Source organism: Bubalus bubalis, chromosome 14 (assembly GCF_019923935.1).
Source record: "Bubalus bubalis isolate 160015118507 breed Murrah chromosome 14, NDDB_SH_1, whole genome shotgun sequence".
NCBI classification, from domain to species: domain Eukaryota; kingdom Metazoa; phylum Chordata; class Mammalia; order Artiodactyla; family Bovidae; genus Bubalus; species Bubalus bubalis.
In genome coordinates, this window is record NC_059170.1 from 8,380,310 (window position 1) to 8,449,184 (window position 68,875).

The 68,875-nt window shown below is 53.8% G+C and overlaps 2 protein-coding genes across 6 annotated transcripts; both read left to right on the forward strand.

Annotated features, from left to right (window-relative positions):
- Window positions 1-311: 311 nt before the first annotated feature.
- Window positions 312-38,692, forward strand: ELMO2 (engulfment and cell motility 2). Of its 5 annotated transcripts, XM_025263344.3 has the most exons (22): window positions 401-463; window positions 7,826-7,917; window positions 11,703-11,830; window positions 12,126-12,166; window positions 12,589-12,661; window positions 13,006-13,056; window positions 16,586-16,767; window positions 18,397-18,496; window positions 19,592-19,743; window positions 22,160-22,238; window positions 25,247-25,297; window positions 29,512-29,634; window positions 29,933-30,067; window positions 30,639-30,743; window positions 30,828-30,936; window positions 31,268-31,404; window positions 32,494-32,657; window positions 32,757-32,869; window positions 33,052-33,159; window positions 33,925-34,007; window positions 35,999-36,076; window positions 37,197-38,692. In XM_025263344.3, the coding sequence occupies exons 3-22, from the start codon at window positions 11,753-11,755 to the stop codon at window positions 37,395-37,397; spliced, it is 2,163 nt and encodes a 720-aa protein (XP_025119129.1). In that variant the 5' UTR covers window positions 401-463; window positions 7,826-7,917; window positions 11,703-11,752; the 3' UTR covers window positions 37,398-38,692. The 5 variants fall into 5 exon arrangements, with proteins under 5 accessions (XP_025119128.1, XP_025119129.1, XP_044783514.1 ...); XM_025263343.3 differs by lacking the exon at window positions 7,826-7,917 and having other exon boundaries at window positions 312-463; XM_044927579.2 differs by lacking the exons at window positions 401-463; window positions 7,826-7,917 and adding an exon at window positions 11,479-11,594.
- Window positions 38,693-41,462: 2,770 nt separating this feature from the next.
- Window positions 41,463-51,726, forward strand: SLC35C2 (solute carrier family 35 member C2). The gene is made up of 10 exons (XM_006051378.4): window positions 41,463-41,605; window positions 44,043-44,395; window positions 44,712-44,862; window positions 45,642-45,705; window positions 46,207-46,279; window positions 46,823-46,991; window positions 47,088-47,171; window positions 49,412-49,587; window positions 50,715-50,844; window positions 51,173-51,726. Exons 2-10 carry the CDS (start codon window positions 44,276-44,278, stop codon window positions 51,301-51,303), a joined length of 1,098 nt encoding a protein of 365 aa, XP_006051440.1. The 5' UTR covers window positions 41,463-41,605; window positions 44,043-44,275; the 3' UTR covers window positions 51,304-51,726.
- The last annotated feature ends 17,149 nt before the right edge of the window (window positions 51,727-68,875 follow it).

Genomic DNA, 68,875 nt, shown 5'->3' on the forward strand with positions numbered 1-68,875 from the left:
GGCACCCGGCCGAGTGCCATTGGAGGACATCTGAGCCCTCAAAACCTCTGATTTGTCACCTGGGACCCAGGCTGTGCCAAAAGAAAAGTTTCGGGGAGCAGGGGAATGTGGGGAGGAAAGGCTGCTTCTTGCATTTGCGGAGGGGCGTGGGGGGATCCCATTTCTCAAAAATCAATAACCCGAGGCGGGAGAAACAGCCTGCGCCTTTAAGAGGCCTCGGGCACCCAGGCGGAGACCGGCGGCTCCCTCTTCCCCGCCCCGGCAGTTGGGCCCTCCCTGTTTTGAGTGACAGGCAATCCGCCCAATTGAAGGAAGAGAGCTCAGCGTGACGGCGAAACGGAGCAATAGGAGCCTGGGTCGGCGTGCGCGGGGCGGGGTCCTGAGAGGGCCGGGCAGGCGGGAGGCTAGAGAAGAGGCGGCTGGGGGACCTCGGCGCAGGAGCTGGGCCTTGGTCGGCGCCCTGGTGAGTGTGGGGCGCTCCTGGGGCCGGGGCGCGCCGGGCAGCGGAGTGGGACCTGGCCCGAGGGGCGGAGGGCAGAGGGGCCGGGCCGGGGAACGGGCGGAGGGCTGAGGCCTGCTTCTGCCCAGGGGCCTGGGGGCTGGAGAGGGCGGGCCTGGGCCTCCCCGTGCTGGCTTGAGGAGCTCCGAAGGGGTCAGCAGGCCCCAGGTGGGCCCGCCGGGACCGGAGGGCACCGGGTCCCCAAGCCAGAAGAGCCGGCTGGTGGGGAAGAGGGCGGAACAGGCCTTGAGGAGCGGCGGCTAGGCCGGGTAGGGGACGCGGGGTCGGAAAGGAGAAGGGTGGGAGGATGGAACCCGGGGGCGAGACGAGATGCTGGGGGCAGGGAGGGGGTGACCGGAGGGGGAGCGGCTGGCTGAGGACTCGATCGGAGCCCGGGAGTGTGTGGGGCTGGGTGGCACCCGTCGGAAGCCTGGGGAGTCTCCCTTTACATCGCCGCCCTCTCCTGCACAAACAGACCCTGCTCATCACCCCGCCCCGGCTACCGGGCCGGCCCTGTAGTCCCCCAGACCGTTTATTTACTTGCATCTCTGCCGCTTCCCCCTCAGTGCAGACCTCTCTCGCCTCTTAACCTGGACTGATGCAGTGTTCTAACCTATCTGCCCACACAGGCGCTGGGGCCGCTCTCCTGTGGGCCTCGCACCGTGGCCCGAGGGATCTTTTCAAAATTCCGTCCAGATCCGTTCCCTGGCTTACTTTGTAACTGGCCGGCTTCCACCTCTTTGCAGGACCACCCTCAGATCCTCACCCAAGCTCTGGAGATGGGATGCCACCCACCTCTCGTCTCTAGTCTCCATCTACTAACCCTTCTTGCTCAGTACTCTCGTCACACTGGCCTTTTCTTGTTCCTACTACATACCGAGCTCTGGGCCAGATCAGGGTCTGCACCCTTAACCTTCTTTCCTACTCCCCAGGAAGTACCTTCCCCTCTTGGCTTCTTCCAGTCAAGTCCTCTTTATCTTTCAAATCTCCACTCAAGTATCAGTTCCTCTAGAGGCATCCCTGGTCCCAGCAAGTGAATTCCCCGCTTTCATCACCCTCTGTACTTCCCTTTCACGCCACTTGAACAGCAGCAGTTTGACATATATTTATGAACGTATTCATGTCTGTCTATCCCCCCATCCCCAGGTAGTAAGGTCCACAGGGGAAAAGAACGGGTCCGTCCTTGCTCCTTGTATTTCCTGTATCTTGCCCAGGGCCAGGCACAGTGAATATGTGTTAAACATATGAATGGAGGACTTGGCTTTGGCCAGAGGTACAGGGTGTGAGTCGCAGCTCTGATGTCCTTCACAAACTGTGCCAGGCTCTGTGCTCAAGCATTGCTGTCCAGTGGAAATATAATGCAATATTTGTGGTTAAAAAAGTTTTAATAGCCGCACTAAAAAAGCAAATGACTTCCGTGGTGATTCAGTGGCTGAGGTTCTGCACTCCCAGTGTAGGGGGCGCCTGAGTTGGATCCCTGGTCAGGGAATTAGATCCTGCCTGCTGCATCTAAGTCCCGGAGCAGCCAAAAAAAAGAAAAAGGGGAAAAAGTGAAATTACTTCTTGTCATTTTACTGAACCTAGTAGATTTTCAAATAATATTCTTTTGACATATAATCAATAGAAAAACATTACTAGTGAGGTATTAACATTTTTGTGTGTTATTAAGTCTGTGAAGGGCTTCCCCGGTGGCTCACTGGTAAAGAATCCATCAACTAATGCAGGAGACATGGGTTCAATCCTTGGGTCAGGAGGATCCCCTGGAGAAGGAAATGGCAACCGCTCCAGTATTCTTCCTGGCAAATCCCATGGACAGAGGAGCCTGGTGGGCTACAGTCCATGGAGTTGCAAAAGAATTGGACATAACTTAGAAACTAAACAACAACAATAAGCCTTTGAAATCTGATGTGTGTTTTATACCTAGGGCCCATCTCAGCTTGTGATAACCACATATCAGCTGCTCAATAGCCACTTGTAGGGGTGTGCAGTGCTAGAAGCTTTATATACCTGCGGCATTTAATCGCCTTAAACCGTTTGAGGTAATTATTGTTACGTGCATTTCACTAATAAACATAATGAAGCTCCTGGAAGTCATGTTGCCTGCCAGCAGTCATCCTAAAGTTTGTGAGTGGAGGAAGCAAGATGGGGCCAGGACCCCAGTCTCTTCATCTGGAGTTGGGTCCTTCTGTACCCCATGCTGCTTCCAGGAGGTGCCAGGGGAGTTTGGGGATGCCAGAAGTGGAGGCTAAACTTCTTCCCCCCAAAAATGGTACCTGTGGGTCTATACTTCTTCTGCCTTGTCCATGCAGAGTCAGTGTGTCTGGGTGCATCAGTACCACCTATGTAGGTGGCTCAGGAACAAGCACGTTTGATGCAGTTGAAGGAAAAACCTGCAAAACCAGTGCTTCTGGGTCCAGTCACTGCAGCTCAGCGCCTACACCAACTCAGCCTGGCCCTTGGGTGGAAAAATGTACCCAGCCCGCAGCATCTTGTACAAGGTGCCGATTAACAGTCGGGCTGTTCAGTTCAACAGCAGCTGGCTGAGTGAGGTCCCCACCACTGTGAGACCAGGGTCTGGGGAGACTGGGGAGCATGGTCACAGCCCTCATCTTCAGGACGCCCACTGGGTATGCGGAAACACAAGGCCAGAGCACGGAATGATTAGATGAGTGGCTGGATACTCTGCAGTGTAGTCAGGGACCAGAAACTGGTGTGCAGAGGCTGCAGCAGCTGCATAACGTGTGTCAAGTGCTGGGTTTGAAATCCTCTAGGCTGTGGCTGGGGTCCTTCGCAGTTTCCTACAGTTCCCATGTAGGTGCTGCCTGGCTTAAGCAGCCGGAATTTGTGAACCCATTAGGCACACTAGTTTTAACTGAGCCAGTAGAAAAGTTTGTTGAGCACCTGCTTTGTGCTAGGCATTGTAGAGGCCACTGCTCTGGAACTCTGAAGCTCTCCAAGGTTCTGCTAGGAAAGGAGTGTTAAGTATTATAATATATATCATATAATCATTATACTATACAATTGTTAAAATATTTGTTATCTGATTATTATATTTATTATCATTATTATATTTCCCCCTCTGATTGCCTTAGCGTATGTTCTCTCATTCTGTCATCGGTATGGTAAAGCCCAGTAGGGGCTTTGTCATGCCAGGGAGACACAGTTACCGTGTTATGCAACTTCGTCAAGTTCACACGGTTGGAACTCCGCTTACTGTGGGTCAGGTACTATGCTTAAATGATTTACGCGTATTATCGTTCACAACAACTTTATAGGGTAGGGTCGGTTGATTGAAATCCCCATTTTACAGGTAAAGAAATTCTTAGAGCTGGGATCCAAATCCAGGTCTGTCCCACCCCAGAACCCGAGCTCCTAACCTCAGTAAGTTACTCTGCCATGCTAGAAGGTCAAGCTTAGAAGGGACCTCACTTACATCTAGTCCAGCCTCCTCGTGTCGATCAGGACCTGAGGCCCAGCGAGGCTCGGGCTTGCGGCAGAGCTGTCGGCCGGGCCTCCTGTGCTTGGGGAGGACTGACCCAGAAGCGAAGGGCGAGGCCTTCTCTTGTCCCTGACTGGTGGTGGGGCCTTGCCAGCTTCTCTGGACCTCACTTCCCGTATTCATAAAACAAGAGGCTTGGCTCAGCTTTCCAGCAAGAGCAATGCTGTGTTGTTGGGGTCAGGATTGAAGGAGTCGGGCCCCCAGCCTGGGATTTTAGTCATCCGCCAGGGCTTCTCAGCCCAGCATACCTGCTCCCTACACAGTCTCTGCCTCCCTGCTGCAGCACCACAGCCCCATGAAGGCCGGCAGGACTTCTGATTCATCCTTCTTTTCCACTCCAGTGTCTGTTTCATTTCCGGAAACTGAGGCAAGTGATCTGGAAGCACTGACTCCTTCTACGTCCACCTTGATGACTATAGGGATTTGCAGAGTTCTAGGCAACAGCTAGTCCTCTGTCATTAGAGTTTTTGTTTCTCTTTTAAAGGCAGTCAGGTCCAGGGGCATCCTCAAGGGTATTTTTGGTGTGGAATTCCATGGGCACAGCTGTGTGCCAGGCCCTGTGCCGCCAGCCTTGGGGAAAGGTGGGCAGGGGAGTAGATACGGACTTGATGAGTCCCTGGCCTCAGCTGGCAGCCTGGAGCTGTGGCTCCCAGCCCTGGCTGCCCATCACAGTCACCTGCTGGGGGTGGGGAGGTGGGTGTTGCAGCCACCCGGGGTGGGCCTGGACGAGGCACAACCAGAGCGGAGAACCACCAGTCTCGAGTCTGGCTCCTCAGACTGTCATGTGCGTGCCAACCAGCTGGGGATCTTGTTTGAAGGCAGCTTCTGGTTCAGCAGGTCAGGGCTGGAGTGGGTGATTCTGCGTTATCTGGGGCTCCTTGGCAACGTCGGTGGTGCTGGAAGGCAGGTCACAGTCTGAAGAGCAAGAGAAAAGGCTGCACACGCAGTTGTGAATCAGCTGGATCATGACCATGTGTAAAAGATGCGAATGCAAACGAGAGCACAGTTCTCTTTGCCTGAGGTTAGAGCACCAGGAAGGCTGCACAGAAGAGGGACTGTTGGGCCTCGAAGCTCGAGGAGAAGTTTGGCAGCCAGACCAGATGGAGGCCGTAATGGCTGAGACCGAAGTACGACTTGGAAGCGTCTGGTGGTCAGGGAAACAGGGTGGTCCGCTGGGACATTTGGAGTATCCACAAGGAGGGTCTGTGGTGGGACTGGAAGGAGCTGGGTGCCCTGCTGAGGAGTCTAAGTGCGATTCTGTAAGAATGGGGCGCTGCAGAAGTTTTCTAAGCTAGAAACCTGGGTGGTTCTTAGAGCCGGTGTTTCGTGAGAAGAAACCCAGACAGTTCCCGTCTTCCCACACTCTTCCTCACCGCGCTTGTGGCTCTAAGTCAGTGGCTTTTAACTAAGCGTTTGGGTGAGTTTTGTGTCCGACAGAAAAACTGGGGAGAAACCTCAGCTGCCACTGATGCGATGGTCCTTCTAGGTGTTTCTAGCAGTGATTGACAGAATCGGAGCCTGCAAACCCAGCTTCCCTCCCCATACACCCGAGTCTCGCCTTCACTCGGGGGTCTGACCCGAGGGAAGTTGAGTCACTTCTCACTTGAGAAGCTGTCCAAAGGAGAAGCCTCTGTGGAGATTGTGCTGTTGATTAGAAAGAGGGTGTGACCTCTGGTCCCCTTTCTGATGCCGTGGGTTCTATCGCAGGAAACAGAAACCAACCTCCCCAGAGCCTCCTCCACTGAATCAAAAGCAAAAGAATGAAACAAAAAAGCACAGTCAGCCCTGGTCCTTAGGAATGAGGGGGGAGGGTGGAGAGCTGGAACCTTCTGGCCTTCCTTCTTCAATCTGAATTCCTAACTAATGGCCAGGGATCGGCTTTCACTTCCTTTCCACTGGGCTCTCAGCATCCCGCTCCCAGGAGTAGTCCTCCCACCCCACCCCTCCACGCAGGGCTGGTTAATTGGTGGAGCTCAGTGGGGCCTTTTGTAACTGTGCTGACTTTATAAGCACACCTTCCAGCAGCCACTTAAAGAAGGCTCACTGGAGACACGAAGGTCCTTGTTTTCCTTTTGTTTTCCCCAGCTTCGCCTTTGAAAACCTGGGCTTTCATTCTCAAGCCTTAGAGTAGAATTATCTTCCCCACATCGCTGTGCATCTCTCTCTTGTTTGGTGGCCTTAGCAGCAGCAGCAGCAGCAGCAGAGCTTCCCCAGTCATCTTTGTGTCTGTAGTACTTGAAAGGGGGCGGGGTGGGGTGGGGTGGAGAGGAGAGTCATTTAATTGAAAGGGGTTGATGACTTCTTTGCCCTCTGGTCCTGGATGTGGACCCAAAGCTCCCTCATCCTGCCCTTTTGCTGTTGAACTCTATGGGACTACCAAGCGGGTAGAGCAAGAGGCTATTTATAACTCTGAGAATTTTACAATGTTATTGAATTGCTTCGACCTAATTTTCGCTTCCTTTCTAAAGTGAAAATGAAAAGAGTAAGCAAAGGAGCGCTGAAAGGGTTCCCCACAAGGAGATCCTTTATTCTCAGGCTGTTTGTTATCGTTGTTGAGTCACTAAGTCGCCTCGGACTGTACCCCTCCAGGCTCCTCTGTCCATGGGGCTGTTACCTGGAGAATATTACTCTTCTAGTCTCCTGTCTCCTAATGTTTCCAAGGGAGAAAAGCAGAAGGATGTTTTCCCTCCATCTTTTAACAGGAGTCAGATGTGCTAAACCTGATTCTCCAGTGAGACACATCTGATGTTAGATGTGAAAACACTGGAAATGCTGTGGAGTTAGAAGGTGCTGGGTCATGGAGGGAACACACAGCTGGAGCGCCTGGTGCCCGCCCCCTTCCGTGTGCCGCTGGCCCTGACTTGTAGGAGTTGAAGAAGTCGGAGCTGTTGGATTTGAGCAGATACAGGTGCTCACAATGCTGTGCTAGGTGACGAAGCTGCAGGGTTGGACCTGCCCCCAGGAGGAGAGAGTGAAGAAGAGAGCTGTCTGAATCTAAAGCTGTAATGGGGTAGCCTGGGAGCCTTCGCAGAGCTGTGGACAGAAGGCCATGAGAACACAGGGTCCTGTCCTATTTCACTTCGCCAAGACTGGTGCAGAGCGGAAATGACATTTGAGCAGGGCTCTGAAGGTTGCATACGAGCTCTCCTGACAGTCCAAGGAAGGAAGGAAATGTGCAAAGACACAGAGGAGGAGGAGGAACGTGCCCTGCCTCGTGGAAATAACAAGTAGTCCAGGAAGGTCTGGCTGGACCATGACGGACTAAGCCCCATGCAGGAGAGTGGAGGTCACCTTCTTTAGACAGTGGACTCTGTTTTTCTGTCACTGTGGTGAGCTCTTGTTGGTGCAGCCTCGGTGTGCTTCAGCTTCAGGTCCAGCACGCCCACATCCTCCCCGGAGGACCTGCTGTGGGTACAGTGCCCCCTGCTTTCATGTGGCTTTCAAACAGCCAGACTGGCGGTCACATTCTGGTGGTGCTGCTTACTAGCTGCGTGACGCTGAGCACGGAACTTAATTTATCTGTGCCTCTGTTTCTTGTCCGTAAAATGGAGTAACATCACACAGGGCTACTATAGAAGAGAACCAGCTGTGAAGGCCCAAAGCCCAGCCTTTTTTTTTTTTTCCTTCTCTGGGTCTCCACTGTGGCTCGAGAACCTAGTTGCCCTGAGGCGTATAGGATCTTAGTTTCTCAACCAAGGATCGAACCCACATCCCCTACGTTGGAAGGTGAACTCCTAACCACTGGACTACCAGGGAAGGTCCCCCTAAGAGCTGATCTTGAGATCCAGTCTGATGTGGTTTCTTTGTTTTTTTTTTTTGTGGAGAAGAGATGGGAAGGAGGCACATGGAAGACCCGTTCTCATCCCGTGTGGACTGCGGTTGCCTCCTCTGTCTAATGGGGATGCTGTTCAGGGTTCAGGTGAGCATCAGCAGCAGTAACACCACAGACGTGTGTGATGAAGTGTAAAGAGGCCGTCTGCACATTACTGTTATACACAGGACGACTGCCACGAAGCCACCGCGTAACTGAACTGTTGTTAACAAGCTAGACTTGTCTAAGTGGGCTTTGCTCTTCAGTGTTCCGGCCAGTGTTCCTTAAGGGCCTGCTCCGTGCCCTGTGCGCGTTAGGCTGCCATCTATTCATCTCCTTCCTCTGTAAGGCCCGTGGTTTTTGCGTCTCCTGTATCTTTGGCCTGCCGTGGTCCCCACTCTGAAGCTGACTGGCCTGCTCAGAGCCCGTCAACATCCATCTCCCTTAGCCTGTGTCTTTTAAGCTCAAGAGAGCAGATTGGATTAGTCTGCGGAGAGTGGGTGTTCACCTTGGTCCCATAGGCTGTGGTGCGGGTGGAGAGAGTGCCAACACACGTGGGCTGCCTGGGCATTTGGGGAAAGGGCAGAATCGCAGAGAACAGGGGCTTACAGTGTCTCTGGAATAGTCCCAGCGATTGCAAATCCCCGTGCTTTCACAGGGATGTGAATTTTTGGAACAGACAAGAAGCACTCCTGGCTGATTTTAATAAAGAGATAATCAGCCTAGGAAATGCCATATGGGTCAGAGTGAAGTGTAACTGTAAAATACAGTGATGAGTGTCAGCTTTGTTTAGGAGTTCCAAAATATATGATTGGTTTCTTAGCAGTACCACTGAAGTAAAGGTGAAGATTCTTATGCATAGAACTTTGAAATGGGCAGTCTTCATTTGGAATTCTAAGCTCTAGTTTAGAATCTTAGACTTCAAAGGCACATTACACGTGCTTTAGTTCCACAGTCTCGCCTCGCAGGTGAGAGGAAAACCAAGACGTGGGTGAAAGGGACACGGCATCACCCAGACACTCGGCAACGGAGCTGTGACCAGGTCCTGAGTCCTCTGGCTCTGAACCCAGGTGCTTTCTTCAGCAGGGACCGGCATCCCAGCCCAGCACTCTTCCTCTTGCACCTACACGGCCTACTGATTTTAAGAAGAAGAAACCAGGGGCTTCCCTGGAGGTCCAGTGGTTAAGACTCCGTGCTTCCACTGAAGGTGACGTGAGTTCGATCCCTGGTCCGGGAACTAAGATTCCATATGCCTCACTCTGGCCAAAAAGTTAAAAAAAAGAAGAAGAAGAAGAAACTAAATTAAATAACAAATGGTCTTAGAGGCCATGTTGTGCATTTCCACATGTATGAAGCATTATATTAATACAAAAGGCTGCAGGACAATCCATGGTGATAGAAGTCAGAAAGAAATTGCCTCTTGGAGGGCTGGTGGGTGAGGGGCTGACCAGAAAGAGGTAGGAGGGAAATTGGGGGGGGTGTGAATGTTTGGTGTCTTGTTTTAGGTGGGTGGTTACAGGAAGGTGTGTGTGTGTGTTTCTGTTTTTTGTGTTTGTATATATATGTGTGTATTTACATATGTATACACACATATATATATAAGCTCTGCATTTTATTTTATGTAATTTGTATCTAAATTAAATGGTATGACAAGGATACTCTTAGAGAAGGATAAGGGTGTCCTGGGGATCCAGAGATTCATGGTACCATGCCTGCTTTGCTCTGTCACCTGAGCAGAGCATCTCCATCAGGACTTGGGCCCGTTTCTTTTCAGAGATTTGTTGTGTGTCTAGGCACATAGAAATCACATGTAAGACGTTCCACCTGGAGCTGCAGAAGCTGTGAAAGCTCTCAGAGCCATGAGGCCAGCCCACTTCACCTTTAGGCTTGATTCAGTTGCAGCGAGCAGAAATTCAGGCCAGCTCAGTGGGGGGTGCAGGGGGCGCACTGGCCAAAGTCAGCTCCACGTCTGTCCCCTTCACTGCCTTTATGCTGGGTGAACTCGGGTAGCTTAACCCACTGAGCTTCAGTTTTGTCACCTTCAAATGGAGATGTCTTCAAATAATCCTGTTCTGCCTACTTCATAAGGCTGCTGGCAGAACTCAACGAAGTACATGATAGCACGTCAAAAAGCATCTCTTCTGTGCTGCCGTGTTCTGACAGTGCTGGTAATATAAATACAGCGTGTGTGTGTGTGTGGCCGTGCCAGGTCTTTGTTCGCCGGCTTTCTCTAGTTGTGGCGAGCAGAGGCTGCTCCTGTCGTGGAGCCTGGGCTTCTCTTGTGGTGGAGCACAGGTTCCGGGGTTCTTGGGTGCGTGGGCTTCAGTACTTGCAGCTCTCGGGCTTGGTTGCCCGTGGCATGTGGAATCTGCCCAGGCCAGGGATCAAACGTGTCCCCTGCATCAGCAGGCAGATTCTTAACCCCTGGGCCACCAGGGAAGTCCAAGTGCTGGTATTTTTGACAGTCGACTTCTGAAGCAGCCCACACTGGTCAGGAAATGGTCAGGAAAGCTTCCCTCTGTCTGAGACCTGTGGGATGGTAGGTAAGGGACTTGTACATGCCAAGTCGCTTCAGTCGTGTCTGACTCTTTGCGACTCCATGGACTGTAGCCTGCTAGGCTCCTTTGCCCATAGGATTCTCCAGGCAGGAATGCTGGAGTGGGTTGCCATGCCCTCCTCCAGGGCATCTTCCCAAACCAGGGATCGAACTCAGGTCTCTTTAAGTCTCATGCATTGGTAGGTGGGTTCTTTACCACTAGCGTCACGACCTGGGAAGTCCAAGGGACTTGTACCCCGTCACCAAAGAGGTTTGTACTTACAAATACTGTGAGAACTGACATCTGTGCTTGGGCTGCACAAGTGCGGGCATCCATGAATGCCGGCGCAGCAGCAGCTGTGCTGCACGCTCCAGGAGAGGCAGGCAGTCTCCATTCGGAAGCAGAAATTGCGGGTGCGTGGTGAAACCTGGAGGATACAGGAGAAAGGTCTTTTTGATGAAGAGCGAGGCCTCTCTTGAAGCTGCGGGCACGGAGTGTAAACACACATTGAAATCATCCATCAGTGGGGCGACTTCCCTCATCAGACCTTGGAGAGAGAACGCTTTAGCTGCTGCCTGGAACGCCACTAAGCTCTCAGTTGCCTAGGAGACTGGTCACATGGGCCCATCTTCCAGACTTGTTCAAAATGATTTATTTTCCTTTATGTTGTAGGGCAGTGGGGGAGTGGGGTCAGAGGTACTTCTGAAGCCTTGTCCTCCGATAGTGGGGCCTTTGTGGGGGTGTCCTCACCTCCTTCCACTTCTCTTTTGGTGGCCCTTGCCCTGGGCAATTGGGATGAAAATAGCATTTCCTGTCCCGCTTCTCTTCCCCATTTTCTGAACCCTGTGTCATCCCACACGGGGGAGGCTTGAGGGGGAAGGAGTGGCAGCAATAAGTAGGGAGGAAGCAAGGGAGCTGTGGCCGGGCCCTGCTGACTCAGGGATCAGGGCTGACCGCAGAGCTGGCAGGGCTCCTTTAACCACCCAGCCAGGAACAGCGTGTGTCTGTTCTTATTGGTCTTCGGGCATATGTTTCTCCCTCCCAAGGTCCCAGGACAGGGCTTTGCAGTCAATATGCTCATTTACCACAGGGCCCTCCTGGCCCTCCAGCTGAAGCGTCACATTGCAGATCTTGCTGCTGGCTTATCTGCAGTGGATAGATAGGTTTGTCCCTTTTCTACTAGCCGATTTAATCTAAAGAGACAAAAGGCCCAAGGAAAGGTTGTGGTGTGATCTCGAAAAGCTCAAAGCAAGTAGTCCTATGTGTTTCTTTGGACAATACCTTCCGATTTTTCAAAATATGTAACAAAAGTGAAAACCGAAGGCAAACCCGTTCTTTTTGATTCTTTCTCCCCAGGCAGCTGTGTCTGTGTGTCTGTCTTGGAGAGGCAGGCCCTATTGGGAACCATGCCACCACCATCAGACATTGTCAAAGTGGCCATCGAGTGGCCAGGTGCTAATGCGCAGCTCCTTGAAATTGACCAGGTAAGCTCTGGAAGTGAGGGGTCAGGGAGTGCGGGGTAGGGGGCGTCTTTCGGGGTGGGGACCACTGGCATCAGGAGTAGGAGTCAGCCAAGGCCTGTCCCCTGCTCTGGAAGGCTGGTCACCATGGCCTGCAAAAGGCTTCCTCTTCGAGAACAGCTCTCAGAGAAGAAGTCCGTGCTCAGGCGCCAGGCTGAGCCTGCCTGGCGGACCCTCTCACCAGGACCCTGGCACTAGCAGGGTGTGGCAGCTGGTGAAGGATCTCTGCCCCCATCCCCACCACCCTCCTCTCTTTCAGAAACGGCCCCTGGCGTCCATCATCAAGGAAGTTTGTGATGGGTGAGTTGAAATTGCCCCCTGTTGCAGACAGTGACAGGCTAAAGACAGAGGGGCACTGCCAGACCTTGAGAGGAATCCTGCCCGAGGACCTGCAGTTAGGTGGGTCCCCAGTCCAGGGCTCTCACGACGGAAGGATTGCTGGTGGGGATGTCCCCAAGGCCTGCTGTCAGTCTGTAGGAGTGCCCCACCTGAGGTCCTGGTGGGGTCTGAGACCCATGCTGAATTGCAGGTGCCAGTCTCTGCAGAAGGCAGAGGGGGTTACTGTTGAATATCTCAACCCAAAGCTTTGTTTTTTCCCTCCCATACATCACACCGGCCACCCAATCCCTTCAGCAGCTCTACTGAAAGTTCTTTATTTGCAGCTTCTAGACAGGCCCCCAGGTATGTATGGCCAAAGAGGCTGCTGTTTTTCTCTTACATAGGTGGTCATTGCCAAACCCGGAGTATTACACCCTCCGTTACGCAGATGGTCCCCAGCTCTACATCACCGAACAGGTTAGTACAGGGACTCGCTCTCAAGTGAGCCGCCCGAGGCAGTGGTGCCAGTGGCCCTCAGGGGGCTTCCTCTTACTGGGGTGAGAGCCGCTCCCTGGGCAGGTCAGGGCGCGTCAGCCCTTACTCTCCTCTAGTGGCTGGAAAATGTGGCTTCTGCTTCCTGAGAGGTGCTTGAAAAGCGTCTTAGAAATTCGTGGCCAAGAAACAAGCAGGAGGGGAGGGCCTGACTGAGGAGTGTCAGTTACATCTCCTTTAAAAATGACAGAAGGTTCTTGTTGATTCAGCTCACTTGCCCAATTTTAATATTTTATCTTAGCTGCTCTTTGTTTCTCTTTGCCACCCAGACTCGCAGCGACATTAAGAACGGGACAATCTTACAGCTGGCTATCTCCCCGGTAGGTATTCTGCTTTCCTTAGGAATTCTTTTATCTGTCAAGTGTACGTGAGTCCCTGCCGTGGGCCAGACTCTGTTCTAGAAAGTAAGACTTGGAGGTGAAAAATGCCTGTCTTTGCTCTCACAGCCTAATGGGGAGTAAACAAATACAGTATAAGGCCTTCTGGGGTCTGGAGAGAAAGTTGCTCAGGGAGCTGTGGGAACTCAGAAAAGGGCCCACCTGACTCGCCTGAGGAGTCCCAGAAAGCCCTTCCAGAGGAGGGGACATGTGGTTCCGGTGTTGAAGGGTAAGCAGGAGTCAGCTGAAGAAAGAGGAGAAGGAAAGGTACTCCATGCCCAGAGATGTGCCTTGTTAGGTGGTGCAGGAGTGGGTGGCCGGGGCCCATAGTGATCAGTTGGAAGCCAGCGGAAGGTTCCTCAGTGGCCTTCTTGCAGGTTGGACTTTATCCAGAAGGGGGTGTGGGGGACACTGAAAGACTTTAAGTGGGAAGCAATATTTTATTTAGATTTATATTTTAGAAAGATGACTTTAGAAAGTGACAGTATGGAAGATGGCAGAAGGCATCTTCAAGAAGCTGATGAGCAATGTTAACAGCCTGTGAAGGCAGTGGCCGTGGAGATGAAAGAGTGGGCGGGAAAAGTGGAGGTGAGCTTGGCGAAGAAGCTGGAAGGAGCGAGACAGTCCACGCTGGCCCCCTGATTTCTGCCAGGGCAACCCTTCCAGGTAGCTGAGGAGGCATCCAGAAGGTGGGAAGGAAACAGGAGCTTGAAGTGGCTTAGGAGCCGAGGGCAGGGGCAGCGTCAGGATGGAGGGCGGCGTGGTCCACAGTGAGCAGAGAGAAGGGAAGCTGAGGACAGAAGAGCCGTCTGTGGGTCTGGGAGACTGGTCCACGGCCGGTGGCAGCCAGGCGGCAGTGCGTCGACTTTCTGAGGCAAGGACCTTCCTCTCACCTCATTATCAGGAGTTTAAAAGGGTTTAAAAGGAAGTAGATAGAGAAGGTTCCAGCTCAGGGATATGGAGTTGAAAAGATACATTTTCTTAAAAAGAGGTGAAACGTTCGTGTACTTTAAAATCAAAAAGGTTTGACAGAGAGCCAGCGAAAGGTCTCCCTCCCACTCTTGTCTCCTCTGCCTAGCTCCCCACCTCCTCCAACCCGTCAGGGTTGTTACCGTCTCTGGTGGTTTTTCTGTGTCCTTGAGAATGTTTTTAGATGGAAGAGACAGAGGTTGCCAGTGTGGGAAAGAGGGGGCGAGCGACCGGACAGGCGGGACCTTGGTGCCCACAGGACAGGAGGGGCCCACCACCCAGTGAGGGGTTTGCCCTGACTGCTCGGCCAGAGCAGGACCGGTGACATGGGGGCGGCCTCGGCGCGTCTGCAGCTTCTCTTGCAGCTTTTCGTGTGTCCTGTTACGGACATGTAATGGAGGGCGTTCCTGGCCCCTGTTCCCTTGGTAACGTGAGAGCCTGCTCCATCTGCACAGTACCCGCAGCTGCTTTTTGCTGAATGCCTGGGTTTAGCTGAATCCTTTCACATAGGGTATCATGAGATGAGTACTCTCTATAGCCCCATTTTTCAGACCAGGAAACTGAGACTCAGGTTCAACAACTTGCCAGTTGTCGACACTCAGGACAGGTCAGAGCCGCATCTCAGACCCAGGTCTGGGAGCCGTGGAGCCAGTGTTCGCCGCATCTCTGCCTCCTGCTTCCGTCCCTCAGTTCTTCTCGTTCTAAGGACCCCATCTCTGCCCCAGATGCTCTGCCAGTTTAACATGACAGCCTGGGAGCTGTGTCCTTCACAGACGTGCCCAAGCGTTTTCCGGGCCCCTGCGCAGACCAGGTGACTTTCCCTGGAACAGGAGCTGCGGGAGGCGGCCGCCCAGAAACGCCGTCTCAGGAGGAAAGTGAACATTTGGGGTTGGAAGGTTCTGAGTGTGGTGCAGGCCAGTGCTCTTCGAATCGTTTTGTCCCGTGGCCCTTTCTTCCACGCTCATGTTCTCCACTGTGTCCTCAAGAGCTGTGCATGGTTGGAAGGGAGAGACACGGGCAGCCTGACTCCTCACCAGTGGAGAACGGGGGCTCTGGTCGCTTGGGAGAGATGTGGGCAGCCTAACTCCTTGACAGCGGAGAACGGGGGCTCCGGTCACTTGCTTTAGCACTGTAAGAAAAATTAAGACCCCGGGAGCGTTTTTGCTCTCCAGACTCTTCCATTCAAACCGAGACCATGAAATTAACACACAGAAAATAGAGTGATGAACCAGTAAGATGTGAGGCGCCAGCTGTACAGTTAAGAAGTTCAGCAACAGGAAGGACCCGTGAACACGGGAGGAGGGGTCGCAGCCACGTTTGCAGGAGGAGGCAGGCGCTCCAAGAGGGAAGGGGCCACCTGCTCAGGGAGGCTCTGGCGCCGCTGGTCCTTTTCTAAAAGCTGTCTCGAAATTAGCTGCTGCTTGGCATTCTTAAAGTTTCTCCAGGGCTAGCACTTTGAGGAACAATGATTTGGATTTTTGAGAGAAAGTAAGTATATATATATATATGTATTGGGCTTACCAGTTTCAGATTGAAAAAGAGACCTTAGAGGTCATCAGATTGAATTCTCCATCCAATGCAGGAATTCCTCCGATAGCACTTTTGACAGATGTCATCCAGATTTTCCTTGATTGCTTCCAGTGACCAAGAGCCCAGTACCTCAAGAGACAACCTCTTCCACTGTCTGATGGCTTTAGTTAATAGAGAACTCTTACGGGTACCAAATGAGGAAGGGGGTGGGGGAGGGGTAAATCAGGAATCTGGGATTAGCAGGTATAAACTACAAGGTCCTACCGCATAGCACAGGGAACTAGCTTCAGTATCCTATAATAAACCATAAAGGGAAAGAACACGAAAAAGAATGTATGTATAGAAAACATGTAAACACTTCAGTATACACTAGAAACTAACACAACATTCTAAATCAACTGAAAGTCAATTTAAAAAAAGAAAAACTCTGCAGTATTGATTGAACCATTATCTGTTGATTCATTGGAAAAACCCTGTTGCTGGGAAAGAATGAAGGCAAAAGGAGAAGGGGATGGCAGAGGATGAGATGGTTCGATAGCATCACTTGATGGACATGAATTTGAGTAAATTCCAAGAGATAGTGAAGGACAAGGAAGCCTGGCGTGCTACAGTTCATGGGGTTGCAGAGGTGGACACAACTTAGCAACTTAACAGCAGCATGAGTCTGTCTCTTTGTGACTTGCCATTGGTAGTGGATTGTCATCTCTCAGATCTCTTATGTTCCGTCTGTGGAACCCTTTTTAATACATAGACCAGAGTGATACAGAAAGGATACACTTGGCTACAGATCTGTCTTGACCTACTGGTGATTCCCTGATGGATCCAATAAACATTTATTTGGCAAATATTAAGCAGTGTGAAAAGCTCTTTCTGCCTTGGGCTTGAGAGTCCACAGGGGCCCCTGGGAGCTATTCACAGAGCAGTGACCCACCACGGGGAGCTGATGTGCTGTGTCTTGTCCTTGGTCCCATAGTCCCGGGCTGCACGCCAGCTGATGGAGAGGACCCAGTCCTCCAGCATGGAGACCCGGCTGGACGCCATGAAGGAGCTGGCCAAGCTATCTGCCGACGTGACCTTCGCCACCGAGTTCATCAACATGGATGGCATCGTTGTGCTGACGCGGCTTGTGGAAAGCGGAACCAAGCTCTTATCCCAGTGAGTGTTTCCGAGGTCTCGATAGGGGACTCTCAGATCTACGACACTCTGCGGGGCGTCCCAGTCTTTTCCATTGAGTCAGACGCGCTTGTTGAGCTCCGTCCACATGCGGAGCAGCATGCCAAGCACTGAGGTCCACACAGAGGGGTATAATTTGTGGCCCTAAATCTCCTAGTCTAGTTGGGCTCTCACAAATTCAGAGACGGGACAAAGCAGCTCTGTGCTAAGTGAGAAGTAAACTCAGGGCTGAGGATGTTGGGAAGAGAGAGGTCAGCTCGCAGCTGCAATCATTTCTGGAAAGTAGATGTGACGTGATGGAGGTTAATCAGCAGGCTGTCCGTTATCAACTAGAATAGATCTCTGTCTATTCTTAACCACATCCCACCTCCCTCCCTCTCCAGTCACCAGCCCCCATACGCAAGCTCCTTATACACAGACATGTATGGCCCTCCTCTGTAATAGCTCTCCCTCACCCCTTCACTGTCTGCCTGTCACTCGTTTTCACAGTGGGTGGATACTTCGTGATACTCCAGTGCTAAGGGGAACGTGGCGGGAAACTGCCCTGTTGGTATCAGCAGTGGATAAACATGTTTAGTTTGTCTTCTAAGCCCAGGAACCTAAGCCAGCAGAGAGGGAGTCAGAAATCTTCTTTCAGCTGATGGGTCAGCTGTTGAAGTTTCTTAGCCAAACTGAGCAACTCATCTCAGGTATTTGTTTTAAGCTGTGGATTCTCCGGCTGCACGAAAATCCTGAAGCCTGTGGCTGCCGTCAGCACCGACCCGGGCGTTCCCAGTCTCCCAGGAGTGCAGGGTTTGACTGGCCGTGGTTCCCTCTTTAAAATGGAGGTGATACCCACCTGGCTGTCTTGTCCTGAGGAGGATCGTGGGTGAGATGGGTCAGAACATGTTTTGTAAACGGAAACTTGGTCTGTAAATCAGAGCGCTAGCGCGCCATAGTCCAAGGCGTAGCAGAGAGTCGGACACATGAAGGGACTGGGCCCGCACACGCAGGTACGGGTGTGTAACGGATACAGTGTATACAGAGCAGAGAAGGGGGAGAAAACATTTCAAGCCTTCCTCTCCATCAGCACTCTGGTCAGGTTTCTCATGCCTTATCCTGTCCTCACCGCAACCCCGCGAGGTTAACACTGTGAGAAGAATTCCATTTTACAGAGAGAGAAATAGAAGTCTGAAAATTTTAGAAGTCTAAAATTTGCCCAGATAGGAAGTGGTCAAACGGGAGCTGAAACCATGGGCCAAAGTTCACGCTCTTTCTCCTGCGTCCTGCTGCCTCCTGGCCTGAAGGCGCGCTGGGACGCAAGCTCCCTTGGGCACCCCACCCGGTGTTGTGGTTTGATGGGCGTTTGCTGGCCGGGAGGTGGCCGAGGGACTGTTTCCCTGAGATGAGGAAGCCTGGTCGCCCAGCCGCCTTCCCCTCAGTGATACTAGAGATGTGGGGAGGAATCCGTGTAGGCGTAGGCGTCGGCCAGGCCCCGGGCCCCGGTGGTGGCTGCGGATCTCTCGAGTGGTGCTTACGCTGAAACCCGTGCCTGCTGCAGCTCCCTTCACTCCCGTGTTCCCCGGTTCTGAATCTTCATATCGTTTTGTGTGTGTTTTGCACATGTCTCAGCTACAGTGAGATGCTGGCATTCACCCTGACTGCCTTCTTAGAGCTCATGGACCATGGCATTGTCTCCTGGGACATGGTTTCAATCACCTTTATTAAGCAGGTGAGGCTTCCAACCTTCCTCCCTCAGTCACCAGGTGTCCTCTAGGCTCGAGGGGAGATGCAGGCAACACAGCTGCTCCGGGGAGGGTCGGCCTTCTAGCCCCAAGGCCAGGTTTTTCATCCTCAGGGTCTGGCCTTCCTGTGGCTCCTGGATGATGTACCGAGACTTTGTTATACTCCCAGGGCCTGTGCTGAGAAGGTGGGACTGGGCTCCCAGAATCCATTGTGGCCAAAGTGGGATTGGATTGTCAGTGAGACCTGCGGTGGCGCCAGCCAGCCCGCCAGCCCCATCCCTAAGTCTCTTGACTGCTTCTTGAGCCCTCCCTCTTCTTTGGGTTTTTAAAAAAAAAAAAAGTTCATTTCATTTGCCTTATATTCTCTTACATTTACTAGTGTGCCTTCTGTTTACAAATCTGCAGGCGAGCCTGTTTGTCAGATGAACTCAGTGTGGAGAGGAGAGACTTCTAGTTTTGTCCTTCTTCTAGAAGAAGAGGCAGTGTCATGTCTAGAAACTGAACTGAAAACCAATAAATGATATCTCAGCTGATCTAGATTGTACCTGTCATTGGCTTGGGACATTGAGAACTTCCTGATGGCTGGAGACACTTAGGCAGGAGTGCAGTGACCATGTGTCAAGGATATTCTCATGGGGACGGAGCAGAGAGATTAAATTATGAGACTTGGAGATCCTTTCCGTGTCCCTGAGTCTCTGCGTGTGTACAGGGACAAAGTATACGTCAGGGGAACAGCACATAGCGAGCACATGAGGTCCCCGGATCAGGAAGACCCTCTGCTCCTCACACTCAGCCCTTCCATGCCCAAACCCTTGTTTCTAAAAACAAGGGATTAAGTTCTTAGGTTTAAGGAAACACAGTTGAGTGGATGCTGTCATTTGAAATGGAGTTATGCATCATCCATGCCCGGGACTCCCTGGCACCCTGGCCAACACGGCAGACACCACTGTCACCTGGGGGCGACTGTCCAGAAGTGGGCAGCACACCTAAGCGGGGAGAGTCCTGGGCGGGGGGCGGGCATCTGAAACCTAAGCCTTCAGCCCTCGCGGGCTTCCTGACCGCCTCGCCCTCTCTGGCTCTAGATCGCAGGGTACGTGAGCCAGCCCATGGTGGACGTGTCCATCCTGCAGAGGTCCCTGGCCATCCTGGAGAGCATGGTCTTGAACAGTCAGAGCCTGTACCAGAAGATCGCAGAGGAGATCACCGTGGGGCAGCTCATCTCGCACCTCCAGGTGTAAGTGTGACCCTGCTGTGCCTCCTGCCCGGCCCGTCCTCCCCAGCCCTCTGCCCTCCTTCTGCCGCACCTGTATTCCCAGATGCTGGTCCGCTTGTCACTCATCACCTCTTCCCTACTACTCACTGCCAGAACTCCTCCCATAATTCAGAGCTGGTCATGTCACGCTCCTACCTGACACCCTCTGTAACTCTCTTCACCTCTTAGGATAGCATGAAACTGTCCCAGTCCCTCTCTGTATCACCATGGTGCCAGACAGAATTAGATGCTTTCTCCTCTATGAGCCCAGTAGTCCCTGTTTGTATCTATGATAATCATATTTACATGAAATACTGTATTTTTTATTATCTGTCTCCTGTTTTAAACGTTGAGTTGGGAACAGGGACCAGTTTTGTATCCCTTGTTTTAAGTAGAAGCTCTGTTAGTATTTGTCGAATGAACTCTTGCTGAACTAGCAGCGTGCAGTTGAGGGTAGCCAGAAGTGTCTTGCAGAGCATGTGTTCCAATTCAGGCTCTACTGCAGACAAGGTCTCTGCCCTCGGCAAGCTAACTCTTCTGGCTTCAGTTTCCGCACCTCTGCACTGGGGTTAATCCCTCCCACCTCTCAGGCTTGGGAGGATCAAAGGAGAGAAAAGGTCTAGTGTAGAGACCGCACAGGATAGGTATTCATTCAGGAGAGGTTTTTTTGGTGTTGGTCATTGTTTTTTTGGTTTTGTTTGTTTTTTAAGAAGTTTATCCCATCCTAAGACATTTAACAGATAGTAAACAACATCTAAAGACAGATGAACCCTTAGGAGGCTGTTCTCCCTTCCCCCTTCTTTTTTCTTCCCTTTCAGCCATTCCACATAATTTAAGGGGCCTGGACTTTCCAAAAGCAAGGATGCTGATACTGCTGACACCTTCCTACCTACTGCCCCCTTCCAGCATGTGGGTTGTTGACTGAATACCCTTCCAGTTCCCGGGGAAGCCAGAATTCCCAGACTCGGTTGTTTTTAGCAGCCTTTTCTTCACTCAGCTATGCTCTCAGCCCAAACCTTCCCACGAGCCCAAGTGAAAAAAAAAGCACAAGAAAATTTGCAACTCTGATTTCTTTCTCCTTGTCACTTCTCTAGGGGATTCTTCAGCCTCTGTTTTCATGCCCCAAAAGCCAAAAAGGTTGATTGAAGTGAGGGGACATGATCAACCCCAGATGGAGAGTTCTGATTTTCCTGACCTCAGAGTTACCTCTGTTTCTTTGTTTCTGAATTGGAATGACCCAGTCACCTCCTTAGGGAGGAGAGAGGAGCTAGGCGTTTCTTAGGGGTCAGTCTGTGAATATTTTCAACCCATTGCTGTCCCTGGAAGTCATGTCCGCTGCTGCTGGGCTGAGGGACACCTCGTGCCCTCAATCAGACTTCCAGGGCGCCCCCGCCCGACCTGGGAGCCCAGCAGCCCCTCTGGAAAGAGCCTCAGAATGCAGCTGTGGCACGGCGGGTGGAGAGTTCTCATCAGTTGCTGGGAGCATGAGATTCCAGAGAAAAGGGGTAGCTACTGTTTATTTAAAATAAAATATGTTCACAGTTGAAGACTACAAAAAAACAGAGAAGCACAATAAGGGAATCATTTGCCCATTATCCCACCTCCAGACATAACCACTGTTAACATTTTTTTTTACCACCCCACCCTCGAGACATGTGAGATCTTAGTTCCCTGACCAGGGATCAAACCCATGCCCCCTGCATTGGAAGTTCAGAGTCTTAACAACTGGACTGTCAGGGAAGTCCCTAACATTAAATTGACTGTCTCACTGGTCTTGTCTTTTCTATGCATACTTGTAAAAAAGTTGGAATCTTACTACACATACTTTGTGTGCCTTGATTTTTTTTTTTAACAGAGTAATAGGTCTTGAACATTTCCCATGTCAAAGAACTTTCCAAAAGGGTAGTTCTTAATCTTTTTGCATCCCAGATGCCTTTGAAAATCCAGTAATGGTTATGGACTCTCACCTCCCTGGAAAAACTGTCACATAGTCAACCAGATAAATGGAATAATGGCTATACTGTTTCTAGGGTGTATGGATACTCTAAGCCCATCCCTAACCCCAAAAGAAGAACCTTTGTGCTAAAACAGTGACTGCTTAGGATTTTAATATACATGAACAGAGTTGCTCCTGTGGACATTCACATTATTTCCTATTCTTCTTTTTAATAGTACTTTGATAAAACACTTTGCCAGTAACTCGCACACAGCTCTCTGATGGCTGTCTTTGGATGAATTCCTCCTACTTGAATTGCTGGGTCAGGGGCTCTGCCCTGTTTTAAGGCTTTTGATCCTTGGCCTCCGATTATTTTATGACAGTCTGCGAGTGATTGTTGTAAACCATCTCTTGCTGTTCAGTCTGCTAATCTCCCTCTGCCTTCTTTCTCTGTTAACACAGCTCCAACCAGGAGATTCAGACCTACGCCATTGCACTGATTAACGCACTTTTTCTGAAGGCCCCTGAGGACAAGCGACAGGTCTGTGGCAGCCTTTTCAAGCTTTTCATCTGGGCTTTTCCGAGAGAAGACTTCTCACCCAACCAGTCAGGGACTCTTGGGAGAGTCCTTCATCCGTCCCTCTGTAGCCAGAGCCCATCAGAGTGGCTTCGCTAATAAGGAAGACCCCGGGAAGACCAAGGAGGGAGACCGGCCGGGTCCTAGGTCAGGGCAGGGGCCTGCAGACTTTTTCCTCTCAAGGCCGAATAAATATTCTTTTCTTTGGTGGGCCTTATGGTCTACGTGGCAACTCTTCAGCCTTCCCGCTATAGCCAAGGCAGCCTCAGACAGTAGACAGCAGGGGGGTGTGCTGACTATCTTTCCATAAGACCTTGACATCTCATTTGGCCTTAGTGTGGCTACCCCTGGGTTAGAGGATCAAGAAGCAGGGAGAGGAGACTCTCCTGGCAGCCCTGCCGGGTCCTGTCCTTGCTGAAGGAAGCAACAGTGGAGAGACTTAGCTCGAAGTTTCATGTCTGAAGATCCTCTCATCCAGATTCTAAATTTTTCCCTATTAGTAGCTATGTGACGTGATGCAAATTGCTCTACTTCTCTGAGCCCCGGTTTCCTCACCTGTAACGTGGGGGCAGCATCTGCCCGATTCATCATAAGGATGTCATGAGGAAAAGGCTGTTTTCCCAGGGAGGAAACGAGGGATGAGTGGGCCAGTGGGGCAAACGCTGACCTCAGAGGCCAGAGCCCCAAGGCCGAGTGTTTTTCTCACCACTGCTGGGCAAGTGCTCTGACCCCTCCGGATCTCCACTTCTTTTTTTGTAAAATGCAAGGGCCAGGTTAAAGGATCTGTAAGGGCCCTTCCAACACTGCCGTTCCTGATTTCTCTGGTCAAAGCCCAAGAGAGGTACATAAGAAAGGCTTTGTAATTTTCGGTCAACCCCCTGGGCTCAGTAAGTTGTAATTCCCGTGGGATCATGAGTTCTTGGAAGGTTCTGGTGGGAGGACCTGGAGCATCTGTGGTTCTGTCTGTCCTTGTCTTTCTTGGATGGCTTGCTCTGTTCATCTCTTCCTCCCTAGTCCTGTTGTGAATGTAAGCCGAAAGCTCATTCTTCCATCTGCTTCTCTCTGTGCTCTTTGCTTTCTGCCGGCAGGACAAGCGCCTTAATCCGCTAGACCTGCCTGTCACTGTAAGTAGCGCTGCCGTGTGGAAAGGGCCCCGCTCTCTTCCAGGTGGGGAGGTCAAAGCCAGGCAAAAATCTCCTGATCTGATCAGGCGGCTCAGGGAGCTCCAAGACACAGGAAAAGGTTGTGTGCTATAAATTTCATTTGACAGGGCAGGGAGGAAAGCACTGCGGATCAGAGTCACCTCAAGGATTAAGGAAGGGGCTGCCTGCCCCGGGAAACATGGCCCAGTCTGTTCTTTGTAACCTGCCTTCATGTGGGTCTGGGGTTCAGCTGGAGAAGATCAGATTCAGGAATAGCCTGTGACTTTCATCTGGATGAGCCCAGATGCATCGCCTTCCTGCTTGCGGTAGCAGTGGTAAAGGGGAATGTGTGCCCTTCTGGATGCTTACTAGACCATAGGAATTGGAGAAGCTTTAGATGGTTCACAGAGGGAGTTTGAATGCTCCTTTCTTGGTTAGAGGGAGCTCAGAGAGGTCAGCTCTACAAGGATATGAAAGACAGTGAGTGCTTTCTCCCGCCCTCCCCTGCCAGCACCGCAGAGAAATCTTTGGTCGAAGGCCTTTGTACTCCAGTAGCAGATCACTGGCAATTACCCACTGTCGACAGCAAGGTTTATGCTCCATAACCAGCTTCCCATAGCTACTGAAGAAGTTTCTAGTCCACCTTCTTCCTCTGCCAGCCAGTGTGTGCTCGGGGGACACAAAGTAAAACTTAATGTTCCTGGCAGCGTCAGCCGTTGGGAATGTGGCCAGAAATCTAGAAGCAAGAGAGAGGCCTTCCAGGCTCTGAGAAAGATGATAATCTGTGGAATTAAATGCAGGCAGTTTAGAAAGTGAAGTCATACGAATTAACATTATAAGAAGTGATGGCTGACACTGGAAGGAAGAGACGAAGAATTATGAAAAGCTGTCCAGAAAATTGAAAGCATAGTAATCTAGATGCATTTTGTTTAGGGGAAAATAGCTTCACGTTTCAGAAGCCCCTTAACAGTGTCACAACATAGAATAATAACTGATGTGGGTTTTACTGATGGAACCAAATCCTTGGCAGTGATTAAATTATAATCATTATAGTCTCTTCAAAAATAAAGAAATGTATATATTTTGAAAAGATTAGCACAAGAATGTCAAAATAATGGTTCTGAGAGGACCCTTAAGGCTTCATTCCCTGGAAGATTCACTTAACTTAGGACACTATTTCCTGAGTGTGCTAAATAGTTACTGTCAAAATCTGAACCCAATATAATAAAAAAGGCGACCCTGTCGTGAAAAAGTACCCCAAACCACACAACAGATTCTTCTCTAAAACTGGTCAGAAGTGAGTCATGGACCACTGACTTTTAGAGCATCCCACCCGAGCTCCTGCTGGCGTGGTGCTGGGGGCTGGGGGGATGCTGGGGCCAAGCCCTATCCCTGGTTTGGAGTCAGCGTTTCATCAGAGCCCCTTGCAACCTTGGCAGTGGTTCCAGCCGGGGACAGCGCATGTGGCCTGGGAACCATCACGCTGCTCTGTGCCCTGTGCTCATTGTCTGTTGCCCAGCGTCCTTGTCACGTCTCGTCCTAAAGCAATCTTTGTCCCTCTCTGAAGATGACTCAGTTGATTGTGCCATTGAGCAAGGAAGCCCTGTTTGCCTTCACTTGTACTCTGGAAAGAAAATGTGCGGGAATTTTTCAGAGTATAAAATACATAGTTGAAGGTCTGTGAATTTTTACCCCACGTGCCCACCTTTCATTTGAAAAGAAGAAAAAAATCCAGGGGGAAAGCCCGAGAGCTGTGACATCCCTTCCTTTGGATCGTTGTCACAGCTCCGTGCCTGCCACCCGGCTCACATTGCCTCTTCTTCTCAACAGGACATGGCCAATGCATTTGCGCAGAAGCACCTTCGGTCCATAATCCTCAATGTAAGTTCCTAGACAAGCTGTGTTTTGTTATTGTTATTGTTTTGTTACGGTTAAGTGCAGCTGTTACTGTTTTTTGTTTTTCTTTAATTTATTTATTTATTTTTGGCTGTGCTGGGTCTTGGCGGCGCGGGCTTGTGGCGAGGGGGCCTTCTCTCGAGTTGGGGTGCGCAGATGCGCCCTTGCAGTGGCTTCTCTGGTCTCGGCGCACAGGCTCTAGGGTGGACGGGCTTCAGCAGCTGCAGCAGGTGACCTCAGTAGCTGTGGTTCCCGGGCTCTAGAGCACAGCACGTGGGATCCTCCCAGATCCGGGAGCGAACCTGTGTCTCCTGCATTGGCAGGTGGATGCTTTACCACTGAGCCACCAGGGAAGCCCCTACGATTCTTATAGTTGTACTGTTATTAGTGAAATTGCTGTGAAGCAAGGTGGGCACTCAAGAAACTTACTGGTAGGTACTTAACCCTTCCTCAGTTGGAAGTTTTGTGATCCTTTTAAGCAGGGTTGTCTCAAGGAGGCTGGCCCACTAGGAACTGCAGAGCCTCCAGAGAGGTCCTTAGCCAGCTAATACTGTTTGTTGCCCCACAATTCCAAAAAAAAGTTTATCCAGAAGGACTGTGTTAAAATAGACACAGAAAGAGCAATTCATTCGACTGACACCAGCCATAACCCCAAGTTGTGTGGGGCCCTGGGAGGGATGCCCAGCCTGTGAGTTCCAGGGGAGGACCCAGCAGTCCCGCCATGAAGGAGGGCTGTAGGTAAGGCTGAGGATAAGCCGGCACTCAGAAAAGGAATTCCTGCGTGGGGAAGGGGGACACCCAGGAGGAGTGAGTGGTCCTGTAAAGGGTGAAGCAAGGATGTATGATCCACTGGTGCGCTATGCTTAGTCACTCAGTTGTGTCCGACTCTTTGCTACCCCATAGACTGTAGCTTTCCAGGCTTCTCTGTCCATGGGATTCTCCAGGCAAGAATACTGGAATGGGTTGCCATGCCCTCCTCCAGGGAATCTTCCTGATCCAGGGATCAAACTCAGGTCTCCGCATTGCAGGTGGATTATTTATCATCTGAGTCACCAGGGAAGCCTGTGACCAGCTGGAGAGGTAGCAAAGAGGACCTTGTTGTTTTTTTTTTTTTTTTTTCGAAAAGCAGTTGAGCTTTAATCGGGATCGTGAAATAACCAGGCTGCCCTTTTAGAAAGGTCACACTGCAAGGTCTGTGTTTCCTGCAGGGCGGCAGTGGGGAGAGAGCTGAGGCAGGAGGTGAGGGCAGAGGAAGAGCGCCAAGGAGCTCAGTTAAAAGACGGCCATTGTATCAGTTGTCAAAAACAAGGTGAAACTGGGAGACTGCAGTGAAAGAAACAAAATGAGAAGCCAGAGTCAAGTGTGAAAGCCTTCAGAAATCTGAACATGAACTTTGGAGTCGTCACCCCCGCCCCCCACTATTAACCGGTCTTTGATCTTCAGCAATCTACTTACTGTCTGTGGGCTTCGATTTGCTCGCCCAGATGTGAGGACCGAATGAGCTACTGTACACACACAGGGCTTAGCGGGGGGCCTGGCGCTCGTTGAGCGCTCTGCTCACAGGGGCAGTTCCTTCACCTGCACAAGACGCACGGGGGGCACGATTCGAGACGTCCCCGTGGGCGTCTGAGAAGCGGATCAGCTGCTCTAACGGGCAGAGCTGGACATCACCCCGCAGAACCAGCCCCGCCTTGGGGCTGTCTCCCCGCTCAGAGCCCCATGACAGTGCGGCAGGACGGACAGGAGCAGACGCTGCTGCCCCCGCCTGCTGCACCGGGGCCCGTCCACGTGCGCGGGCAGCCGTGTCGGGCACCGTCCTCTGCCTGTGTGGGAGTGGGTGCCCTTCCCAGAGACCTTGAATGAATTCCGGGGCTCGTCCTTTACCTGAATGAGTTTAGAAGTTCAGCTCGTTCCTGGACAAACCTGGCGAACAAGCAAGGCTTCCGTCCACTCTAGGAGACAGTTCAGCGTCAGGACTCAGGATCCAAATGGTCCACTCGGAAAAGGTTAATGCATGCTCACTTCAGTCCGGATTTAGCGGAGTTGAATCAGAGAGCGGAGGCCTCGAGGTGCTTGGCAGTCTCGAATGAGACTCCATCAGACTGGAGCTGTACCTCCTTTAGCCACTGGGGGCTGGAGTAACCACCCTCCCCCGGCTCCAACCTCTCTCAGTTTGAGGAAGGGAGATTATATTGAATGAAAACCAGGCTCTCTTCAGAGTGGCTTCATGAATTATGGAGCGAGGCAAGGAGGGAGGCACAGGGACAGACAGGTAGGGAGAAACCAGAGTGGCAGCAGGACCCGGAGAAAGGAAGAGACTCGGGGCGAAGCGGAGAGGGCCGAAGCAGCCAGGGCGGAGGAGAGAGACTGGGTGGGGGCGGACCGTGAAAAGGAAGCTCGAGAGACAGACAGACACCCAGACCCACGGCGGAGGCAGCTGAAGAGGGCTGGGGTGGGAGATAAGGGCGGCGCGTGCTCACCGCGGGCCAAGCAGGGGCAGCGCAGAGCAGTGGCTCACGCCACGGGTGGCTGTGGGCACGTGGGATGTGCCCGGTGAGCCTGGAGAACTGAGCTTGTCGTTCTTGACAGTTTCAGTTTAAATTTCAGTACCCACCTGTGACTTGTGGATCCTGTGTTGGGCCTTGCAGTCCAGGGAAGGGAAGAGCTCTGGAGTCACAGGTGGGGAGAGGACGCCGAGGGCAGTGCCAGCCAGCGGGAACACGACGTGAGCCACGGTTTCATTGTCAGTGTTCCAGTAGCGGCATCAAACAAACAAGGGAGGAAAATTAATTTTTTTGATAGCATAGTACATAGGGAAAATTAATTTTGATAGCATACTACATTTAACCCAGTATGTCTGAAACCCTATGATATCACCATGTAATCAATAGAAAAATGATTAAGAAGATATTTTACATTTTTTTTCATGCCCAGACTCTGATATCCAGTGTGCAGTTTACATTCACAGCACATCTCGGTTTAGACCAGCTACATTTCCAGTGTGCAGCAGACACAGGTGGCCAGTGGCTACCAGATTGGGCTGCACAGATCTGAAGAGAGTGTGCAAGCTCTGGAGAAGGACTGATCTAGAGTGAGAGAGCTCTAGATACAGCAGAACTTTCTGCGAATGGACATGTTCCACACCAGCTCTCTTGCTGGACGGTAGTCACCAGCCACAGGTGCCTGCTGAGCTGAAAGTGAGGCTAGTGCCTCAGCTTAAAATGAGGCCTCGTAACTTGAATGAATTTTCACTGATTGAGAGGCACGTGGACACACAGGCTAGGGACTCGCATACTGGACAGCACAGCTCTCGAGATGAGCTAGACAGATGAAGAGAACGCGAAAGGCACAGGTGGCGACACGTGTGGGGACCGGGCAAGAGTTTCATTTGATGAGAAAAGAGCAAGAGTGACGGAGCCTCAGGATGGCGTGTGAGACGGAGGGAGTGAGGGATGCAGGAAGCAGGCAGGAAAGGGCAGGAGGCCACCGCGGGTGGGAGACGGGGCAGACCAGCGTGGTCAGCTGGGAGGACAGCGGGGCGATGTAGGGCAGGGCAGAGATGCAGCATGGGCGGCGAAGGAGGCCTGAGGAGCTGGGGCGAGCAGGCATCGGGAGGAGCGGTGAGCTCAGGGCAGAGGGGGATAGTCATCAGAGAAGAGGGACTGGGGTGGGGACACAGGGAGGGGGCGTAGAGTGAGCAGGGGGAAGGGGAGAGAGAAGGGGTGAGTGGGGGGCCTACAGGGAGCATAAGATGCACCCCCCCCGCCTTGGTGTACGTGTCTAGAGATGACTGAAAGAATATGATCTTTTTGAAACCTGTCTCCTCCATGAGGCCATCCTGAACGTTTTTCCTAAGACAAAAGCATACTGTCCAGTTCTGCCAGTGACTCTTGACACACACACTCTGTTGTGGGGATCAACTGGAATGAGGCCCCGCCACCTACCTCCCGCATCATAACCTTACCCTTTGTCCCACTTCCCTGCCCAGGACCGGGCAGAAAAAAAGATGGTGCCCTTGGGACTTGCAGTGCGTCAGCCCTGCCTGAGTCAGGCCTGTTCATGCTCCCTCCCCTTCTGGAGCGTGCCGGCGCTGTGTGGGGAGAGAACCCTGTCCCCTGCCCAGTGCTCTGTCTTTTGTGCTTCTATGTCACAACCCTCCAGCAGAAACCACTTCAACCCTCTGCCCTTGCTCTTTCCAGCACGTGATCCGAGGGAACCGCCCCATCAAAACCGAGATGGCCCATCAGCTGTATGTCCTGCAAGTCCTGACCTTTAACCTTCTGGAAGAGAGGATGATGACCAAGATGGACCCCAACGACCAGGTAGGCTCTCAGTGGTACGGGCTCCCCGGCTGGCGCCGTGTGCCATGTGATGCGGCGCGCTGTGCCCTGTGTTTGGAGCGCCTGCTGGGTGCCGGGAGCCGCGCTTCCTTGTGTCTGCAAGAAGCGGTTTTGTCAGCTCTGTGCCTCGCTGCAATCCCTTCCATCTGTGTCCTGTGTGATGCCTCCTCGGGTTGATCGGGGCCAGGCTTCTGCCTGGAAAAGCTCGACCCACTCTTTTCTTTTCCTTGCTTCCTTTGATCAGCTGACTCATCTGCTGACAGTCTGTTTCACCTCCCAGGCTCAAAGAGACATTATATTTGAACTGAGGAGGATTGCATTTGATGCAGAGTCTGACCCCAGCAATGCCCCCGGGAGTGGGACTGAGAAACGCAAAGCCATGTACACCAAGGACTACAAAATGCTGGGCTTCACTGTGAGTTTCCCAGACACTAACACTGTAGACCTTCTCCCCTGACAGGGAGTGAGCAGGCCCCCCCAGACAGAACCCTGACAGCCCTTCCTCGTAACACGTATCGTCATGGGAGCCCCAGAACCGGAGACACTGAGCAGCTGGAGGGCCCTCAACGCTTGGTCCACAAGTTTATGTGCAACATTTGGCCCCTTGAAACAAACCCATCTGTAGGAGGGCCCAGGAAGTGGGCCAGATGAGTGGCGAGGGGACCCCTCATCAAAGCAGCTGGTTCCACGAAAAGCTTGAGTGTGTGTTGTAATAGGAGACAGCTTGAGGATGGAGTTAATTAAACACTTACTGGGCATCTACTCAGCAACCAGCAGTATTCTAGGCCCTGGGGATGCCAGACAAGTCAGCCAGAGTCCAGTGGCCAGGAGCCCAAGCCCTCATAGAGATGGCACGTGCCCAGAGCTTTGGCGGGCAGGTGTGGTGTGCCGGCAGCACGAGGTGGGGGGCGATCGGACTTCCCCTCAAGTGAGCCCCCGCACAGGGAGACCGTCGGGTCTCAAGTCAGGTGTCTTTCTTTGCCCAGAACCACATCAACCCCGCGATGGACTTCACCCAGACTCCGCCTGGGATGCTGGCCTTGGACAACATGCTGTACTTGGCGAAAGTCCACCAGGACACCTACATCCGGGTAAAGGCTGGGGCCAGCTGCCCCCACGGATGCCCCTTCGCCTGCCTCCCCTCTCCCTCCCTCACCCCCTCTCCTCGCCCGCAGATCGTCCTGGAGAACAGTAGCCGAGAAGACAAGCACGAGTGCCCCTTTGGCCGCAGTGCGATTGAGCTCACCAAGATGCTGTGTGAGATCCTGCAGGTCGGGGAACTGCGTAAGTGCACGGCTCCCCTGCACGCCCGTTCCCTGTGCTTGGGGCCCGGTGAGACCCGAGAGTGCAGCGTTAAGTGTCTCTGCGACTGGACAGTCTTCTTGGGCTTTTTTTTTTTTAATCACTGAGTGGGCTGTAATCCGTCTACCCTTGTTTATGGGAGTCGTGGCCGTGGCTTGTTTGAGCTGGTGATTTGAGCATGTTCAGCAGCTCCGCCACCACCCTCTTACCCTCCCGGTCCTCAGTCTGCTTCTGTTCCTCTGGACTGCAGAGGAGCCCAGGTTTCCAGACGTGGCCTCCCAGCGTCATCGTTTGCCCTCTTCTCCTTCCACAGCAAACGAGGGACGCAACGACTACCACCCGATGTTCTTCACCCACGACCGTGCGTTCGAGGAGCTCTTTGGCATTTGCATCCAGCTGCTGAACAAGACCTGGAAGGAGATGAGGGCGACAGCCGAGGACTTTAACAAGGTCAGGGTCGCAGAGCTCTGAGGCCCGGGCAAGGCCACCCCAGGGCAGCCTGGGGCAGCTGGCCCGAGCTTGGCGACCCCTGAGCTGGAACACAGCGTGGTTGGCAGCGCTGAGTCACCGGACAGAGGCATTGAGAGCATCAGCCCTCCCAGAACCTTGAGCAGGTGTCTCCCCGCTGGACCCCTGTTTTGCCCGGTGGACCAGTACCAGCCCCTCCCGCCTTCCTTTGGGGACAGGAGGAAAGCGTGGCAGTGACAGCGTGGGTTACTGAGCACTTAAACCATGCAGGCACCGAGGCAATTGCATGAACTACAGGTGTTAGAGGTCCGAGTGGACCCGCAAGAATTCATGCCGGGGTACTTAGCAGTAGCAGCCACTCCTCGCTGCTTTCTGAGTACCTACCTCTGACGGCACTGCTAGGCCCTCAAAAGCTGATGGTCTAGGAGCTGGCTCTACTGAAGCTGCTCATCTCATTGTAAAAACTGTGTAAAATATAAAGAAGGGGGATATCTGTAATTCCCCTACCCAGCAATCACGACCCTGTTTGTTTCCCTCTAGTTTTTTTTTTTACATGTGTTTTTCCTTCATTGGTGGGGAGCTGATGGGATGTGCAGGTGGTGTCCTGCTTTTCACTTTAGCCGTCGTTCTGGGGGAACTAACAGGTATTTTGCACACACCAGTGGGCCGGGCACGGTGCATCCAGAGACTGGGGGTCTCCCATTCCTCGTGGCAGCCTCCATCAAAGATGTGTCTTCCTTTCTCTCGCTTTAAAGACGAGTAGGTGGGGCCTGAGGGTGCTGAGTGAGTTGCTCGAGGAACAGATTAAGGTGCAGAGTCAAGCCCTGAACCCCTGTCTGGCCCAGCCACCTCCTCTCTTTCTCCCCCACCGTTGACCTGTTGAGAGGTACGAGAAATGAAGCGTTTGTCAGCATCGCGGTCCTCCGTAACCGTCTAAGTCAGTGTGCCTCGAGAGCCAGTGCTCTGGGCCCAGCAGATGCCCATGGTGCCTGCTCTGCCCAGGACCCAGAGGGCAGAGCCCGGTGTTCGTTTCCCGGGGCAGCGCTGAGGCCGAGCCTCCTCCTCTCTCAGGTCATGCAGGTGGTCCGAGAGCAGATCACTCGAGCTTTGCCCTCCAAACCCAACTCTCTGGACCAGTTCAAGAGCAAACTGCGGAGCCTGAGCTATTCCGAGATCCTGCGGCTGCGCCAGTCGGAGAGGATGAGTCAGGATGACTTCCAGTCCCCGCCGATCGTGTAAGTGCCCGAACGGGAGGGCCAGCACCGCCTCCCTTCTGAAGCCCTCCCCCTACCATCCCCGTGACCTCCTCTTACTCCAGTGCTCATCCACCCCAGGGAGCTGAGGGAGAAGATCCAGCCCGAGATCCTGGAGCTGATCAAGCAGCAGCGGCTGAACCGGCTCTGTGAGGGGAGCAGCTTCCGGAAGATTGGGAACCGCCGGAGGCAAGGTGACCTGAGGGCGCGGTCCCCAGGCTGCGGTCTCCAGGCTGTCTGTCCCTCCTGCTGCATGCAGGGCTGCAGCATCCCTGGGAGGAGCGGGCAGGGAGCGAGTCCTCTCTTGGCCCCGTGTGTGCCCAGGCCTTTCCTAGAACTGTCCTCGTTCACCTGCCTGGCTTCCCGTGTGTTCCAGAGCGTTTCTGGTACTGCCGCTTGGCCCTGAACCACAAAGTCCTGCACTACGGGGACTTGGATGACAACCCTCAAGGGGAGGTGACATTCGAATCCCTGCAGGAGAAGAGTAAGTTCAGGTCCCTGTTGGGCTGTCGTGTAGCTGGACTCCCTGTCAGCAGATCTGAGTTCTGGTCCTGGCTGCTCCAAACCGATTATCTGGCCTCAGGTCAGTTATTTCATCTGAACCTGTTTCCCTGGTGATCAGTGGTCATCTCTACCTGGCCGACGTCAAGGAACTGTTTGGAGATTCAGTAAGATCACAGATAGGAATGGGTTTTGCAGGTTGGAAAGGATGATGCAATACTGCGTTGAAAAGCAGTGGTTAAGAGTAGAAGCTCTGAAGCCTGACTACCTGGATTCAGATTCTGGCTTTGATGTTAATTCTAATTAATTACAAGTTACTTCTCCTCTCTGCCTTAAAGATTCTTCTATAAAATGGGAATAATAGCCACATTGCCCCCTTCAGAGGATTGAATGAGTCCTATCTGTAAAGCACTTAGAACAGTAGCTGGCAGGGAGGAAGAGTCATTATTAGCTGCTGGTTGCTATGGCCAACGTTGTCGTCTTACTACCGTGAAGTGGAAGCGAGGTGTCTGAGGCCCCATTCCTTAGGGAGACCATGCAGAGGTCCTGCACTGACCCCAGTTAGGTTTGACACAGGCCAGGGTCCTGGCCAAGTGGCCACAGAGGAGGGAATGACGTAGGCCACCCTCCCTGAGCTCGTACAGCCCCGTGGGGTGGGGGGCTAGGGCGTCCCTTTCAGCACTAGGTTGGATGCAGGGACCAACCTACAGCATAAAGCTTCCAGAAACTAATTCTCTTCATTTTTCAGTTCCTGTTGCAGACATTAAGGCCATTGTCACTGGGAAGGATTGTCCCCACATGAAAGAGAAAAGTGCCCTAAAACAGAACAAGGTGAGTGGAGAGGCGGCCCTGAGTCTGAGCTGCTGTCCCAGTGATCCTGGGTGCAGTCGGTGGTGGCTGCTTTCTGGATGCATGGCCTCCCATTCTCTGTCTCTTTAAACTGACCCTGAATGTTTCATTAAGAACAATCTGAACAGACACCAAAGTAGATAGAACCCTCATATAGGCCTTGCCCAGCCTCATCCACCATGGCAGTGTCCACATCCACTTGTCCCTCTTCACTTACTACTTTGAAGAAAATCTCAAGTGTTATTTCATCTTACCTGTAAACATTTAGATTGTATCTCTGAATTATAAGGACTCTATTTAACATAATTATAATACCATTTTCACATCTAAAAGGAAATAAAAAGTTGTTATTTAGAATCAAATATTCCACTGATACTTGATTTTTCCACTGTCTTAAAAACATCCCAGTTTCTCTACATAAAAATACATAAATGTTTATAAGCATTTGCACGCACATACACACACACTCACACCTAGTTTGTCTGCCAAATCAGGATCCAAATAGGGTCTACACATTGTGATGGGGCTTCCCTGGTGGCTCAGCAGTAAAGAATGTTCCTGCAGTGCAGGAGATGCAGAAGATGCGGGTTTGATCCCTGGATCGGGAAGATCCCCTGGAGGAGTAAATGGCAACAAAGTCCAATATTCTTGCCTGGAAAATTCCATGGACAGAGGAGCCTGGCGGGCTACCATCCATGGGGTCGCAAAGAATAAGACATGCCTGAGTGTGCAAGAGACAGAGACACACATTGTGATTAGTCTTTTAAGTTTTTGTTGTTTTTTTTTAATTCTTTGAAAAAATGTTTTTCATTTAAAGAATTTTGTTTATTATTTATTTGTGGGATCTTAGTTCCCTGACCAGGGATTGAACCCAAGCCTTCAGCAGGGAAAACACAAGAGTCCTGACCACTGGACTGCCTGCCAGATAATTCCCTCTTTTAATTTCTTAATTCATAAGTTCCCCCTCCATCTTTTTCTCCCCCTCTCTTTGCAGTTCATTAGTTGAGGAAACCAGGTTGCTTGTTTGGTAGTTTTCCAGGGTCTAAAATCTGCTGATTGTCTCCCCATGGTGTAGTTGAGTCCACTCCTCTGTCCCAGATCTGTAATTGGTAGTGAGACCTTCAGGCTTGATCCAGCCCAGGCCTGACCTTTCTTATTGTGGCCAAACTCCTTCCTAGATGGTATTATATTCTATCAGGCACATAATGTCTGCTTGTCTCTCTGATGTTAGCAGACTCTGGACACTCAGTGCCTTGTTTCATTAGTAAATTAAGGTTTGCAAACTAGTGGTATTCCAGTGTAGTCATCCCTTTTCATGTATTAACTGAACTACTTCTCTAAAGAGCAACTTGCCGTCATTGACTGTGGTTTCCCAGTGGTACGCTTTATATAAGAAGGGAGGATAAATGCTTGATTCTTCCCTTTTATGTACCTACTTTTAAAACAAGGAGTTAGGTCTCTGGTATCGTCCAACAGTGACCTATTTTGTGCATGCATTTTGTTTTTTAGTATTATTATAAACTCACGGATTTAAGCCTGTTATATTTCTTTCATTACAGTTGTGTTGTTGATGCTCAAGTCCCATCTGTGGCCACAATTTGTTTTTGTTGTGGTGGTTTTTTTTTTAACTGTTAAGACTTTCAGTTTAATTACCCATATATATATTTGAGATAATACAGTCATGGACTCTGACATTCAAAGGTTCAGAGCATTGAGAGATGAGTTCTCTATAACCTTAAAAGTATCATCACATCCCAGGCATGACTTGGGTGGGGAGTGGGCAAGTGAAGGTTGATGACCGCTGGCCTCATCTCCAGCCCCACTTGTGCATGAGCCCTAGGACCTGATGCCATCACATCTGAATCAGCACATTTGGTGATGGTGCCAAATTGCTAGGACTCTGGCCAAGATTTCGGTGTGTAGAGCTAAGGCCATTCCATTGCTCCAGATAATTGGAACCCTTTGTCCTCTAGGAGGTGCTGGAGTTGGCTTTCTCCATCCTGTACGACCCCGATGAGACCTTAAACTTCATTGCACCTAATAAGTACGAGGTGAGCGGTGTGGCACTGCCTTGGACAGCTGAGCCTTCTCTGTGACTCTGCAGCTGGAGGGGAGGAGTGGGCAGAACAGGCACGTCTTTCTAAAGGCAGGGGCCTCCAGAGTGTCTCGAAGACTGACACCAAAGATCTGCCATGCCGGGGGTCCTTCCAGCAGCAGTAGGTTGTCTTTAGAAGGACAAGGTCCACTAGGGGTAACTTATTTGCCTGGAACTAGGAAGTCTCCTCTTTGTAGTTTCTGCATGGCTGGCCACCCACCCAAGAGAACCTGAAGGATCCTCCTTCTTGGGTTTTCTGGGCCACATGTTGTAATGGATCTGACCTGGGCTTTGAAGCCAGGTGGATCTGGCACTCCTGACACGGGGCCTGCAGTTTCATCTGTAGCACTGGAAAATGCTCGATATTAAAGAGCAACTGTGGTTAAGAGCACACGTGTCTTGTGAGCTCTGGGAGCCACTGGAGGGAACTGGAGGTGGGGCTTCTGGAAGAGGAGGCCCTAAGGCAGGGGGCCTGAGCTGCCAGTGGAGTTTATTGGGAAGAAATGAAGAACTTGCAGGTGGGAGACAGGTGAGCAAAGGTATGAAAAAGGTGGAACAAGAGGAGTTGGGGAGGAATGGATTGAGAATTCTCTGTTGTTCCCTCTTATCCTGAAGCCCTCAAGTTCAGCTTTTCTAGTACTTATTTTTAACACTTACTGACTTTTTTTAATTGACTTTTCCTGAAACAAAGTTGATTTTTACCGGGATTCCTTTGCTGCCTTTTTCACTGAATATGTATTTCCTCCCCACCATTACAAATTTGGGGGCAATCTCAGGTAGTTGATGTCCCTGTTCTTAGATCCCGTTTTGCTGTTTTCCTTAATAGTATTTTTTTTTAAATCACACTTCATATTATCTTAGGGAGTTTAAATGTAAATCCCTTAAAAAAATCAAAAGGTCTTTTGGGCAAATGACTGATCACCTCCCAGCTTACCTTTGCCGTTATCTCTGATCAGTGCTGCGTGTCCTGAAGGGGGCCCAAAGAGACTCTGTGAGCCCTCTCAGCAAAGGGACCTCAGCAGGCCCTCCCACTGATCAGGGGCCCCCGGGTGACATTTGCAACTTGCTTCCCACAGTACTGCATCTGGATCGACGGCCTCAGCGCCCTCCTGGGGAAGGACATGTCCAGCGAGCTGACCAAGAGTGACCTGGACACCCTGCTGAGCATGGAGATGAAGCTGCGGCTGCTGGACCTGGAGAACATCCAGATCCCCGAGGCCCCGCCACCAGTGCCCAAGGAGCCCAGCAGCTACGACTTCGTCTACCACTACGGCTGAGCCCAGAGCCGGAGCGGACAGTACCCCGCAAGGGACTTGGGGCCCAGGAGGAACGCTCACAGTCTGGTGCCTTGTCTTTGCTTGTACAGAATCCGTAGTGACCATGGGGGCCAGTCAGTGCCAGTCACACCTCAGACTCACCTCGGACCACCCCGAGCTTCCTCTCGGTCCCCATCCACTTCGAGTCGTGAAGGCAGGGTGTTCTGCCCTCGCCATCACCATGGAGCCTGGGGACGGGCCATGAGGGACGAAAGCAGACACCCTTGCCTTCCAGGCCAAGAAACTGCTCCTGGAGCCGGAGTCAACCACAGCCACTCACCTTTTCTCCCTGAGCCTGCTCACCGGTCGCCTGGATCCCCCAAGGGGGCAAGAGCTGGCCCAGGAAAGGCTGCCCGCAGAGGACAGACGTGCTGGGCATGTTGAGAGCCTCAAGTGACCCGGGCCTGTGTCTCAGATCTAAGTGGAAGCCTCAGCCTTTGCTCAGTAGATGCCTTGCCCTTGCTTTTGCCGTCTTCATGAGGGCTCACCCGGCCTTGCCCGGGGCCGATCTGCTGCCGCCGCTGCTCTGACACCCCTGGTCTCCAGGGCCACTAGGTCCTCTTGCCCACGCATCTGCCGGGCCAGAGGGTCGTGGCTCCCTGCAAGCTCCCAGTCTCTCATCCTGGCAAGTCAGAGACACGCAGGCCGAGTCCCACCCTCTGCTGAGAGGAGGCCTTGGGCCTAGACTGTGGTGCGGTCACTAGAGTCCACTCCTCTCCCCTCCTCATTTATATCATGTCCTTGCTTGGGGAGAAAACTCCCACCTAACCTGAACAGCCGCCCTTCCAGTTTGTGCTCCTTCAGCCTTCCAGACCTCGGGAGGTTTGCCTTCCCTGCCCCGCCTCCACCAGCGCTGTGGTCTCTGCCATTGGCCATGATTTCAGGGAGCTGGCCGGGGCCCGCAGAGGCCCCCGCTGTGCCCATGAGGCTTCCCTGGTGCTGCAGCACTCGTAAACCACACGCACGGGCACCGTGGCATTCAGTACTGGTAGCCTAGCATGGTGGGGACTGCCCAATGAAGAGTGTACTGTATATTTTCTTTACTATAGGCCATACTTCTACAGACATGTATATATATTTATATAAGATCTACCTATCCTAGGGTAGAATGTTGGAGGGAAAATAAAATGGGAGGCCAAAAAAATAAAATAAACCAAAAGTCAACACTTGCAGTTGCAAGCCAAGATTGTAACCTGAGAGTGGCCAGGAGCTTCCTGTCAGTAACCATGTTTTCAATAAATACTCTTTCATGTACACACCGGTTCCCATTAACAGCTGTTTCTCTGTACTTGCTCCCTGCCCCAGGGAACTTTCACCTTGACAAGCCTTCATTTCATTGTGTCTGGGAGACGCTGGAGAGCTCCAGCTGGAGCCCTCAGCCACCTTCCCAGAGCCGCCGCCTCTTCAGCCACTCTGCCCCACCACACGCGGGACTGCACACACACTCACACACAGACCTGCCTGCTGGCTAAGGACGCTCACAGACTCTCCCGCCAGGACAAAGTGCTTTCTGCTCAGGCCTGCCAGGTACAGCAGGAAAGGCATCCTGTACACCCCTGACGACATGACCTCCCTCTTCTCCCTGCCAGGGACACAGCCAGGAAACAGCTCGAGTACTTGTGCCTTACAAGGAAGACATGTTCTTCACCCCGTGTGTTGCCGGTGCTCAGCGCCCAGCCTGCCAGCTGGGGTTCGATACTGTCCTCCAAACCTCAGCCTTGGTAGCCCGGAGGCTTGAATGAGAGCCGTGATGAAACAGATATTTCATCTTGCTTCTGCGGAAGAAGTGGGTGAGGACAAGTGCTTTCAAAAGGCACAGAACGTGTATACAGCCTTGACTGAATAAAGCCAAGAGCCTTGGTACTATTGTAGGTATTGGTGTAAGTACTGAATGAACAAATGCCTGGTGATGCCAGCTGGTGGGGGCAGGGCAGCAGTGGTTTGCATAAAGAACTGCTTACACTCTGGCCTTGAGCCTTCTGTTCAGAGAGGCCAAGGAGCCCAGCTGGGTCACTTAGAAGGACTCCCGTTTGCAGCCAGCCTGTGAGCCATCCAGGAGCGGCTGGACGGGAGAGCAAAAAGTTCGAAACAACCCCACTATGTACCCTAGCTGGTTCTGGCCTCCAAATGGTCCTCTCTCGGCATGGTCTTAATGCTTTTCCTGAATCCTGAAAAGTGGATAAGATCTCAACTCCTCAGTTGGCGTTTTGGGGCCTACTGCAACCTGCCTTTTGCCTACTTTTCTAACGCATAGTTTTTGTCAACTTCTTGTAAACAAGTGGGCCCCAAGCCAGATTCCAGCCTTCTCCTCGCCTTGTTTCTCCTGCCTGGGATGTTCTCACTTACTCAACTTCCTGAAGTTGAGACCATGCTCATAAAATTTTCAGGCACTCAAAATGTCTCACCAATGTTTACTATTTGTTCCCTCCCAAGATGGGAATACCAGACCACCTGACCTGCCTCTTGAGAAACCTATATGCAGATCAGGAAGCAACAGTTAGAACTGGACATAGAACAACAAACTGGTTCCAAATAGGAAAAGGAGTACGTCAAGGCTGCTTATTTAAAATATGCAGAATACATCATGAAAAACGCTGAGCTGGAAGAAGCACAAGCTGGAATCAAGGTTGCCGGGAGAAATATCAATAACCTCAGATATGCAGATGACACTACCCTTATGGCAGAAAGTGAAGAGGAACTAAAAAGCCTCTTGATGAAAGTGAAAGAGGGGAGTGAAAAAGTTGGCTTAAAGCTCAACATTCAGAAAACAAAGATCATGGCATCTGGTCCCATCACCTCATGGGAAATAGATGGGGAAACAGTGGAAATAGTGGCAGACTTTATTTTGGGGGGCCCCAAAATCACTGTAGATGGTGATTGCAGCCATGAAATTAAAAGACGCTTACTCCTTGGAAGGGAAGTTATGACCAACCTAGATAACATATTCAAAAGCAGAGACATCACTTTGCCAACAAAGGTCCGTCTACTCAAGGCTATGGTTTTTCCAGTGGTCATGTATGGATATGAGAGTTGGACTGTGAAGAAGGCTGAGCGCCGAAGAATTGATGCTTTTGAACTGTGGTGTTGGAGAAGACTCTTGAGAGTCCCTTGGACTACAAGGAGATCCAACCAGTCCATTCTAAAGGAGATCAGCCCTGGGATTTCTTTGGAAGGAATGATGCTAAAGCTGAAACTCCAGTACTTTGGCCACCTCATGTGAAGAGTTGACTCATTGGAAAAGACTCTGCGGCTGGGAGGGATTGGGGGCAGGAGGAAAAGGGGACGACAGAGGATGAGATGGCTGGATGGCATCACTGACTCGATGGACGTGAGTCTGAGTGAACTCTGGGAGTTGGTAATGGACAGGGAGGTCTGGCGTGCTGCAATTCATGGGGTCGCAAAGAGTCGGACACGACTGAGGAACTGAACTGAACGGATCTTCTAAGTCCTGAAACCTGATGCCTCCAACATCACTCCCTAGCTAGCTTTTTCCCATAGGAAAAAGCCCAGGAGAGATCCAAGTGTTTCTATGGTTGCCCAGCACTGGGTTGCTGCTGCTGCTAAGTCGCTTCAGTCGTGTCCGACTCTGTGCGACCCCATAGACGGCAGCCCACCAGGCTCCCCCGTCCCTGGGATTCTCCAGGCAAGAACACGAGTGGGTTGCCATTTCCTTCTCCAATGCATGAAAGTGAAAAGTCAAAGTGAAGTCGCTCAGTCGTGTCCGACTCTAGCGACCCCATGGACTGCAGCCTACCAGGCTCCTCCGCCCATGGGATTTTCTAGGCAAAAGTACTGGAGTGGGGTGCCATTGCCTTCTCCTAGCACTGGGTTGGAATAAGGTAAATACTTAAATTTGTGAGTAGGTGACCTTTTCCTGGCTGCCAGCGGTGCGCAGGACTCTTGTAGCAGGCACCTTGGTTGACCAGGACCTCGGTTGATCACAGGAGACACAACCAAGGGGAATGCTCAGGCCGGGTTCCTGGGGAGCCAAGGCGCACAGCACGCGATTTCGCAGACCGCACGGGAGGACCAGCTCCCGACACGCTCCGCCCCTGGCCCCGGCCCCGGCCCCACCCCCAGCGGCTTCCGGCAGAAGCGCCCCCCAGCGGCGGCGGTGGGCCTCGCATTTCCGGCAGGAGGATCCGGGCCTGCAGCGCCGGCAGGGCGAGGTGAGTGGGCGCGCGGCGGGCCTTCCGCGCGCTCCCGGGGTTGGAGGGGGACCCGGGCGGGGCTGCGAGCGGGGTCCAGGCTCGGCGCCGCGCGCCGCTGCCGCGTGGCCCATCGGGGTCCTGCTCCTCCCGGGCCTGGGTATCGCGATCGTGGAGGGGCCCGGGCCTCCGCGCTCTTTCCCCGCGCCGGGACCCAGGCGGGCATCGCGCGGACCCGGCCCAGCACTTGGAGAGGCCGCATCCCGCCGTGGGGTGGGAGTCATGGGTGGGTGGTAAACACGTGGACAAACAAGGAAACGTCAGGTAGTGGGAGGTGCCACCAGGATTAGAGGCCCCGCTCCGCACACCCCTAACCTGCCCCAGGCCCCAAGATGTTCAGCCAAGCAAAGATCTGCGGCCGCGACTACAAAGAAGGACACGGACCTGATGTGTTGGACAAATGGCCGGGGGCCAGCGTGGCGGGTGCGGGGTGGGGAGGAGAAGATGAGGTTGCAGAAGCTGGCAGAGGCCGGAGGCTAGGAGGCCTTCCCCTCCGGTCTGCTGAGGAGTTGGGATTAACCCTATGAGGGCCTGGTCTGCTTTCTGTGCTCAGGCCACCTCTGTGGCTGGATGGCTGCCTCCAGGCTGTAGGAGGAATTGGAAGCAGGAACACCAGTGAAGGGCCTCGTTAACTTTCGAAAAGGTGCTCCCTGTGGGCTGGGATCCTCATGGGGACTTCCCGAAGGTGGCGGGCCTGGGCTGGCTCCTTGAAAGAAGGGCAGGATTTGAATAGTGGAGGGAGCGCGTACATGGCAGTGTTGGAGCCGGAACCACTCCAGAAGCCAGAAGATGTAAGAAGACAATTCCCAGCAGGGTGCTGACCGTCCTCATGTGGGAGCCCAGGGCAAACCATGGAGAGGGAGTGCCAAGAGATAGCTCGCTTAGTGCCAGCAGGCCCCGCGGTTGCCTTAGCTCCCCCGCAGTGGGACTTAGCAGTCAGTCTCAAGGGGGAGCGGTTTTGCGGCCCCCCCCACCCCCCCGCCCCTGCCCCAGGTTAACAGTTGGCAACATCTGGAGACATCTTTGGTCGTCCCAACTTGCGGGAAAGGGATGCTCCAGGGCCCTTGTGCATAATGACCAGAGATGCAGCTAAACATCCTCCCGTGCACAGACAGGGTTTCTCCCAGCAAAGAATTATCTAGCCCCAAATAGCACTAATGCCACAGTTGGGAAGCCTTGGTATAGAGGAAGGAGCATGGGCCTGGAGTTCTGTCAGAGGTGGGTTTGGTGCCCACATGCTCCACTCTGGCCATGTGAAGGAGTCTGACGCGGGGAGCACAGGTTTCCAGAATTTCCCGAAGAGAACCACAGCCTCTGATGTCCTTCGGGCCAGGCCTTGCACCAGCTCCCACAAGGGGGAGGGGACACAGTAAGCCAGGCTCCAGAGTACAGAACTGAGTGCTTTCCTTTTGGAAAGGACTAGGGGTGGGGGAGGTAAGATATGTCAGATCGGAAGGCTTCCAGAAGGAGGTGGCATTTCAGCAGAGAGGAGCATGGGGAAGGAGAGACACACAGATGGGGCTGCAGGTGGGTCACACTCGACCCGGGTCCACCTGGTCTTCCCCCAACCCCAACCTGCCCACTCTGGATGCTCATTAGACTTGGCTGGATTGATAAGGTGGCAGGGCTTGGTTTCATTGGTTTTCTTTGGCTGAGACTTGAAGGCAGGCATCGCCTCTTTGGAAGTGGTTGTTAGAGGCTAAGGCACAGGAGGCATTAGTTTTCTGGTTCATTTTCAATGCCTCGAAGACCAGATTGTCCCCTGAAAATTACGTGCCCTCTCTCATTGAACCATATAGGGAACACAGGGTGCCAGGTGGCTATAAGCTGTCGTGAACACCACGCCTCCTGTGTGCCTGAGGCTCACTGCCCAACGATGGGGCACAGAGCCGGCTCTCAGGCCTGGCACATGTGTGATGACGGAGGAGTAGGGGAGCAGCCGTGTCTCAGGGGGCCTGTGGGGGCAGCGCTCCCCCAGGAAGAGCCATCCAAGCTGATGATCAGTAGAACCCGCAGAGGAGGGAATGCAGGGCATGCAGAGCATTCGGCTCCCTGCGGCAGCAGGGAAGAGCCTGATGTGCCTAGGGAAAAGCAGGCCCTGGGTGAGACGGGCAGGCCTCCTTAGCCAGGGGAGGGTCTTGGTCTTGCTGTAAGAGCCCTGGCAGCTGCTGAAGGGCTGCAGCTGCTCTGACATGATCACATTTGCATTTTTAAAAGGTCACTTTGGTGCGAATTCATGGAGAAGAGCTCGAGGTGACAGGAGAGCGGAGGTGACAGGTTGCAGGGAGTCCCGTGGCCTGGGCAGCCCCTGCTCCCTGCAGGCCAGGGCCGGGGTGGCCGTGTTGGGTCACCCGCCCCCTGCCCCAGCCAACCGGCGCGGCCCTTTTCCTCTTTCTAGTCTCAGCCCTGGGGTCCAGCGAGCCGCGTCCACCGTGATCATGGAGAGGGTCAGCTCAGTCCACCAGCCCCGAAGGTGAGGACGGCACCTGGGGCTCCCTGGACGATTCCAGATCATGGAAGCGGCAGCCGGGAGGCGTGCTTGCTGAAAGTCGCAGGCCCAGCCCGACCGGCCCTTCCCACGGGGCGTCTTCCTGAGAGGTGGTTGCTGCCCTTGCCGGCCAGCGTCTGCGGATGGGGAGGTGTGCCCCCGACGTGGCCTTCGTGTGGAGGGCGGTGCTGACCCTGGGGCTCGTGCTGCTGTACTACTGCTTCTCCATCGGCATCACCTTCTACAACAAGTGGCTGACCAAGGTACACGGGGGGCTGTGGCGCCCGCTAATATTTAGCAGCCTGGCTTCAGCCAGGGCTTCAGCCAGCCAGGCTGGGAGCCAGTCCACACCAGTTGGGGGGCAGGGCCTCGCCGGGGAGTCCCCAGAAATACCGGGATGGAGGGGCATCAGGAAAGGGGGAAACTGGGGAGTGAACCAGGGCAAACGTGGGGGGTCAGAGGGCCCCTCAAACACTGCAGAGGCCCCTGAACCCGCAGCCAGGCCAGCAGGAGTGGGGGCGCTGGGGGCCAGGGGTGGGCAGTCACGGAGGCGCTCCACTCTGTGCTTGGACTCCCCAGAGCTTCCACTTCCCCCTCTTCATGACAATGCTGCACTTGGCCGTGATCTTCCTGTTCTCTGCCCTGTCCAGGGCCCTGGTTCAGTGCTCCAGCCACAGGGCCCGCGTGGTGCTGAGCTGGCCCGACTACCTCAGAAGAGTGGCTCCCACCGGTACGTGCCTGCCTGCGGGCCGGAGGGAGGGGGCAGCTCAGAGGGAAAGGAAGGCATGAAGCTGAGCCCATCCAGGGTCATTCCTCTCTGTGTCCTCCCTACCCCCACTGCCTCATGGGGGGTGGGCGGGGATGGGGGGGTGTGGTGGCTTAGCCTACACCCTTGAACACATGCATCATGGCCTGGAGACACTGGTCAGAGGGCGCATCACGGCCAGCCCTGAGACGGGGTGCAGGAGCCCAGGGGAGGGACCAGCTGGCGGCCGCGCGGGAGGGCTTCCGGGAGCGGGGACTGTGGGCTGAGACCTGGGGGGGCGCAGGTCCCTTCGGAGGGGAGGCCCCCATGCCCCCGGGAGAGGTTTGGTGCGTGGGCAGGTCTGCCAGGGAACTGAAAGTGTCTCCGGAAGCTGAGGACTCAGCTGTCAGGAGAGGAAACGGAACTGAGAAGGCAGCTGGCTCAGATCCTGGAGGACCAAGTCCTGGGGTGGGGGATGGTGTGTTTCATCCCGAGGGAGGGAGCCAGTCTGCAGAGTTTCCGGTGGGGGGTCCTCAGGATCAGGTGAACACCCCTCCCTCATGGGGGTGGGGGTGTGGCATTCCTAATATCCAACAAGTGGGAAGCGGTTAGACAGTGGACTGTCGCCCTAACGCTGGAGCAGCTCCCTCTGCTTTAGGGGTGTGGGGCCAGGAGTTAACCCTTCAGTTGCTGGGTGGAAAAGAAAGCTCCAGGAGGGCTCCTACCCGGGCGGGGTGTCCCACGGGTGCCCCGTGTCTCCACAGCACTGGCCACGGCGCTGGATGTGGGCTTGTCCAACTGGAGCTTCCTCTACATCACCGTCTCGCTGTGAGTACTGAGCCCTCTGGCCATCTGTCCAGCAGGCTGGGGCGGGGGGCTGCACCTTCCCGCCAGGTCCCTGCCAGGCAGCAGGGAAGGGGGCACGGAGGGCAGAGGGAGCAGCTATTGCTAATCTCAGATTCTGTGCTTCAGCGAGCCGTGTGTGGCTGCCCCCTCTTTCTCCATTTCTCTCTTCCCTCCTTAATCCTGATCTCCGCTAAAGAGCAGGTAAATCACAGGACTCGGGAAGCTCAGTTTTTTTATTTTCTGGTGATAAGCAGAGGCCTCCGAGTCAGAGATTCCTTCTGATTAAAGGTCGCGTGTCAACGCAGACGACTCGGCTTCCCTTCTTTGGTCTTTTGTGTCCCGCGGGGCCTGCGGCCCACAGGGAGGTCAGGGGTCTCCCCTGGCCTCCTCCTGCCCCCTGGGGGCACCGTGTGGGCTCCTTTCCTGGCATTAAGTCCGCGTCGCCGGCTCCAGCAGTGCATCATGGGGACGTTTCCCTTGCAGGTACACGATGACCAAGTCCTCAGCCGTCCTCTTCATCCTCATCTTCTCTCTGATCTTCAAGCTGGAGGAGCTGGTGAGGCCCCAGCTTTCTTCGCGTCCCGCCAGCCCCCACTGATGCTAAGAATAGAAAGCGGGAGCTGCTCAGTGGCTTGTCCCTGCCTGTGACCAAGGAGGCAAGCCCAGCTCACTGGCGCTCCATCCCTGGGGACAGACCCGGGGCGCTGCTGGAGAAGTTTTAGGGACCCGTGTGGCAGGAGCGGTGACCGCGGGAGATGGGGTTCAAGGACGTGGGGCTGGCTGGGGCAGTGGGTCCTGGGGGCTCCCTGCTGTGCAGCTGGGGCCCTTCATGTGCTGGGTCCAGGGGGGCGGTGGGGCCACATGGGGCCATAGGGCCGCTGTAGGACAGCCCTACTGCCATGTTTCAGGGTCTGGGGTCCATGCCAACCAGGTATCAGCCCTGGTAACATCAAGTGGAAGGGACCAGCCAGGACCCCAGGGTGGGGCAAGAAGAAGGAGGCCTTGCCCCAGGGGCAGCCAAGATGGTCACTGACCCCCAGTCTCCCAGGCGTGATGAACCCAAGTTGATTGCAGTTGCTCCCCCGCCCTCTGCTTTCAGCGCGCGGCGCTAGTCTTGGTGGTCCTGCTCATCGCTGGGGGCCTCTTCATGTTCACCTACAAGTCGACGCAGTTCAACATCGAGGGCTTCGCCTTGGTGCTGGGTGCCTCGTTCATCGGCGGCATTCGCTGGACCCTCACCCAGATGCTCCTGCAGAAGGCGGAACTTGGTGAGCGAGAGCCCGGGGCACCAGGCAGGGTGGAGGCAGGCAGGGTGCAGGCGGGCTGGGCCGGGCACAACGGCTCACACGAGTCACTTTGTGCAGGACTCCAGAATCCCATCGACACCATGTTCCACCTGCAGCCACTCATGTTCCTGGGGCTCTTCCCTCTCTTTGCCGTGTTTGAAGGTACGTGGGGTCATCCACCTTGGGGGGACCTCAGCACAGAGCTCTGATCTCTGCTCGGAGCCCAGCGCTGTGGTAGCTGCGGAGGTTCCAGAGATTAGTGATGGTGGTCCCGACCCTGGCAGTGCCTGGTTTGGGGGCTGGACAGACACTTAAACCAAGGGGCTAGAATCTCGCAGGATAAATGCTACTGAGAAATCCCATGTAAAACACACCAGGCGGTAATGATGGTAAGTGCACACAGCCCTAAAGGTATACCAGGGCTGTTCTGATTGTTCCAAACACATCGACTCCTTTAATACTCCCCAAAAACCCCATGTGCCAGTACTAGGACTGCCTCATCTTGCAGATAAGCTATGGCAGAGAGAAGCAGATAGCCTTGCTCAGGGTCCCACAGGGGCTTGGTTGGTCATATACAAGCCAGCCCCTGGCTCTGGAGTCCCTCTCTTAACCGCGATGCCCTCTTTCTCTTAGTTGGAGTCGAGTCATGAATGACTCCAGGTTGATGGGCCAGAAAGGCAAGTTGAGGCTTCCCAGACAGTGCATTTTTGGAGAATGAATGGGATTTTGACCCCCTGATGGGGGCGGGCACCTCAGGAAGTGGGAACAGGAGGTTCAGACGTGGAGAGGTGTGTGGGATTGGCCTTGGCTGTTTCTCAGTCAGGCAGCGGGGGAGTGAGGAAGGGGCGGGTGGGCAGTTCCTTCCCCCCTTCCCTCCTCACCTCCCAGGGAAGAGTTAGAAGGATGTGTCTAGCCTGGGTCGGGGGGCCACCATGTTCCCCTCCCTGACGTTTTGGAATTGGTTTTCGTCCCGTCTGTTAATCCTTCCTGCCAGAGTCCCTTCGGTCCTCAGGGTCATTACAGAGAATTCTGTCCCACATCCATTTAAGTTTCAAGCAGTGAAGCGTCTCAAACCTCTCGGAGAAGATTATTCTGCAGCTCCGTTGTCCAGGAAACTTGTGTTCTGCAGCCTCATGTTTTTTTCCCCTGTTTTAAAATCTCTCTCCATCCCCTCCTTATGCCCCTCACCAAGCGCCACACTCTCCCTCCCTTCCTGGATGTTTACACCATTTCCCCATCTCTGCAAACCCTCACCCGAGAGCCCCTGGTAGTCATCACTTAGCAAAGCTGCATGGATTTAGCTTCTTTAATCTTTTCTGGTAAATTAATCCCCCAAGCGCCTTCATTACTTATGTTGCTCTTCCCCGAATTCCCTTCAATTTGCCGACGCCTTTGCAGTGCTGCCGAGCCCAGCACCAGACGAGATGTCCTGCGTCAGAAGGCTGTGTGCCCAGGGGGCTCCGCATTCTGCTTCTCCTCGGTTCTTCCCTCCAAAAGCCTCACAGGGCTCGGCCAGCCTCCCGCTCCCAAGAGTGTCCATTTGCCGAGTCTAGGGCTTACCTTCCCACCGGCTTCTACCCCCAGGAGCCTTTCCTGTTCTCTCAGATGGGCAGTGCTGGAGAGCCAAGGGTCCTCTGAAAGTCTGGGCACGACTTGGTGTGTGGAGGCCTGTGTGGCTGTCTCTGGAACAGGGGGCCATGGTTTTGCCGTGTCTTTGAACGTGTGTGTGTTTACTTTTTGAGAACTGTTCATCAAACTGTACTGTCCAGTCTGGTCGCTTTTGTTTTGTCAGTGGGGAAACGGTGGTCCAGAAAGGGCACATGTCTCGGCTACACCCCACAGCTCTGTAGTTAGATGGAGAAGGTGTGTATGGATGGAGTTTTGTCCCTGGACCCACCTGGAGTGAAGGGCCTCCTCCAGTGGCCCAGGGCACTGACAGTCCTCATGTAGCAGGTGCCCCATCTTCTTTGGGCCATGGGGTCTCACAGCTGCCAAGGCCACAGGAAGTCACAGCCCACCCCGCCGCCTCCTCCCCAAAGACAGGTGGTACACAGGGTGTGAAGGAGCAAGGCACTTCCGCCCGATGCCCCCTGTGTGCCAGCCCCCCACTCTAGTCCAGAGGCTCAGAAGCCTCCATCAGGCCCTATTAGGATCCTTGGCTTGTATCTCCCCCGGGCTCCCTGGCAGCCGGCCCTGCTTTCTGGTTTCCCCGAGTCCCCGGCCATCTGCCTGAGATTCTCTGACACCTCCCGTCCTGGGACTCGGGGCCTCAGACAGGTGGCGGTTGCAGGGAGGGTGGGGTGCAGCTGTGGCAAATCACACCACAGCTGTGGTGGGGTGAGGCCGCCCAGGCAGGCACACCCAGGACGTGGCCCCCCGCTCTCTTCCCCCATTGCTTCCAGGTCTCCATTTGTCCACATCTGAGAAAATCTTCCGTTTCCAGGACACAGGGCTGCTCCTGCGGGTGCTCGGGAGCCTCTTCCTTGGCGGGATTCTCGCCTTTGGTTTGGGCTTTTCTGAGTTCCTCCTGGTCTCCAGGACCTCCAGCCTCACTCTCTCCATTGCCGGCATTTTTAAGGTACAGTCTTGGAGGCGACCCCAGTCCTGTCTTAGAGGGGAGCCCCTCTCCAGCGGGTGTCCCAAGTCCTGCTTCCCAAAGCCCTGCAGGGAAGAGACGGAAGTGCCTGTTTCATCTGGCAGTCAGTCCATCATCATCACGGCCCAGAGTGGGGGTGGGGGTGGGGGGGTGGTGGCGGGGGTGCAGCCCTGCTTCACAGATGGGGAAACAGACATGAAGAGCTGCCCTTACCCAGGGATATACAGCTAGCAGGTGGCCGAGCTGACTCCACTAGGCCCGGGACGTGTTTACATCTTACCAAGAAAGCCAATTCTGGTCATTAGGCAGTGGCCTGGAGTCAGGATTGAGAAGTCCCCAGTCAGACTCATCAGCATAGGGTCCTGTGCTTGGCAGTGATTGATTGACAGTGTCTGCCCGGAGCACAGTGAGGGGTGGTTCTATCACGAGGGCCCTGCGGCTGCTGATCCTGCCTTTACCGCTGTCTAGGAGCCCCTAGCCGTCTCCTTGCATCACTTCTCCCCTTCTTCCCCCCATCATCACTCACTGCTTCCTGCTCTGGGCTGTGGACAGGCAGATCCTGATCCTGGAGCAGTGTTCCCTGAAACCAGCAGAACAGGGCTCCCTGAGGGTCTCGCCCACCCAGTGATGACACGTAAGCCGTGTTTCTCAGAATGTCATCTGATCAGTCCCCTTTGCAGCCCGTGCTTACGAAGAACCCTGTGATCAGTGTGTCCTGTAGAGCCCAGTGTGACTGCACCCACCCCCGCCCACGGCAGCAGAGGCGCTCTGTGCACAGGTGCTTCTGGAAGGGCAGCTGTCCTTCCTGCCTATGGACATGGCTGCAGACTTGCTACCCTGTGTCCCCAGCCTGGATTAGGTCTGCCTCTTCCAGTCCAGACAGAATTCTGTGAAAAGCACCTCCCCTCTGTCCACAGTAACACAGAGCAGAGGAGGCCTCAGGCTGGTCCCCAAACTCAGAGAGGCTTCCCCCTTTGCATTGCAGGGAGTTTGGGCAGGTCTGCCTCTCCCCTGCGGTGTGACGGCGCCCCCAAGCCCCACCTTCCTTGCCAAGGAGCGCCCCCCGCCCCGGCCCTGAGCACGCCCCCTCCCTGCCTCTCTTCCCGCAGGAAGTCTGCACTTTGCTGTTGGCAGCGCATCTGCTGGGTGACCAGATCAGCCTCCTGAACTGGCTGGGCTTTGCCCTCTGCCTCTCAGGAATATCTCTGCACATCGCCCTCAAAGCCCTGCACGCCAGAGGTACCCAGAGCCCCCTTTCGAAAGCCTGTCTCCTGGTGACCCTCTCCCCCTGGATCTCCCCTCTGCCCATCCCTGCCAGGAGGCAGGTGGCTCTCGACCCCCCAAGCCATTTGCAGTCCAGTCTGCTCAGTTCAGCTGCCCCTGCCCTGGCTGTTCCTCTAATTAGGGGAGTTCGCCTGGTGATTTGGCCACCGCCACTCCTCCGAGAAGTTGGGGGGGGTCATCTCCAGGGAGTGGGCGGGGGCCTGGGTCCCTCGGCACACTCTCCTGTCAGGCTGGGGCAGGCAGATCCTTGCTGGGTGTGTGATGCTGCTGTCTCTGTCCCCAGGTGACGGCGCCCCTAAGCCCCTGAAGGGGCTGGGCTCCAACCCCGACCTGGAGCTGCTGCTCCGGAGCAGCCAGCCAGAGGATGAGGACAACGAGGAGGAGGAATACTTTGTGGCCCAGGGGCAGCAGTGAGCAGCCGGGGGACCAGTCAGTGGCTCGGGGACCTGGGTGGTTCCTCCCGGCCACCGGGCAGCAGTGGGCCCAGCGTCTCCCGGGCCAGGCCTCGGAAGGGCACGCGATCGGTGCTGGGGCCAGGGCAGAGAGCTGGTATGCCGGGTGGGCGCCAGGCCAGCCTTGGGCCTGGCCGGAGCAGGGGCCCAGCAGCACTGGTGTTGCAGCAGGAGCAGGGAGCGGGCTGTTGCAGCCGCTCGCCTGGCTCTGAGAGCCAGGATGGTGATTTTAGAGAGAAGACAGGTTTCCGGGGGGCTGGGCTTGGACTGCAGTGCAGTTAGGGACGGGAGGTGGGGACGCTGGGGCCCCCGTCACCTGGAGACTGTCCTTTCTCTGCAAGCAGACCTATTTATAGCTTGGAAATAAAGGGTTTCCGGTCCACTGGCCACCTTGTGTTGCCTGGAGGTGTGGGGGCGGGGGGGCTCAGCCTCTCCCCTTCTGCCTCCTTCAGCGGACTCGCCTGTGTCTCTACTCCCGGCCGCCTATGTCTCTCATCTCCCGTCGGAGCCCCAGGGCCCTCTCTTGGGGCCCCGCCACACCTGCAGGCGGCAAGAACAGGTACTGAGTTTCATATTCTGGGGACTCCAGTGTTTTCACAGCCTGATTTGAATATTGACTCTCGTCATTCACTGTGTGACCTTAAGCAAATTACCTAACCTCTCTGAACTGCAGTCTTTTCATCTGTGGAATGGGGATAATGGTTATCTCAGAGTTGTTCTGAGGACCAAGTCAATGTTGGTAGCAGATCAAACGTTATTTTCACACATATTCTGAAAGTCCTTTGACAACCATGGAGCCAAGACCCTAAGTGAGCAGGCATGCTAAAATTCACGGCCGGCTCTGTGTGTCTACATGTGTGTCTACGGGACATGTATGGAGGGGTTATGGGCCTCTGGGACCTGGGCTTCTGCCACCTGCCCACTAGTCTGCAGTCCTCTTTATAAAATGGAGAGAGAGGAGATGAGATGCCCCTCTCTACGTGGCTGCCCTGCCTGGGAGCGGGCAGGCAGGTGGTCCTTCTGGGCCCCAGTGCTCCCAGCACTCACAGCAGGTGGCGCCACCGTACCAGGCTTTGGCTCCGGAAACCGCCCGTTGCTGGGCACCAGCCAAACCCAGGCAGAGTCCTGGGAGGAGGACCCACCCTGGTGCCTCCAGGTAGAGGGACTTGTTATGAGTTGGTCTAATCAGATCAGAGCTAGGACAGCCCAGCCCATCAAGCCCAGGATAACGTTAATATTTTAGAAACAGGTTGACAAACTTTCTCCGTGAAGGACCAGATAGTAAATATTTTCCGTTCGGGGGCCATATGGTCCCTGTGGCAGCTCCTCAAGGCTGCTTTGTGGCAGGAAAGCGGCCACAGACAGAGATACAGAAGCAAAAGGGCGGGGCCGTGTTCCAGGGAACGCTTCCTGCAAAACCAGGGTTCCACCTGCGTGCTGGAGTTTGCCAACCCCTGCTGTAGAAGAAGCCTTAAGAACGACTTTGAGTCCCATGCTGTCTTACGACTAGGAAAACTGAGGCCCAGGAGGGGGCAGTGAGTAGCCTGAGGCCCCCAGAGCTTCTGGGCCCAGGAGGAATTAGAATCGAGGTCTCCTGCTGCCAGCTCAGCTTCACAATGCAGACTTCTCCTACAAATGGAGGTGTGACACCCAGGACTCCCCCGAGGTGGTGTCTTATCTGGTTCCTGCACCTCCACCCCCGCCCTCAGATTCTGTAGGCTCAGAGGGTAGGATTAAAGGAAGCTTGTGCTCCACACAGCTGATGTGGGGAGAGCCAGCAGGCAGGAGGGGCCAGGGCCTCCACCTCTGCCAGAGAACCTGCTTGGGATGCAGGATGCTTGGGCGGTGGGGAGAGGCTGCCAGAGCCCCGCTGGCTCAGGTGGATGAGAGCTTCCTGTCTGCTCCCCACTCCATCTCCCTCTCCCCACACAGGGAACAAGTGCTGTCCGGTGCAGTAATTACAGGGTGCAGAGCAGGGGGCCCCACTACCAGAACGTTGGGTTCAGTGGCGGCCCCTCACTTAGCACCAATTACCAGCCAAGCCTAGAGGAGGGCTTCCCTCTCCTCCTCCCCCTACCGGGCCCACCCAATCACCTGGCCTCCCAGGTCAAACAGCGTCACCCTCAGCTTTGAGCCCTGGGAGCACCCATGCTGTCTGCAGCCATTGCATCTCGGGGCCGCAGTGTCGCCATGGCAACTCCGTTGCGCACACAGGTTGAAGGAAGCTGAGGATGTGACTTGTCTCCAAGGCTGTGGCATCTGTCCCCACGAAGCCTCCAGCTCCAGCGCTTCTGCTGAGGAGGGGGCCGGGGAGGAGGTCTGACCCACAGGTTCGAGTTTTAAGTGCTTACATGCCCACCACCTCTCCAGGGGCCTACAGTGGGAAGAAGGTTAATGCCCCCAATATATGAGCATGTCTGCAGTTGGGGGCATGGTGAGGATGAGAACAAGCTGGAGTTTGCCTGTGAGAGAAAGCTGAGACATCAGGCTGGACCAGGAATACCCTCACCCTCATCTTCCTTCTGGTACCCTCTCTGCCAGGAAGGCTTAGGGGATCACATCTTACCTGTTAACACTCCATTCTGCTGAGAAAAACCTAGAAGTTCCAGTGGCTTCTGGACAGTAGAGTGGACAGTAGAGTTCCACAGCACCAAGAGAATTGTCTTTGTGAAACTTGCCACAGCTTGCTGCATCACAGACTAACAGACTGAGTGCTGTTGCCAATTTGCAATCCAGAGAGCTGAGGGTGGGGACCCCCAGATCATCCACTGGGGCCGACAGCATTCGGGGAGCGCTGGCCGTGTGCCAGACACTGCTGGACCTGGGACAGAGACGTGTGTCCTTGGAGAGACGGCAGACGGGGCCATCATTCCTCCCGCGCAGGGAAGCGTTGAGGCACAGGGGACGAAGGGAATGGGGAGGAGACCACAGTGGACATTCACCAGGCACCTTCTAAGCCTTTCACGTCAGTCATTTAATCGCTAACAAGCCCAATACAGTCAAAATTGATTGTACCTATTTTCATTGCTGTGGAAACTGAGCTCATAGACATTGAGCATGATAGTGCCTAAGAACACAGCCTCGGGATTCCACCAGACCTGGGTTCACATCCCCCCTTGGCCCTGGGATCAGCTGTGTATCTCGGGCATGCCGCTGATCCCCGCTGAGCCCATGTCCTTTTCTGTAAAGATGAAATGATAATATATATCTTTTAGTGAAGCTGTTGTGAAGATGAACTAGTGCATGTAAAGCAGTTAACACATACGGGACACACAGTAATAACCATTCAGCAAACGTCAGCCGTGGGGATGCGACATAAATTGCCTGGATGACAAAGCAAGTGAGAGGCAGAGCCAACACTGAGGTCCTGGCCTTTGAGGTCACCGTCCCTGCTGCCATGCCTGGGACAGTGGAGACACTTGACAGACACTTGTTTCATGAAGGAATTTCCAACAGTGGAAAGTGAAGTGAGGTTTTCCCCGGGTTCCGAGGACTAGTCTAACTTCTAAATGATCTGCCGAACAAGAAAAGGCTGTCCCCTCACCACCACCCATCCCTGCCGGCCTCCCAGCCATCCCCTTGAGCCTCCATCCTAACCACACAGCCTTGACATCAGCCGGGCCCCTTTGACCTTGTTTCATAGTAACCAATTAGCTTGACTTCTGTTCCCATGGTTATGCAGTTTCGTTGGCAACTAGTACATTTCCCCAGAAACGCGTTTCTGGAGCAAGTCCCCCCATGCCCTGCCCAGCGAGAGCTGCTGGAGATACACAAGGCGTTATAGATGCTGTTGCTGTCCTCAAGAAGCTTCTGCAGGGCTTTTAAATCTAATGGGTTTCCTGGGAAGTATATCCAGAGGTAAAGATTAAAGTCCATGATGTTATTTAGAGAGGGGGCTTGGAAAAACACCTGCAGAAGGGAGGCAACAGAGGCAGGTTTCAGCGGAGGGAGGAGTCAAGCTTCAAGGCAGGTGCGACAAAGGCGTCCGTCAACCCCATGGGAAGCTTTGGAGCTGGGATGACCCTGCAGAGCTGTTACAAGCCAAGGTGGGAGAGGTTCAGGCCTTCACGCTTCCACACTGGTCTGTCGTTGGAATTGAGTCTACCCTGGAAGGAGGCACAGCCTTGGGTGAGACAGTTTTCTTCCAATCAAGACAGCTCTCCAAAGAGGGCTGACCATCCCTCCAGCCACACTCCCAGGGGCTCATGGAGTAAGTCCTTCATTCCCAAAGGGCGACCTGCAGCCCATCACAGCATCCACTACACAGTGTCCACAGTCTGGCCCAAGGTCACTCACCTCCCTCGCCCCCAAGTGCACCCGGGAGCCCTCATGGTGGGGCTCACACCTCCCAGTGCCCGCCTTCTGTTTGTCTGCTCTGCAGATGACCAGAGATCCCTGAAGAGGAAAGCAACATCTGACACGTATGAGCATTTTCCTAGGGGAGGGTCTCTTGACCCCTCTCCAGAGATTAAGAACCACTAGCCCAAGGAAAGTGAGACTTATCCAAAACTTCAGAACATGATCAGAGATGCACAGTATTAGTGCTCAGTGAATACCAGCAGATGGATGAAGGATGGGTGGATGGATAAATGGGCTGATGGATAGATGCCATAACAAGACAGTGTGGAAGGTACAGAAAAAGGAGCGACCAACTCTGCCTGGGGCAGGAGGAAAGCAAAGATTCCCAGTAGCAGCTGTCCCTTTTGAAGTGAGCCTTGAAGCCTGGATAGGAGTTGCCAAGCAGACGGAAGGAGACAGGCATACCAGGCAGGGGCAAGAGCAGATGCAGGCACAGGTGTGAGCGAATGTGGGGACAGTGTGTTTCGCCCCCACAGGAATTAGCTCACCGTGGCAGGTCACAAGTGCACACAGGTAAGGTGGGGGAGGGGGGTCTTCTCCTTTAGAAAGCTCCCAGGTTCCCAGGAGGTGTCTTGATAGGAATTACTCATGTTGTTCTTGAACAGGCAGGTATCTCTTCTCCTCCACGCCACCAACACTTTACCTCCAGGTGGGAGGGTGGGGGAAGTCCTAAAGATAACCCCACCCAAGCGAAGGGCATCTGGTCATTTACCACGTCCTTTCCCGTCTTTCGCCTTTGCAGTCCATCCCTGGGAGGTCGGTGGTACCAGTCGCCCCACTTTGCAGAGGAGAAACAGGCTCCAGGAGCCAGGTGACTCGCCCAAGGTCACTCACCTCCCTCGCCCCCAAGCATAGCCAGGAGCCCTCACAGCAGATCTGACACCTCCCAGTGCCCTCTTTTCCACTTCTCTGCTCTGCAGCCCTCTACTAGGATGCCAGGAGTCTCACCCACCTCCTGGGATTCCGCCCCTCTGGTTAGCGACGGGAAGAATTGCCGGCCGCAGGGGGAACCAAGGGCCTGGGGCAACCGCATCCCACTGGCCATGTTTTGCTCTGGGAGGAATCCCCCACTGAGCCAAAACCTCCGTCCTGTTCCAGGGCTGCCCCATGAATTAAACATGCCCCCGTGGTTAACTCAGTAATGCTTTTATTAATAGTTAATTACTCAATGCGCACTGGGGAAATGAGGCTCACTCAGGCCTCGTAAATTAAGGCAGCGATCTCGTGAAAGAAGCCAATGGGAGTTCATTACCCCCTCTGTCGCCGCACCCCCTGGCTGGCCATTTAGCAGCGCTAAACGACGGGGGTGGGTGGAGGGGGGGACCTTCTCCGGGTGGAGGTGGGAAGCGGCCGATGAACACACTCCGGTTTCCTAAGTGGAAGGGCCTGAGCTGGGTGTGGCGAGACCTGTCGGCAGGGGGATGTGATGCTCTGGCGGTTGTCATCGGCCTGTGTCCTTGTCATTTCCCGGGACTCGGCGCGGGCCCCCAGGGACTCCGGTCCGGGGCAGGGCCCCCTGTCCCAGGCCGGGAGGAGCCGGTCTCGGTGCTCCCGCCTCCGAGCCGCGGGCTCCCTCCCCAACGCGGTCTTTCTCGTCTCAGCGGTGTCAGGCTTCCCCGGCTAGGTTTTTGTTGTGGTTGAAGCCAATTTCCCATCCTGATTTTGCGGCTGAGCTGAAGAAGGGGCTTGTGCTAACCTGGTTTAGCTTTTCTAAATTTAACTTTCTCTCATGTTTTGTTACCCCAGAGACAGAAGCCCTTCTGTTTATCTTCCTGGGAAATGAAAGCCAGCCTCTGCTTTGAACCTACTACGTGCCAGGAGTGTCCCCGCACCCCCCACCCCCGCCCGGGGTTTATGTCGATTGGTTCTCAGGTTCAGCTGTGCCTTTGGGTCAGTGACTGTGCCTCCCTGGGTCTCCATTTCTTCACGTGAAAATGAAGATCATAATACTACCTGTTTCTGGAGTTACCGTGATGATTAAGTGAAGTAATAGATGTGACATACTTCGAATCCTGCTGAATACATAGTAAGTTCTCTCTAAGGGGCAGCTACTATTATTATTTCTACAACTGTGCGGCCATTTTACAGATGAGCAAAGTGAGGTTTTAAATCTTTGTCTTGACTTCTTCGAGGATGCTGGACCCAGAGCTTCATGTGGTCAGCACTCATCACTTCCCTTCTGTGGAGGCAAAGCCAGGCGCCAGTCTCTCCTCCAGAAAGGCACACTGGCCAAGTCCCAGCAGCCAGGAAAGATGTGTCCCTGCCTGTGATGCAAAGCCCTGCCAAGGCAGCCCAGGCTGAGACACAGGAGCGCAGACGCTGTTGCTGGGCCGGCCTGGGTTCAAATCCCACCACACCCACTAGCTGCCACGTGCATCCCTGCAGCCCCAGCTTCCACTTTGGGCAAAATGGGCTCCTGGTAGCACCTACCTCCTTGCACGGTCATAAGGATTTGTGCTTGAAAGCGCCCGACACCCCTTAGCCTTCTCCAAGAGCTCCCTGCACCTGGACTCACAAAAAAAACCCTCCCTCCCTGGGTTGTTGGAGGCCCCCATGGAGATGACGGCATCCAACTGCCTTCAAGCAGGAAATTGTCAAAGAGCCGAGCTGCTGGTGTTCTCTGCTCAAAGGTGGAGATTTTTGGAGAGCCTCCGAGGTTAAACAGGCTTCCCAGGTATCTAAGTGGTAAAGAATCCGCCTGCCATTGCAGGAGACACAGGAGATGCGGGCTTGATCCCTGGGTTAGGAAGATCCCCTGGGGGAGAAAATGGCAACCCACTCCAGTAGGCTTGCCTGAAAAATTCCACAGACAGAGGAAACTGGCAGGCTACAGTCCAGGAGGTCACAAAGAGTTAGGCACGACTGAGGCCCGAGCATGGGTGCCAAGGTTAAACACTCGAGGTTAAAACCCCACAGATGCTCTGTCCCCTGGCCTGATGAGGATTCTCCTGGGACAAGTGATGCAGAGGGTTGGGGACAGGTGGCCTCCTGAAACCCACTCAGGCCACGAATTGCCTTGCAGGCGAAGGTCAGCCTCTCTTCTGTGACTCCACCTCCAAACTGCCAGAGCCACACACAGGGGCAAGAAGTCCCGGCAGGAGCTTGAGGAGTGCGGCTCCAGGTTCATCTATAATACGTGGCGTTAGATTTAAATGTCACTGCTGCAGGCGGCTGACCCAGGTCCCCACACAATGGGCCACGAGGGCCGCCTTCACCGCCTCTTCATCTTCCTGGCGGTAGCTGACCAAAGGGAGGGAGATTTGGTTTCTTAAAAAACTAAACAGTTGTTGAGCACTCTGGCGTTGCCTGGGCAACAGCCGAGGGGGAGAGAGAAGCATCTTATTGTTTAAAGTTATTCTTGCTCGATTTCAAAGGGTTGTTCTGAAAAGACCCGAATTGTCCAAGCAGCCAGGTTGGTCCTCTCTCCCTCTCTTTCTTCCTCTCTCTCCCCTGGCCTGGCCAGCCATGCAATCCTGGCTCCTGTCCTCCGTCAGCCCCCAGCCCCGTCTTCCCAATCGGGAGCTGTGGGAGGGGTCCTGGCCATGCTGAACATCAGGACCTGGGAGATAATTCCCTCCTGTTCTGTGTGTTCACCCCCCGGCCCAGGGGCCTCATGTGGAATAAACACACAAGTAACAGGCCAGCAAGGAGGATCCCTGCTCCCCCACTCCACGGGCTGCTTTGTCAGCCACCCAGCCTGGGATATGGACATGAGTTTGGCTCTGTCACTTAGAAGTCAGCTCACAGAAGTGCCTGAACTTGGTGGAGTAGGGGCGGGAGGAGTCCCGGCCAGAGGTGGGCATCTCGGTCCTCAGCCCAGCCTGGGCAAGACCAAGGTGACTCTTGTGCCAGGTCACTGCTCAGGAGCCGGGGCTGAGTGTAGCCCCGTGCCCCTCTACCCTCTGAGTGACACTGTTTTGGAATTGTTTACGAGTCTCTCTTCCCCATGAGACTGTCAACTCCCTGACAGCAGAGGCGCATCTATTCATCTCTGTGTATTCTTGTAAGCTGCCTCAAATCCTTTCAGGAGCAAGGCAAATTCTGACAGCTTAGATGAGACAAACATATATTTTTAATTAAAACTGTTTAGATGGTGAATACATACATACAATGCAAAATTCAAAGTTCAAAAGGAATGAGTACCCATGTCTCCTGCTGCCGTGTCTCCCTCTATGGGGACAGCCATGGTTTTCTTCTGATGTTTCCTTCCAGAGAGGTCCTACTCATATAGAGGCAAATGGGCATCACACAAAATATATTAGTCACATCTCTAGCTCCTGTGTCTAGCACAAGGCCCAGAATACATAGATGCTTGATATAAGTTTGTCAGATAGCTGGGACATACAAACAGAGGGATGGATGGATGGAGGGTTGGGTATTGCATGCATGGGTGGATGGTTGGTGGAAGGATGGGTGGGTGGATAGAGGGATAGACTGATGGGTAATTAGATGGATGGATGGGTGGATGGATGGATGGGTAGTTGGATGGGTGGGTGTAGCTCTTGTACTGTTAGCTCCCTTTTCCCCCAGGTGTCTGAATTCCCCGACCAGGAGTTCCTTTAGAGAAACATGGAGACCCAGCATCAGACCTGTTGGCCTGTGTTCTTCAGATGGAGACATTTAATAGGTAGTTGGGTTGTGGCGTCTTATTTCACTGCTAATAACAGAGATCTAATGACAATGGCTTGAGTCCATAAAGGTTTTCTTTTTCTTTGACGAGTTTGATAGGTGTTCAAGCCTCAATGATACCAGAGTTGGGAAAAACGAACAGGGAGGAGGCACTTTCCTCTTCATCACTCTCCACTCCAGGACTTCACCCATTTGGGGCCACAGACTCCTGGGCCTCTGGTGAAGCCTATGGACTCCTTCCCAGAATAGCCTTTTTAAATACATAGAAGATAAACAGAATTACAAAAGAAGCCAATTATACTGAAATAGGGGGGGCATTAATGGTAAAGAACCCGCCTGCAAATGCAGGAGACAGAAGAGATGCAGGTTCAACCCCTCGGTTAGAGAGATCCCTTGAAGGAGGGCATGGCAACCCACTCCAGTATTCTTGCCTGGAGAATCCCATGGACAGAGGAACCTGGTGGGCTACAGTCCATAGGGTCGCAGAGTCAAACACAACTGAAGTGACTTAGCATAGTGAAATAGAGTTTTCAAAATATTTACAAAACAAATGTGTGATACAGCCCTATAGGTGCTTCTCTATTAACGCACTAGATAACAAGATCTAGCGACACCTCTATTAACTCCCACAATTTTGAAGTGCTGATGAGTGTAATTGATATTTTAAAATGTCTGCAACCGCTGTAATGTGATAGGAAATAATCTGATTTCTGCTGGTGAGAAAGTCACGGCATTGCCAGTGCTACACGATGTGCTGCCCACATTTATAATCGAGGAGAAATGCAATATTTCATGAAACGAGTGAAATAAAAGTGTAAATTTCCCCCTTTTGATTTCACTGACCCCCTGAATTCTGTCTGTAGCTCCCTCGGAGGAGTCTGGTTTGTTTTGATTTTGGTTTTCTTGAAAGCCCCTCTCTCTGTTGACACTACATATTTATTTATTAAGAACTTGCTGACTGTCAGGTCTGTCCAGGAGGGCAGGGGTTTTATCTGTTCTACTGCTGTATCTCCAGGACTTAGAGCACTGCCAGGCACATAACGGATCAATACCTATGTATTTTTAAATAAATAAAACAAGCAAGGGATGAGGCTAGAGAGACAGGGATGCTGGAGGCAGAGCTGAGGGACCTTGAACACCACACTCAGGGGCATGGCTGTGACCGGCGGTGATGGACTCACCCTGGAAGGAAGGATGCAGACTGGGGAGATGAGAGATGGTCCAGGCTGCCTTCCCGAGGAAGGCATGGGAGAGAGGCGCGGGCATCAGCCACTTGGCACCAGCAGTGAATGTCAGCAGCCACTTCACTCCCTACCTCCCTGCCTCCCCCTCTGGCCCCACCCACCCGGATGTTAAACAGGAAGTTTGAAAAAGCAATCAGTTCCTCCATGTTTCCTGGGCAATAAAGACGCATCCGGCGCGCTTCCCTGGTGGTCCATTGGCTAAGACTCCACACTCCTAATTCAGGGGGCCCAGTTTCAATCCCTGGTCAGGGATCCCACGTGTCTCAAGCAAGACCCGGCACCGATTAAAAAAAGGAAACACCTATCAGGCAACAGGACTGGGCCCACGGAGCTGGGAGGCAGGCGCGAGGTTGAACGGATGGGAAGAAACCCCAAGGCAGCTTCTTAGGGGGGTGCTCTGGTGTGTCAGACCCTGGAGTCAAGCTGTTCAAGGGTCACACCTCCCAGACAGCAGCTGGCTATTCAGAACCAGGGGTTTTGTAGCAACTTGAGAATCCCGGGAAAGGACAAACTTCTGGAATCAGCCCTCCTTCAGCCTCTTGCTCCTTAATTGCACGCAGCTGAACAGGTCACATAAACGTTCTACACTTCTGTCTCCGCAGCTTGAAAATGGGGAGGGACAGTTGAGGAGTCAGCAGGGAAAGTGATGGATCTAAAGCAGCCAGCTCCATGCCAGGTGCGTGACTGACACTCAACAAACCATTGTCACTCTTAACACGGAGCAATGACCGGACGATGGACCCTAGTCCCTCACTGCTCGCTTTCCTGTACGAGCCACTTTATCATCCAGCCCATAAATGGGGGGTTGGATGATGGGAGGCAGGCACCAGAGGAAACAAGTCCTTGGTGGAGAGAAAAAGCAAGTTCTGGAGTTAGGCAGATCTGGGTTCAAATCCACTGAACGTCACTGTTCTCATCAGAAAACAAGGCTGGAACCTTCCTAGTGCAGTGAGGAGTGCTGGATACAAATGATGTCGCAGCAGAGCCCGTGAATACGTGATCACAGCCCCAGCCCCGTGCTAGGCAAGGATGGGGAGAAACAAGAGGAATAATCCCCCGCTTCTGTCCAGAGGTCCACACTTTCTAAAGCACTCTTTCACCCCCATGATTTCACTGGAGCCTCACTTCTGCCCTTCACGAGGAGCAGGACTGAGAGTTTGATGCTCATTTGACAAATGGGGGCACAAGAGCTCACGTGGCGATGGACTCAGGGAAACAATCTGCTCAAAGGTCGCACAGCCGGTGAGACTTCGGGACGGACACGAAGCCAGGTATCTCAGCCTGCGTCTCTTTCCCGCTCAGCTGCTTAGGTATTCATCCGTTCAACGGAGAGTCCCTGAGCTAAGATAAGACCCAAAGATAAAGGAGCAGACAGGACTTCCGCCCTTGAGGAACTTGGACCCTGGTGGCAAAGGACACAGAGATCTCTTCCGAGGCTGCACCAATCCCAGGGAAGACCCGGGTCTGCTCACGGATGACAGATGGGAAAGCCCTCTGAGTCCAGAGTCACGGCCTTGTGTGCCCACCTTGGGCAGTGAGCAGGAATGGAAGTCTTCTCTGCCCTCAGGGTTGAAATTCACTTGTTAACAAGCCCAGAGATTTGCACCAGGATCTTAGCATCGACATGAGTCCTAAAATAAAGGGTTTCGTGGCCAGAGGCCTTCGGGAAAAGCTGCACATCTCTCACCCTCTCAGAGTCACCCTGCTCTGTATCGTACATACTCCACCTCCCTGAAAAATCCTGCAGAAAAGAACCCTATTTAACTTGATGCTAACCACACATGCTTAACCACGTGAATGGCTTTTTTTTTTTTTTCAACCCATACCCACTAATTTGGGAATATGCAGGCAGTGGGAAAGAGCACGGGGGTTCTGGAGCCAGTGACTTGGTCTGAAGCCCAGCCTTAGATGTGATTAGTGCTTGGTAAACTGTGGAAACAGAAGAGGGGAAGTGACTTGCCCAAGGTCACTCAGCATCAGCCCTTGAATCCAGGTTTCTACTCTATTGATAATGTGAGAGGTGTCCTTAGGGCATATGTTACTTTGCTTCCCCTCTGACAGGGCTGGCTCTGACAACTTGCTGGGTGCGCATAGTTGGAGTCTACTAGTCTAAGCAACGGAGAAGGCACTGGCACCCCACTCCAGTACTCTTGCCTGAGAAATCCCATGGATGGAGGAGCCTGGTGGGCTACAGTCCATGGGGTCGCTAAGAGTTGGACACAACTGAGTGACTTCACTTTCACTTTTCACTTTCACGCATTGGAGAAGGAAATGGCAACCCACTCCAGTGTTCTTGCCTGCAGAATCCCAGGGATGGAGGAGCCTAGTAGGCTGCCATCTATGGGGTCGCACAGAGTCGGACATGACTGAAGTGACTTAGCAGCAGCAGCAGCAGCAGTCTAAGCAAGTGCTTTTACATAGATTACAGAAAGGTGCGTCTTTCTCTTGAATCCACAAAATTCCATAAGATGGCACACAGATGGATAAAGCATCGCATGGGCTGAATTTTAGCCCCCACTAGCTTCCTTGGCCAAGTATCCTTGTACAGGTTACAACCTGTGCAACTGTACATGGCAACCCTTACTAGCCTTTTTCTCCTCCTTCCCCTTCTTTCCTTCCACCCTTGTCCCCTTCATGAGAGCTGCACTCTCCCCTTAGGGTGCGAGCTGAAGCTGATACGGGAACAGCCATTATTGGGCTGAGCTACCCAAGCCCCAAAGCGGCATTGGCCAAAGGTGCTGACTCAGCAAACTTTAATTTATCTCACAGGCCAGGGGTGTGTGTGAAGCAATTAGTGAAATAATGGTTATGTCGCACTAAAAATTATTTATAGAGTCACCGTGCACACAGCTGTGATTAAATTAGACAACCAGGGGGACTTTAAACTGCCAGCGGAGCCAGCGTCCAAGGCCCTGGGCTCCAGCTGGCTGGGGTTGGGGTGGGATCACTCATCTCCTGCCCCGCAGGTGAACCAACCCGGAGCCAGGCAGGGATAAAGAAGGTTTGCCGGGCAGGGGTGTGGCGAGGGATGTCCGTCCCAGAGGGCCCGAGCTGCTAGTACCTATGAAGATGAACAAGTCAGAGGCTTTCACACATTTGGGGCTTAGCAGCCCTTACAACTCTTTCAAAGAGTCTTCTGTTAACCTGCAGGCAGTGAAAGGGAGGTGGTCTGGGTGAATTAGGAAAGATGAGCCTGGAGACCTATAAACTTGACATGGACCCCAACTGTGGCCCCTAAGAGCCCAGAGACAAGCTGGAAACCAGAGATCAACCCAACCCTCTCTTCTTACAGCTGCAGATCTGAAGTCCAGAGATTCTGTCTCTTGTGTTCTTCCCACAGGTGTCAGAGATCTTTGTTCCAGCCCTGGGTTCTGCGTGAGCCTTTACCCTCATCTGGACCTCCATGTACCCCATGAGAGTTAGCGTTGGACACGGAACTCATATAGGAAGGAACAGACATTTCAAGCACCTGAGGCATACCAGACATTGTCTCTGTCTATATTTGTCCCTTATTCATGTTTATCTTTGTAGTCTTATTTAGCTCTTTGCAACATTTCAGGCTTCCCTGGTGGCTCAGATGGTAAAGAATCCCCCTGCAATGCAAGAGACCTGGGTTTGATCCCTGGATTGGGAAGAGCCCCTGGAGAGCATAGCAACCCACTCCAGTATTCTAGCTTGGAGAATCCTATAGACAGAAGAGCCTGGAGGGCTACAGTCCTTGGGGTCACAAAGAGTCAGACACAACTGAGCAACTAAGCACAACGTTTCTATGAGGTAAGTAATCTTTTCCCTGTTTACAAATAGAGAATCTGGGCTTCAGGGAGGTAAAGATATTTGCCCACAGCCACAGAGCAAGGGAGGGCAAATCCATTTTCTTTCTTTTTTTAAAAAAAATTATTGTATTATTTGGGGCTGTACTGGATCTTCGTTGCTGCGAGGGCCATTCTCTAGGTGCGGTACACAAGCTTCTCATGGCGGTGGCTTCTCCGGTTGTGGAGCGTGGGCTCTAGGGTGCGAGGGCTTCAGTAGTGGCAGCTCGTGGACTCAGTAGCTGCAGCTCCTGGGCACTAGAGCACAGGCTCAATAGTTGTGGCACAAAGGGTTAGCTGCTTCGTGGCATGTGGGATCCTCCCAGATCAGGAATCATACCACTGAGCCACCAGGGAGCCCCAGAGCCATTTTCTTATGGCCCATCCGACTGCCATGGTGGTGCATTGTGGTGCTCTGAGTACTGTCAGGGGCGCCTCCCAGATGCTGGTTGTGATGCCTCAAAGTGATAACAAGGCTTTGTTTTTACCCTGGACACGGGGGCCAGACACTGGACATGCATCGTCTTGTTTCATCAGCAGCCCCTCGGGCCCACATGGAGAAACTGAGTCGCAGAGCACTCCTGGAAGGGCCCCCCAGACTTTCAGATGGTGAGCATCAGGGTGTTCATCAACAGCTCTCTGTCTCTTACAGAGATGCAGTCAGTACACCACAGATACCTGTGTGCCTCCCGGGTTCTCTCAGGGGCCTGAAGGTACTGGTAGCCTAAGGGGTGGTGACCAGGCTCCGGAGTGTGGGTTGCAGTCAGGAGACCCTGCCTCCCAGCCTAGCACCAACCCAGGCCCTCACACTCCTGGCATTTCCATCCCTCCCCGTCTGAGCTAAAGACCGGTGCAGAGCATTTCACCAGAGTTCTCATCATCTTTTAGCTGCCGGAGTTCTTTCTGGACTCACTGGCCCTTCCTCCAAACAAGCTGCTGGAGGAGCAGAGCGCGGGGCAACTGAGCAGGGCACTGAGTTCAAGGCTTCTCGCCCACCCCAGTCTTCCTCGCCCCCCTCCTCTTCGCTTGCAGGCTTCCCCAGCCCCCACCTCCCCTTTCTTTCGCTCACGTCTGCGCCCGCAGGTCCCTCCCTCCAGTCAGTTTCCTGGCAAGCAGGACCAGCTCGCTCTCCAGATGTCTGCTACCCGGGTGGTGCTGTGCACTCACAGATCAGTCGAACTCCACGCCTGGGACCGCCAGGAGGAGGGCTAGGTGGGGGGAGGACGGAACTGAGAAAGGAGCTGGATGACCCGGGTGCCCCCCCATCTTCACTCGGGTCCCCCCTGTAGTGAGGAGCCTCTAACAGCATAGGACGCATGGTCCTGCTCACTGCCCCTTGGCCACTGCCCAGCATGGTGCCTCATCAGAGACAGTGCTGCCCTCCGGATCCCCCTGGGTGTGCCTGGTGTCCAGTCCCCTCTCCCCGGCCTGTCCTGAGTCCCTCTGCTGCCTCCAGCCACTTAGCATGCAGGCCCCGGTCTGCAGGCGGCAGCAGCCAAATGAGATTAGCTTGCCTGCAAAAGCAAGTCCCCACTCACCGCCACCACCCCCGGCCCTGCGCAGCCCCAGCTGTTCTGGGGAGCCTCCCCCGGCCTGCTGGGCCCAGCCTGGTTTCTGCCACCCCATCCCCCACCCCCATCAAACTCAGGGCCAGCCAGGGCCAGATCAGAGGGGATGAGGGATGCTGCCCAAGTTCATCGCCATGCCTCCTCCTCCCTCTCACCAGCCCTTTTGGAGTCAGCTGGGGGAGGGGGGCAGGCAGAGGGAGACAAACAGGATTAAAGATCCTTCCTTGCTCTGTATCTCTCTCCAGTTCTCCAGCAAACCTCCTGGGGGGAGCAAACAGGAGGTACACCCTGCCCCTTCTCCTCCCTTTAAACCCCTGAGTGGGGCGGATCAAGGGGGCCAGGAGTGGGGAGCGAGCAGACTGAGGCCCACCCAGCTGCACTCCATCTACCTCCACTCCCCCGGGGCCACTAGGAATCAAGCAACAAGAAGGTCTGGCCCAGCCCCACGCCTCCCTGAGCCTCCCTGATTCTCTCCCGGTCGGTCGGGGAAGGAAGAGAAGGACCCAGCTCAACCGCCCAGCCCTAATCCAGCTGGAGTCCCTGTCCCCGGTCCCCAGGAAGTTTGCAGGGGTCTGTAAAGGAAACCAGGGAAAGACTGGGTCCCTCAGCAGGACCCTGGGAGAGGTGAGAGACGCTTTTTGTGTCAGGACTCAGGTGGGTGTCTCAGGAAGGGGTTAGGGGTGTGGCCGGGCCCGCCGTGCCCAGGGCTCCTGCTGCCAGCTGCAGTGGCTTCCTGACCACACTCCCGGGAACCCTCTTCCTCCCTGTCCCCATCTCTCTCCGTTCTCCAGCCCTGGGCTACCCACCCAGCCAGCAGTGACTCCATCCTGAGGCCACTCCCATCGCCCTGAGCTGCCCTGGGGCTGGCTGGGCGCCATTGGGCTGCTCCTTTTAAGGTCTGAGGTTGGCACCTGCTGGCTGCAGAAGGCATGTCCCTGGCACATCCTCCCCCCCTCATCTATCTAGCCAGCCCAGGTCCAGGTGAGTTGGAAGGGGACTTAGAGTGAGAGAGGGGCTCTTCTCCTTGCCTGGAGGGGCAGGCTCCCACTCCCTGCCCACCCCGCTCCCTTTCTTTCCCCCATGTCCCCCACCGCCTCAGCAGCTCAGCTCCTACCCTGTACACTTCAACTTGCACTTCTCTCTACCCATCTCACTGTTCAGATCATCAAATCTCTCCAAGCCTCAGTCTCCCCATCTGCAGAATGGGCATGATCCCTCCTTAATTCAAGGGCTGATGTTGAGAAGCAATTACGTCACAACTGTGTACACACTCGTGAATCACAGGGAGCTGAGGGGCTGCTCATCCCAGGTGGCTGGGAATCACGGAGCCTTCTGGGTTTGCTTCTTTTGCCCACGGGCATCCCAGGCGTTCACCCCAGCCATGCGGACGCTCCTCAGCCTGGTTTGTTTGCAGCAAGTACGGCCCCTCTCTGTTGGGCAACAGGGGTCCCTTCCAGCCTCTGGCTCTGGCAGAGGGAGGAGGGAGCCTCGGGATGCCGGGATGCAGAGGCAGGAGGGCGTGGATTAGAAACCCATCACAGAAATGACTTTCTTATCATGCCACGACCTGAATTGACAGGACCAACTCTGGAAATTGAATTGCCTCCTCCCTCTCCTGCCTCCCCTCCCTCGGCTCCTAGTTCCCTCCCCACCCCCACCCCCATCTCTGAAAGCCCTGTTGGGAGAGACCAAGAGACAGAGACACGAGAGTGGGGCAGGCAGGGACCCCACCCTCTGGGGGCCACGCAGCAGAGGTGGGAACAAGGAAGAGACAGAGAAGATGGGGGTGACCTGTGACCTCAGCTCACGGGAGGGCGCCCCTCCCTGCTGTTTCTCCACCTGCCCCTGCACCCAGCGGGGGGTTGGGGCTTTCTTCTTCCTGCTGGCCCCTCTCCAGCCCCGACCTTGGTGCCTCCATAGGGTCC

What these genes read in the sequence shown, in the direction of transcription:
- ELMO2 (XM_025263343.3), top strand. Translation starts at nt 11,753, where the DNA reads ATGCCACCACCATCAGACATTGTCAAAGTGGCCATCGAGTGGCCAGGT. An exon ending in AGATGGACCCCAACGACCAG is followed by an intron (nt 29,635 to 29,932) that starts GTAGGCTCTCAG and finishes TTCACCTCCCAG; the next exon opens with GCTCAAAGAGACATTATATT. An exon ending in GTGCCCTAAAACAGAACAAG is followed by an intron (nt 34,008 to 35,998) that starts GTGAGTGGAGAG and finishes TTTGTCCTCTAG; the next exon opens with GAGGTGCTGGAGTTGGCTTT.
- SLC35C2 (XM_006051378.4), top strand. Translation starts at nt 44,276, where the DNA reads ATGGGGAGGTGTGCCCCCGACGTGGCCTTCGTGTGGAGGGCGGTGCTG. An exon ending in TCTTCAAGCTGGAGGAGCTG is followed by an intron (nt 46,280 to 46,822) that starts GTGAGGCCCCAG and finishes CTCTGCTTTCAG; the next exon opens with CGCGCGGCGCTAGTCTTGGT. An exon ending in CCTGCAGAAGGCGGAACTTG is followed by an intron (nt 46,992 to 47,087) that starts GTGAGCGAGAGC and finishes CACTTTGTGCAG; the next exon opens with GACTCCAGAATCCCATCGAC.